Source organism: Hevea brasiliensis, chromosome 2 (assembly GCF_030052815.1).
Source record: "Hevea brasiliensis isolate MT/VB/25A 57/8 chromosome 2, ASM3005281v1, whole genome shotgun sequence".
NCBI classification, from domain to species: Eukaryota; Viridiplantae; Streptophyta; class Magnoliopsida; order Malpighiales; family Euphorbiaceae; genus Hevea; species Hevea brasiliensis.
The window spans coordinates 110551061-110612419 of NC_079494.1; the positions used below are offsets into that span (position 1 = coordinate 110551061).

General features: G+C 34.0%; 9 protein-coding genes across 21 annotated transcripts; 3 read left to right on the forward strand and 6 right to left on the reverse strand.

The window, feature by feature from the left end:
* Window positions 1-1253: 1253 nt before the first annotated feature.
* LOC131177970 (uncharacterized mitochondrial protein AtMg00810-like) lies at window positions 1254-2433 on the reverse strand. The gene is made up of 2 exons (XM_058143156.1): window positions 2344-2433; window positions 1254-2207 (listed from the first exon to the last, which is right to left on the reverse strand). The coding sequence occupies exons 1-2, from the start codon at window positions 2431-2433 to the stop codon at window positions 1254-1256; spliced, it is 1044 nt and encodes a 347-aa protein (XP_057999139.1).
* A 3604-nt stretch (window positions 2434-6037) lies between these two features.
* On the reverse strand, window positions 6038-14338 carry LOC110644593 (mitochondrial Rho GTPase 2). 2 transcript variants are annotated; one of them, XR_002492853.2, is made up of 14 exons: window positions 14071-14338; window positions 13703-13835; window positions 13440-13589; window positions 12804-12980; window positions 12463-12714; window positions 9746-9814; window positions 9560-9615; window positions 8880-8961; window positions 7837-8048; window positions 7573-7642; window positions 7249-7361; window positions 6802-6952; window positions 6433-6542; window positions 6038-6337 (listed from the first exon to the last, which is right to left on the reverse strand). XR_002492853.2 is itself a non-coding variant. In XM_021797452.2 (14 exons), the coding sequence occupies exons 1-14, from the start codon at window positions 14277-14279 to the stop codon at window positions 6264-6266; spliced, it is 1935 nt and encodes a 644-aa protein (XP_021653144.2). In that variant the 5' UTR covers window positions 14280-14338; the 3' UTR covers window positions 6038-6263. The 2 variants fall into 2 exon arrangements, 1 of the variants encoding a protein (XP_021653144.2); XM_021797452.2 differs by having other exon boundaries at window positions 6433-6619.
* A 2945-nt stretch (window positions 14339-17283) lies between these two features.
* On the forward strand, window positions 17284-21537 carry LOC110644595 (uncharacterized). The gene is made up of 5 exons (XM_021797455.2): window positions 17284-17464; window positions 17633-17704; window positions 20674-20845; window positions 21026-21115; window positions 21208-21537. The coding sequence occupies exons 1-5, from the start codon at window positions 17372-17374 to the stop codon at window positions 21348-21350; spliced, it is 570 nt and encodes a 189-aa protein (XP_021653147.2). The 5' UTR covers window positions 17284-17371; the 3' UTR covers window positions 21351-21537.
* On the reverse strand, window positions 20919-24246 carry LOC110644594 (uncharacterized). 5 transcript variants are annotated; one of them, XM_058138297.1, is made up of 8 exons: window positions 24047-24246; window positions 23710-23767; window positions 23301-23606; window positions 23145-23193; window positions 22971-23065; window positions 22357-22481; window positions 21833-21906; window positions 20919-21046 (listed from the first exon to the last, which is right to left on the reverse strand). In XM_058138297.1, the coding sequence occupies exons 1-7, from the start codon at window positions 24157-24159 to the stop codon at window positions 21849-21851; spliced, it is 804 nt and encodes a 267-aa protein (XP_057994280.1). In that variant the 5' UTR covers window positions 24160-24246; the 3' UTR covers window positions 20919-21046; window positions 21833-21848. The 5 variants fall into 5 exon arrangements, 3 of the variants coding, with proteins under 3 accessions (XP_057994280.1, XP_057994277.1, XP_057994271.1); XR_009144933.1 differs by having other exon boundaries at window positions 21833-22481; window positions 24047-24245; XR_009144932.1 differs by having other exon boundaries at window positions 21713-22481; window positions 24047-24245.
* Window positions 24247-25914: 1668 nt separating this feature from the next.
* Window positions 25915-32851, reverse strand: LOC110644603 (preprotein translocase subunit SCY2, chloroplastic). 2 transcript variants are annotated; one of them, XM_021797466.2, is made up of 14 exons: window positions 32713-32851; window positions 30922-31431; window positions 30661-30749; window positions 29740-29819; window positions 29523-29612; window positions 29031-29122; window positions 28683-28766; window positions 28403-28544; window positions 28009-28125; window positions 27755-27884; window positions 26817-26940; window positions 26618-26724; window positions 26426-26539; window positions 25915-26301 (listed from the first exon to the last, which is right to left on the reverse strand). In XM_021797466.2, the coding sequence occupies exons 1-13, from the start codon at window positions 32771-32773 to the stop codon at window positions 26450-26452; spliced, it is 1716 nt and encodes a 571-aa protein (XP_021653158.2). In that variant the 5' UTR covers window positions 32774-32851; the 3' UTR covers window positions 25915-26301; window positions 26426-26449. The 2 variants fall into 2 exon arrangements, 1 of the variants encoding a protein (XP_021653158.2); XR_009144942.1 differs by lacking the exons at window positions 25915-26301; window positions 26426-26539 and having other exon boundaries at window positions 26817-26950.
* Window positions 32852-33096: 245 nt separating this feature from the next.
* Window positions 33097-38959, forward strand: LOC110644600 (general transcription and DNA repair factor IIH helicase subunit XPD). The gene is made up of 12 exons (XM_021797463.2): window positions 33097-33630; window positions 34228-34508; window positions 35255-35337; window positions 35428-35831; window positions 36172-36365; window positions 36498-36678; window positions 36983-37107; window positions 37259-37348; window positions 37736-37814; window positions 37943-38019; window positions 38313-38421; window positions 38527-38959. The coding sequence occupies exons 1-12, from the start codon at window positions 33097-33099 to the stop codon at window positions 38644-38646; spliced, it is 2277 nt and encodes a 758-aa protein (XP_021653155.2). The 3' UTR covers window positions 38647-38959.
* A 156-nt stretch (window positions 38960-39115) lies between these two features.
* LOC110644601 (transcription factor BHLH42) lies at window positions 39116-44385 on the reverse strand. 4 transcript variants are annotated; one of them, XM_058138314.1, is made up of 7 exons: window positions 43720-44385; window positions 43376-43647; window positions 41967-42063; window positions 41809-41823; window positions 41636-41692; window positions 40960-41527; window positions 39116-40332 (listed from the first exon to the last, which is right to left on the reverse strand). In XM_058138314.1, the coding sequence occupies exons 1-7, from the start codon at window positions 43759-43761 to the stop codon at window positions 39353-39355; spliced, it is 2031 nt and encodes a 676-aa protein (XP_057994297.1). In that variant the 5' UTR covers window positions 43762-44385; the 3' UTR covers window positions 39116-39352. The 4 variants fall into 4 exon arrangements, with proteins under 4 accessions (XP_057994297.1, XP_021653156.2, XP_021653157.2 ...); XM_021797464.2 differs by having other exon boundaries at window positions 43376-43630; window positions 43720-44384; XM_021797465.2 differs by having other exon boundaries at window positions 40975-41527; window positions 43376-43630; window positions 43720-44383.
* Window positions 44386-52836: 8451 nt separating this feature from the next.
* Window positions 52837-53671, forward strand: LOC110665482 (antifungal protein ginkbilobin-like protein). Its single transcript, XM_021825633.2, has one exon. It carries the CDS (start codon window positions 52900-52902, stop codon window positions 53356-53358), a length of 459 nt encoding a protein of 152 aa, XP_021681325.1. The 5' UTR covers window positions 52837-52899; the 3' UTR covers window positions 53359-53671.
* A 327-nt stretch (window positions 53672-53998) lies between these two features.
* LOC110665481 (protein trichome birefringence-like 11) lies at window positions 53999-59699 on the reverse strand. Of its 4 annotated transcripts, none has more exons than XR_009144943.1 (5): window positions 58619-59699; window positions 57575-57964; window positions 56284-56442; window positions 55123-55800; window positions 53999-54736 (listed from the first exon to the last, which is right to left on the reverse strand). XR_009144943.1 is itself a non-coding variant. In XM_021825632.2 (5 exons), exons 1-5 carry the CDS (start codon window positions 59029-59031, stop codon window positions 55428-55430), a joined length of 1230 nt encoding a protein of 409 aa, XP_021681324.2. In that variant the 5' UTR covers window positions 59032-59696; the 3' UTR covers window positions 54923-55427. The 4 variants fall into 4 exon arrangements, 2 of the variants coding, with proteins under 2 accessions (XP_021681324.2, XP_021681323.2); XR_009144946.1 differs by having other exon boundaries at window positions 53999-54743; XM_021825632.2 differs by lacking the exon at window positions 53999-54736 and having other exon boundaries at window positions 54923-55800; window positions 57575-57720; window positions 57826-57964; window positions 58619-59696.
* Between the last annotated feature and the right edge of the window lie 1660 nt (window positions 59700-61359).

Here is a 61359-nt window from a genome sequence, read left to right on the forward strand (position 1 = left end):
AAGAATAAAGACTCTATTAAAATTGTCATGATTTTAATGATGATCTATGCCTGCCACTAACCCATACATGCGTGTGATCTATCTTTGACAACAAAAAAACAAACAGTTGAGGGAAGAGCCTGTGTGCTGAGTCCATGGCCAAAAAACAGAGGTAGGCTTATCTGCTAGTAGATTGGTCTATTAGAATTCCACATTGATTGTGAAATGTGCATAAATATGGATTATATGAAAACAAAGACTTTACAATGGTGGTTCATTCTTGTCATTAACCCGTGTGTACTTGTGTTTTATCTCTGACAAAAAAAAAAAAGGATAAAAGGACAAGAAAGAATGGAATAAAATGTGAGAGAATAAATAATTTATTTTGTAAAATATAATGACGAAGTAATAAATAATGTCAAAATTGAAGGACCCATAATAATTTACCCAAATATATAGAGACAGAGAGACAACGTTGTTTTCCATATCATACGTCTATAATTTTGACCTTTTTTTTTTGAACAACAATAAATTTGCTATAGCTAAGGAATCTCACATTCCTATAGGGCAGGAAAGAATTTGACTGAAGGATGTTCCCCCGCAATTTTCTCTTATTGCTTTGTCTGATGTAAATCTTGCTTTGGGTTCAGTTATTGATATATCTCTATTTTTTTTTATTTTTTTTTAACAATAATAAATTTGCATGCCTGTTATTGTATATCAGCAAAGACAAGAAAAAAATAACTTGGAAAGTCTGATACTTCATTTAACAAAATGCTTGCTTAAATACAAGTGCAAATATAACTGAATTACAAAAAAAATTGTTGAAAACTAGCTAAAGTTGTCCACTAATAATAGAAAAAAATGTCATCAGCTCTATTACAAACTGAAACTAAAAGCCTAAAAACTTGGTCTTTTCCTATGATTCTGGTAACAACTTCAGCAGTTGCAGGTCCTGAGACACGGTCAACACTCCTCCTGGATCAAGAACTGCAAATTCTAAGCTTCTCTTGAAGAAACTCAAATCTGTTTACATGAAAAGATTTGGTGAATATATCAGCTATTTGCTCTTCTGATTTGCAATACAGTAACTTCACCTAGCCACCTTCTTGTATTTCCCTAAGAAAATACAATCTAATATTAAAATGCTTGGTTTTCCCATGGAAAACTGGATTATGGGAAATGACTATGGCAGCCTGATTATTTACAAACATCTCAGTACTGCCTTTTTGCTCCAAATCAAGATCATTTAAGATCTTTCTTAGCCAAAGGGCCTAGTTCGCTGCTGCAGTAGCAGCAATAAACTCTGCTTCGGCAGTTGATTGTGCTACAATGTCTTTCTTCTTTGAGCACCATGAAAAACAACCAGAACCAAAATTAAAGCAATATCCAGAAGTGCTTTTCATATCATCCGCTGATCCTGCCCAATCACTATCAGAATATCCCTGCAGCTTGAAATTCTGACACTTTGTAAACTTAATGCCATAATCCAAAGCTCCTTTCACATACCTTATCGCCCTTTTTGCTACTTTCATGTGCATTTCACTTGCACAATTCAAGAACCTAGATATCACACTCGCACTTTGCAGAATATCTGGTCTGGCAGCTATGAGATACATGAGATAGCCAATAATACTTTTGTAGATTCCTTCATCTACTTTGTCTGAGCCATCATCTTTCAGCAGCTTTTCCTTTGGATTCATTGGCGTGTTCATTGCTTTACACTCCTCCATCTTGAACTTTTTCAGTATTTCCTTTGCATATTTCTTTTGACAAATTAACACAGCATTTTGGGATTGTTGAATCTGAATCCCAAGAAAATAAGACATCTCTCCCAAGTCTGTCATCTCAAACTCTTTCTTCATTTCTATCTTAAACTCCTCAATTAACTCAAGATTGCTACCTGGCACAAGAAGATCATCCACATACAGTGAAATAATCACAATATCAAAATTTGATTTCCTGACATAAAGAGTTGATTCACTTAGACTTTCTTTAAAACCCAAGCCTTGCAGATGATCATCAACTCGATTGTACCAAGCCCTTGGAGCCTGTTTTAAGCCATACAGGGCTTTCTTTAATAGATACACTTTATCTTCATGTCCTTTATCGCAAAACCTTGAGGTCGCTCCACATAAATCTCCTCCCGCAGAAAACCATTTAGAAAAGGTCTTGACATCTAATTGAAAGATCCTCCACTTTTTGAACAAAGAATGGCTAGTAGGAGTCTTATAGTGTCAAGTCGAACAATCGCGCAAAAAGTATTTGAGTAATCGACTCCAAAAATCTGTATGCACTTTAACAACAAGTCTTGCCTTGAACTTGTTGATGTAACCATCGGCATTCAATTTAGTTCTCAGAGACCCACTTCACACCAATGATTTTTCTGTCTTGAGACTTATCCACAAGTCGCCAAGTCTTGTTCTTCTCAATCATTGCAAGCTCTTCCTCCATTGCGCTTACCACTTGGGGTTTAAAATAGCCTCCTCAAATCCAACAGCTCTAAATGGCCACGTTGCATCTCTCGATATATTTCAGAGAGCAACCTTGTTCCTTTCACAAGTTGATCATCTATGTCTTCATTAGCATCCTGTAGATCATCCGAATTTGCTTTTGTTTACCTTTCTCCCAATTCCATTGTTCATCCTCCATGAAAAATACATCCTCGCTTATCGTGATCTTTCTGTATCTGGTTGGAAAATCCTGTAAGCTTTGGAGACTGTGCTATATCCAATGAAAACACCTGGTTCAGCCTTCTTATCTAACTTGTTTCTCTTTACCTGTGGAATGTAAGAGAAACACAAACAACCAAAAATTTTTATATTTTTTAAGGAAGGTTTATATCCATTCCATGCCTCAAAAGGTGTCTTGCCCTCTACAACTCTTGTAGGTAGCCTATTCAAAAGAAAAACAGCAGCAATGTCACAGTAAACACTTTGGAAGGCACTTCTCATGCAATAAAAACCTGGACATTTTCCATTATTGTTCTGTTCTTCCTCTCACTAACCCCATTTTGTTGTGGAGTGTATGGGGCAGTAAGCTGATGTTCAATTCCAGCTTCTTCACAAAATCTATTAAATTGATTAGATGTGTACTCAGTACCATTGTCTGATCTCAGCACTTGCATTCTGCTGCCACTTTGATTTTCCACCAGGGCTTTAAACTTCCAAAACACTTCTGCTACTTAAGATTTGAACCTGAGAAAATAAATCCAACACATTCTTGTCATATCATCAATAAATGTTATGTAGTATTTGCTACCATTAAGAGATGTAGTTTTCTGTGGTCCACATAAGTCTGTATGAATTAGTTGGAGCTTCTCAGATGCCCTCCAGGTTATCTTGGCAAAAGGTAGCCTTGTTTGCTTGCTTAGCTGACATGCCCTGCAACTTGGGAGCTCCTCCTCTAGAGATGGTAGTCCTAGGACTAAATCATTCTTTTATATGTATAAGAGTGCCCTGTGATGGAAGTGTCCAAGCCTCTTATGCCAAACTTCTGCTGCTGTCACTTGGCTAGGACATGCAACTTGTTTTTCCTCCATTGGATTAAAGGAAAAACTCTTTCCATTCATCTTGATATGAAAGACCTCGTGCCTATTTGCATCAATAATCATACACTTCTTGGCCTCAAAGATGACCTTGAAGCTACTCTCTAGCAACTGGCCTACACTTAGCAAATTCTGATCAATCTCAGGAACATAAAGTACATTTGAGATAAGCTTAGTACCTGAATAGCTTTCAATTGCTACTGTTCCTTTCCTTTACAAAGAATATAGTCACCATTGCCTATTTTGACTTTTGAGGTTGTAGTTTTGTCCAAGTCTCTGAAAAGTTCCTTATCATGAGTCATATGGTTTGTACAACCACTATCAATCAACCAACTTTCACTTGAACTACCACTTACAAAACAGGTAGCTACAAACAAATGTTCTTCCTCTTATTGATCTGCAATTTGAGCTTCATTTGATTGTGGTGTCGCCTTTTCCTTACAAATTTTCTCTGCATGGCCAAGTTTGTGGCATTTTCTGCATCTCATATCAGGTTTTCTCCAGCATTTGAAGTGTGGATGATTCCTTTTTCCACAATGCTGACAATCTGGATATTTTCACCCTTTGTTGCTACCGCTGTTGTCGCCACTTATAGCGACTTGATTGATGTAGCATTGTTCTTCTTTCCTTTTGTTTCTTGCCTTTGACTCTAGAGTTGGATTGTTGCCTTGCTTGTAAAGCACCTTCAACAATTCCTTCATCCTCATTAGCCTTTTTGTTCCTGTGCTTGCAAGTCATTTAATAGCTCTGCCAAGGTAATCCTTGATAGATTCTTTGCATTATCTAGAGATGCAATAGTAGCTTCAAATTTCTCCGGTAAGGTAACAAGAATTTTCTGTACAATTCTATTGTTAGAAAATTCAACATTAAGTAGCCTTACCTTGTTTGCTAGACTGATAAGGCTATCTGAGTACTCTTTGATAGTCTCAGATTCCTTCATTCTTTGTATCTCAAATTCTCTCACCAAGTTGAGGACCTTCATACCTCGAATCCTCTCATCTCCTTGATACTCTTCCTTTAGAAAATCTCATATTGCCTTGGGTGAGCCAAGTGTCATAATTCTAGAGAAGATGGTGGGAGATACTACATCATAGAGGCTGGCCTTGGCCTTAGAGTTCCTGGTCTTCTTCTCCTTGTGATTTTTGATCTGAGCCAAAGTAGGATTGCCTGGTAAAGGAGGAATTTCATAGTCCTCCTCCACTGCCTCCCAGAGATCACATGCATCCATGTAGGCTTCCATCCTGACTGCTCAAACTTGATAATTTTCTCCATCAAACACTGGTGGAGCAATTGTTGAGAATGAGGTTTCTCCATCCATCTTTCTACAGGTTTTTTAATGGAGGGTTGGATATAGTGTTTGGGGTTCACTCAGTCAATAAACTCACAAGCTACACACAAGTCCCTTAAGAACAAAAAAGCTCTGATACCACTGTTATTGTATATCAGCAAAGACAAGAAAAAAATGACTTGGAAAGTCTGATACTTTATTTAACAAAATGCTTGCTTAAATACAAGTGCAAATATAACTGAATTACAAAAAAAATTACTGAAAACTAGCTAAAGTTGTCCACTAATAACAGAAAAAAATGCCATCAGCTATATTAAAAAACAGAATAACAAACTGAAACTAAAAGCCTAAAAACTTGGTCTTCTCCTATGATTTTGGTAACAACTTCAGCAGTTGCAGGTCCTGAGACACTGTCAACTATGCCCGAGTAAATTGAACCAGTCTAGTCCATGAACTAAACATAGATGGGCTTTACCTATGCAAATAGAAGCTGAGAAAATTGAACCAGTCTAGTCAATGAACTAAAGCCATTGCGAGCCAAGCAAGACAGCAACAACTCGTAGAACTCACAAGTCTCCAGCAACAACACGGACAAAACAGTCTCCATCACGAGCCACCACAAGCTTGCTTTGGATTTTTACTTGGACACTCCAGAGTAGCTCCAAGCAAGGGGGAAGAGTGCAAGAAACCTGCAAAGTTGCTATCAGCGACCAGAAAAAGAAGGTAGGAGATTAAATCTCCCCAATGCCGTCAGCAATAACTCTTCGAACGCCATATTCCACCATGAAAAGAGGTCGAGATGATTGTCTATTGAAATCCATCTTCTAAAGACATCTACGCACTTCCAGAGCTTGACCTTTTGAACTAATGCTTGAACGTGAAGAGCTGACCATAAAAAACAAAGAGGCAAACAAAATCCCAAGAGAACCAAGAATCTCACCACGTAGCAAGCCCCAGCCCCCCACCCCCCCCCCCCAACCCAACAAAAAATCCCCTGGATTAACTTGTACCTTGTGTTGATTTGGACAGTAAAAATTTGGAAAGGAGGACACTTCTTGTATTGAATCCAATGAATGGTAACCTAATTAAAAAGGCTTTGAAAGTTGTAACCAAGGTCAATGGGAAGTTTGAATGGTCCGCATGTCAAGCATCCATGCATGGAATTTCCCTTTTTAGATAACGTACCAAACAACAAATCACAAAGGAAGAGAAGAACAAAAACAAGACCAAAATCCAGAATATCTTTCACAAAGAACAATACAGCATGTGGTTTACCGACCTTTAAGTAAATAAATAAATAATAATAATAATAAAAGAATAGATACAGTAGTTAAAACGGATGTAAACATTTTATGTACAAGGATTCCCTCTCGTGTTCCTGCTTGCAAAATTGGGAAACCTTCTTTTGAAGTAGAAAAATAGCAGAGCAGTTGATAGCAGGCTCAGAATCTAAGTGGAAGAATTCTTCCTTGCATTGTAGGCACGAAAAGCTGCCACTCCGACAACAGTGAAAGCAGCCCCAACTGTAAATTTAAAACAGAACTCAGTCAAGACAATTCACATAAAATGATTCTCATAAATCTCTATGGAACTATGCACAGAGAGAGAAAGGATGAACCTGACAGAAACAGAAGAGAGTGACTGACAAGTTGGCGAAAGTACTTGCGTTTCCTACCAGCCTCAGTTTCAGGAATGTTCAAATGGGGGCGTTCAGCTGCACTTAAAATTCTGCAGAACACATTATTTGTTTCCCCTAATATTACGCTGACAGGAATAGGGGCCTCTATTCCCAATTCCTGACAAACCTAAAATGGAAATTGAAACTAAAAATAAGAAAGATGCGCAATAATGAGCAGCTTATGCAAACAGGGAATATATCATGTATCTATGCAAATGTTAGCTTTTTATTTTTATTTTCTTTGCGGGGGAATCATTTGTCAGAAATTGAGTATGCAAAGATGAGGTAGTCAAGTGCAGAAGTGTATACCGCTAGTGAATCTTGTACTGCCATTGGATATGGATCCAAGTCATCCTTGGCTGCAACAAGAAGGCAAGGCACCCCGTAGCCACTTTCTTCCCCTCGCCTGGTTACCTCCACAAGCACTTCACAAGATCTTTTCCACGAATATTCATTTGAACTGAAAATAAAAGAAAGTATCAAGTCATGTCATGATGTCTATAGACTCAACAGCACACACATGAAGTAAGAAGAGAACCTAATGTCTCAGACACAACAAGTGTCCTCATGGACAGAAGCAGGGGAGGTAGTGATTAAAGAATTTGGTAGAAAGATGATAACTACAAGCAATATCATACTACATTTAATTGTAAATTATTTACTATATGGTGAATAAATGAGATTTCTAGTGGCTACTCCTAATAAATATGACACATTCAAACTTGCCCTTCCAACAAATATGAGAGTCAAAATTACCTATCATAGACAAAAATAGCAATATCACAAGCTGCCAAAGATTCTTTATTTGACAAAATTTTCTTTGCTTCATCTTCTGGTATCTCTTGCAAAATAAGAGTCTTCTTATTGCCCTAGACAATAAATTACATGAAAAAGATGACCATAAAGCTCAAATCTGCAACACATCAATGAAAAGAACAGGTATATTTGTCTCCTAAATATCAAATTATAGATATACAATAAAACATATTCTTGTGATTTATTTGTCACCAAGAAAGGTGCCAAGGAATTAGAATAGTATATAGACAACAACAATGATTCACCATTTATACTGCTACTCACCCCATGCTGGTCAACAACATTTGCTGCATAATGCTCAGCCATTGTTGGATTGTGAATTGCTGAGAATGGCCTGTGGCGGAAGTTAGCAGCACAAATTCAGTATTGCTTACAGGAAACAAGAATATTAAAAAAGAAAAATGAAAAGCCAATGAAGATGGAAAGAAAACTAGCTATTCCTATGATGACTCAGAAAATGGACAATAAATGAAAATATCAAAAAACATATCAGCAGATTGAGCCATATTCATGGGAAAGATTCAACACCTTTCTAAAAATGAGTTCAACAGAGCAGACTTTCCAGCATTTTTAGGACCAAAAACAAAGCAACGAAAAACATTTCTTTCCGTTTGTTGCTTCTTGCGATCCACTGTTCTTCTTCGAGTAACTCGCAGTGCTGAAGCAGGATTTCCACTATAACCAACATATATCAGATTAGCCAAGCTACCCTTTGGATCCAGCAGCGTCATAAGGTCCCACTGCAGCCACATATTCAAAGCTGACAAATAGTTCAAGAAGATTACGAAGTAATGGATTTAAAACTTCAACAAATTAAAAATGGATGCACATTAATAATTAAACAGGAATACCACATATTTTCCTGAACAAATTGAAGAAAAAATTAACCATCTTCTGTGTATTGTTATAACATAATATCAAAAATAGATAAATTTCCAATCAACATCCTAAATAAATTTGATATTTTACAAGCATCTTCCTTCAAGAATTTGCTGTCTGACTAATTGAAAAACGTCGTTGCCAAAATTTCCTTCCACTTTATAAACATTCATCATCATAAGAAATTCATATGAAAATCTCATATGAAACGTACAAGAAGGAAAAGCATTTTAACATATCACAGAGATTAAGGTAATGGCTAGTAAAACATATTTGGAGGCCCTAAGCCACCTAGGTAGAGAAAGAATTAAACAATGGATATAATACTGTATAAAAATGTACCAAGAAAAATGCAATTGTATTAAGAAAATTATAAAATTTATAATTTTATAATTAATAATATTTATTTATAATAATAATAATAAAATAAAATATAATATAAAAAAAATTATTATAGATAAATTATTATAGAATAATAATAAATAATTATAGAAGAATTAATCTATCATTGAATTATTAATTTAAAAAAAATATGTAATTCCTAAATGTATTGGGTAGGCGTCGGCCCGATTTATAGTTTTGGTGACTCAACAAGAAAAGGATTGTACAATGAAAGAAGCAAGGAGATCAACCTCTTTCAAATATACAATATGAATTCTACAATGCAATGTAGTTGCAGTGTTAATACACACCTCAGATAGGAAACCCTTAAGAGTTAAATTCCTCTGTGTTGTTCTCTCTGCAGCATCCCTGTAAGGAGCCTTACACCAAGGACTGAAATATAGGAAGGAACAGCACATGTGAGAATACATACTGAGCAGTCATAAGAAACCATTGCAAGATCATAGTATAGAAGCTGAAAAGAAACAAATTGGAATTTAAAACAAGAAGTCATTATTTCCATTAAGGCACGTAAAGTCTGACTCCAAATAACTCCAACGAAAAAAAAAAGCATGATTGTTAGCATTTACAAGTCTATAGTCATCTTGATGACTTCTAAAAACAAATGTTTCACAACAGAAGATAAGGTTGGGATAATACTACGAAATTGCTACTTCAGCAGTAAGGGGCAATGAACATTTGCGTGTTCTAACAATTAGACACCCGAGTGTATGACCACATGCAGCAGATTCAATACCCATACAAAAAATAAGCAACTATATTCACAACTTCGCAACCAATAGCGATCAGCATTGTTATTTTTTCCTCTGCAGGTAGCTGACTAAAACATTGATGCATTGTCAATTGTAAGCAAGTTATAAAAAGCTATCTCTAAGGACCCACACAGCGCAAAAAGATAACATGTTGACCACAAAACATCAATAATCACAATGCATTAAATCAATGAATAAAACCAAATAACTAAACTTACTTTTCTGGAGCAGTTGAAAATAGTTCATCAAGATCAGCAGGTCGTAGGGCTCCGTGCTAGTAAATGTCAAGATTGAAATATTAGAACTTTTCTGAAATGCTAGGATAAAACAAATAAATAAATAAATAAATAACCTGTCATGTAGCAAAATGATAATATAAGAATTTGGCAAAGATTAGCACATACATTATCAATGTCAAACAATCGGAAGATACCACGAAGAAACTCCACAGCTTCAATAGTCAGTTCTATACTCTACAAAAATGAAAGCTGAGAGGCAAGTAAGTGATACTCCAAAAAGAAAAATTATCATAAAAGGAAACAGATAATATCATAAAAGGATTAATCTAATCAATTTCATTGCACATTTGATTTATTTAATAATATAAAAAATTTGATATAGTAGAATCACAATTACATAATATAATTAATTATATTAAAAAATATAATGAACATCACCTATAAAACTGAATATAATTATAATTACTTATTTTGATTTTTTTTAATTTATTATTAATACTAACATTACTACTACTATCCGACCAATACTGTTATTACATTATTACTCTACACTGTCATCACTATCATTACTATTACTATCCGACCAATACTGTTATTACATTATTACTCTACACTATCACCACTATTATTACTTTTACCTGTTATACCATTGCTATCACTACTTAATCATTGTCACTTCCATTACCACCACTACTACTTTATCTTGTCACCGTCACCGTCACCGCCTAATCATCGTTGTTGCTACCACCACTTAGCCACCACTAATATGTGGCTATCTATTATTACAAATATTATCAGTTATTATTAGCACTATAAATAAATTAAATATTAAAATCAAAATTATCATTACATTAAACTACTTATATTTTTATTTTATAATCAAATATAAGAATATAATGATGATTATATTATATTACAACTTTGATTGTATTATATAATTGATTATATTATATTATATTATGTTTTACTAAATGTAACCTAAGTATTTAACACTATATAACAAAATTGTTTTAGAAACCATGCATTATTCATGACATTTTAAAGCGTAAACTGCACCACCCATCTGTAAACTTATGGGTTTTTCATTTTTATTTCTAAATTTTAATTTGTTATAATAAAATTACTCAATTTTAATTTTATTTAAAAAAACTGGAAGTTAAAAAAGATAAGTTACCCTTTTATCTCTCTTTCTCAAGAATAAAATTATCATTTTATTCTTTTTTTATTCTATTTTCTCTATTCCTTTATTATCAAATCAATTAATAATATTTATTAATCAAATTATTTTATTTAATTTATTAAAACAATTATTAATTATCTATATTATTAATTGATTATTATTTTATTATTAATTATTATTATCAAATAAAATATTATAATTATTTTATTTGATGATGAGTAATTAAAATATTTTAATAAATATTATTATAATAATAATAAAAAAAATAGAAAAAAAGAACTTAAACCCTCGTATACACAATCCAACACTCTAATACCACTTCAATTATATTTAAAAAAAATCCATTTGACTCACATTAATCGGTTTCCTTATGATATTAATCTAATGACTTTTTATTAAAAAAAGAATAAATATACTAATTTGCCCTTCACCGCCTCCTCTTCTCTTCACCCACATTCAAGTTAAGGAGCAACAACTCATAACAAACGACGCGGTGTCAACTCTCACAAAATTTCCCTCATTTTCCTGAGAAAATCTCCCTTCTTATGGGCCGAAATTTCTCTCCATCCCAAATCGATGAAGCTGCTACCACCACCGCCACTGCCTCGTCTTCTACTATCTCCATCTTCTTTGCCACTAACGGCATCGCTTATGGTGGCAATGGAGAAAACAACAACACTGACCAAGTTTCCATTTGATCCCGGATCGTTTTCGTTTTGTGATGAGCGACTCCTCCTTTTGCAAAGCCTTTCGGAAATACCCCGATGCAGTCGAAATCGAGAAGAGCACTAGCCACCAATTGGTCGAGGTCCCCAGTAGTCCTCGATACTGAAGTGCATTAAGAAGAGACGGTACACGAGTGTGAAATGAAGTCATCGGAAGCTTCGCCCATTTACTTGAGTGGAAATGCAAGAGGGCCTGAAATGAGAATTGGGAGGGAGAGTGGGTTCTATCCAAGAAAATAAGAGGGATTGGGTCTAGCTAGCGGAAAGGGTCAATTATTCTTTTCTCTTTTCTTTTTTTAGATATTTAAAATAATATTTTATTTAAATATCTCAGTTATCCACCCATTAAATAAAATAATTTTATTGATAAGTAGTTTCTAATTAATTTGACTACGAAGATAAGAGAGAAAAAGAGAATGACAAAAAAGATAAAATGATGTTGGAGAAACTTTTCTAAAGCAACATTAAAATTAAGTAATTTTATTATAATAAATTGAAATTTAAGGACCAAATAAAAGAATCCCTAAATTCAACAACTTTCAATGCAATGTATACCATTTTCAAATGGTGGTATACAATGGTGGAAGTGTAGAACCAAAAACTATCAAATCTAAATGTCTTCAAGACAAACTGTTAAAATGCATATTAGTAAAATGATACGACGCAAAGATCCTTGAATCATGAATGTGGCAGGTTATGAATATAATGGAAACCAGCAAAGTAGATCACTATGCCATCTGTTAAATTAATTTAAGCACTCCCAACATATACTCTTTATTCAACCATTATGCTCTAAAAAAGGCACCTTAATTGTCAACTACTCGGGATCTTAAAAACCAAGGAAAACATGTGCAAGCTAATCACTAATAATGTGGAAGGAACAGAAAATAATGTACCCAATGCTATTGTAAGTAATGAATTTTGTATCTGCAAAAAACATAAAAATGAAATTTAAGTTTCGTATCATTAAGTGATACCTGATCAGGAGCATGCTTAGATGGAACAGGAAGAAGATCATCTCTGAGTTTTAATTCATCATCATAGCCAAATTTTCTCAACACAGCCCAAGTTGTTTCAAGTCGCCCTTTATCTATAAAAAGAGTGTGGAGAAAAAGGAACCCTTCAAGGGTAAGACCCAGGTCATTAACACCTTCTTTCTTCTTTTCTTGCACGACTCTTCTCACACCCACTATTTCAGCAGGCTGCAGGGGAGCATTAAAACACTTAACCTGTTTAAAGTTATTGCAATGCGTCAGATTCCCCAAACAGTCATGGAAAAAAAAGGGTAAAGAGTACAAAAAAAAAAAAAAAAAACAACCTGAAAGTCATTCAACTCTGCATCATTGAGTGCACCATCCATGTCACGATCACATAAAAGAAATATCCTTCTCAACGCCCTCTCACATCGAGGTTTCAAAGTTTGATTTTCTTGATCAAATAATGGATTTATTGGATGAAGTACTGCTTTTTGAGCATAATAGAAAACGTCTGGGACCTAAAAACAAATAAGTTCAGTTCTTAAATTTTAAACTTTACAGAAGCTTGAATAAGAAAAAAGAGTTATCTTTACATAAAATTCACACTCTCCAAACATACTAGGTCGACATGGCTCCTTAGTCTCATTTTTATGAGCAGTGCCTTCTGTTATGTTCTCAGTTCTCTCTCATAATTTTTTTTGTCCTCCAGCATTGGGATCTCATTATATCTTGCTTGCCTTGAGGCTGCCATTCTGTTCCTTCTACTAAATCTTCTTTTTTTAAAAAAAAAAAAAATTATAAACCAGAAAAACAAAATACAAGGATTTGATCATGGCAAAAAATGATGGAGAAACCGCCTAAAGCCTACAGTTTAACGTGAACTAGCAGGATTTAAAACTGAAAACTCATCCATCAGATACCTGGCACATAGATTAAATATGGAATTTTGGGATAAACAAAAAGTTGATGCAACATACCTGCATAAGGGTAACCGCTGAGCATTCTATACATGTCTCAATTTCCCTATACCGTTGCATGATTGGCCCCATGACCTGCTCCAGGCTAACAGGCTGAGTCTCATCTCGCAAATCTAGCTTGCAACCAACTACAATAATTGGTACCTTGATCTTTATGGTAGAATGAATAGGAGCAAAAAGTTCAACAAAATTTTCAGTTATCAATAAACATAAAAGAGAAAATAAATTCACATGTTAAAGGAGATAAAGCGAATTGAAAGTACCTCTAATCGCCGGAGCTCCTCAAGCCAAAAACTACTCAGATGACTGATTGTCAGAGGTTGATCACAAGCATAAGTTAACACCACTGCATCAGCCCCCTTCAATTCTTCAAAAAGCTTGCCTCTACTCTCCAAGCTGTAAGCAAAAAATCATTGTTCATAAACAAAGTCTAGTTTCAAAAATTAAAACTTAAGCAAAAACTCAAATCTTAGACATTAAAAAACACAAGAATGTACAGTTCTCAAAACTTTCCAAAAGAGATTTGGCCATATTCTGAATCAAACTGGATCCTAAAAGGGCAGCAACAAGATTTCCAATACTAGCAATACATTTATATTTATTTATATAGGTAGAAAGACTATATGCGTACGCGGAAGAAGTGTCGATGATGGTGATGGGCACACGATCAGGGAAGAAATCAGCGGGAAGGCGAGTAGGACGAAGTATGCGAGGGACGTTCTCGGGGAAAGACTCGGCGGCAGCGGCCGCAATCAAGCTAGATTTCCCGGTTAAACGGTCGCCTGCAACTACGACTCTCACGCCGGTCCTGGCGCCGGAGGCAGAGTTCCCGCCTGGCATTGAATCTTCGAAGAGAGAGAAATGGAAATAAATAAGGGTAAAAAAAAGGCGCAAAGAGAGTGAAAGTGAATGAATAAATAAAAAATAATAATAAATAAAAAGTGAGGTTACTGAATCATTCTAACTCGCTTCGTGGCTGCACATGCGGGATAAATTCTACCGATAATATTTTGTTTTTTATTTATTAATTTTAATTAATAATAAATAATATATATAATTAAAAATTTTATTAATAAAGTTAATTAAAATAAAAACAAAATAATTTATTTTTAAATCTATTATAAAGTTTTTTTTTAAATAAAATTAAAATTAATAAATATTATTTTAATAAATTAAAATTAAATGATTAAAATAAAATAATTATAAAAATACATCGTTGAATAATTCTTATTAGCCTCGCGGCTGCTTACGCGTGTTGGTCTGCGATTTGGGAATTTGCTCTGTTGTCTTGTCGCCACACTGTGTAACACTGTCTGAGGGCTCACTAGTTTGGCCCAGCCCAGTATTTATCCTCCAGGCCCACTGAAGGTCCACGTTTATACCCAATTACCAAACCCAGAGTCGAATGCTCGTTTGCGGAGGAAATGTTGCCCCGTTCCATTCGGTCTCAGCAAACAGTTGAGGCCGCCGCGCTCTACTTCTCGGAGGAAGCGGCTGCCGAGAAGGCTGTTGGGAGCGGAGTCCCAAAGACGAGAATGGGGAATGCTGGCCATGTGAGTGCAGATATATATAATTCTCTTCTACAAACTTATGCAAAAGCAGGTAAAATGCCCCCACCAGTTGCAAAGCATATGAACATAATGTTGGTGAGTTAGACGAAGAAACACACAGGCTGATACAAATTACTAGTAACATGAGTGTAAGTGAAGTCTCAAGTTTTGTATCTTGATGAAACAGAAAAACTTTGTAAGCTAACTGGAGTATTTGGATGTTTGCTTTTGACATTATATTTTTTTTTTTAAGTTTCATTGCTTATGTTGGAAATGGATGACAGCTCCAGAAGTAAAATGACAAACAGGAGTTGTACCATAGTTCAGACACTTAAATTTGATTGCAGAAAGAAGAGTTATTAAAAATTTTTTCAGATTGAAGCTCTTGTATGCATGAGGAGATTTATTTTTAGGAGAAGAAGTAGAAGAGTTGATAGACTTGGTTTGCTGTTTTAAATTTTTACATCAGGAAGACAAGACTTCAGGAGATGACATTGAGCTAAAATCTTCAAGGGGAATCGATTTTGTCCTGGTTCAAACTTGCAGGATCTTAGCTGACCTACCATGCCCTACCATCCGTGGGTCATCCTCATCAGTGATAATTTGTTCTCTGATCGTCTGATTCTGAACTTTATCACTCAATCTGATTGGCCAACTATTTTGTAGGTCGGATCGTAATCCTGTTATTTCAATATTCAACTAGATTATAAACAAACAGATTTTGTAATATTTTAATTGAACTCGACGCTATATTTGGCCACATATGATATCTTTAGGTTGTTTAGCAAGAAGCAAATTGATGATGATTAAGGAGAAAGAATTGAATTCAAGTACTCAGCAAAAATTTGAAGAGGATTAGTTGTAATTAACAAGTGATTTAAGCATTTGAAATTACAATAAATAAATAAAAAATTGAGTTTTTAGGGTATCCAATTAGAAAATTTTTGAAGACTTAACAGTTTTGAACATGATAATAACAAACCTTTCCCTGTGCATAGGGTCAATGAACATAAGCAAGCTATCCCATTAAAATAAAGTTATCCTTAACTTATTATTTTGATATTTTCATGTTAGATTGATTTGTTTTGGAAAGAAATTAGTTATAGAAGAAAACTAGTTGGGCAGAGACATTCCAAAGTCGAAACAACACAGACAATATTAAAGTAGTGAAGAAAAAGTAGTCGACCAATATCTCTACCTCTGTCATTGCCTTCCAGGAAAAGCAGATAAGGTAAGTCCTAATATCATAACCGTCAAAAAATCATCCTCCCGACACATGTATAGATGTGTCCATGGATCATCTGAGGCATTGGTGCTCTGAGAAACTTGTTTTTCATGGGTTGGTGTGGGTGGTTAAGAATAACAGGCACAAGCTCTGCTTTGAGATATCCGGATTAGGAAAACCCTACTACTTTTAATAATAATATTTGCTCGAGTCATCACCTGCAACCAGTTCCAACTGATCACCAAATATTGCTATTTGGGTGTGCCAAAAATCGTAATATCTTTCTATTTGGGAAATAATTAGATTTTTTTTTTCTTTGGTACATAAAAAAGATAAGATTTTTTAAGAAGAGGGTTTGTTTATTTGCATGTGATCATGGAGCAGTAGGCATTACGTGACTGCGATACCAACTCAAACGAATGAGGGGTTTACCCAACCCACGATGTGCACGTCTTGTTGGCTCTAAATTCTTAATCCTACTCTGTTCTGTAACTTAAATGCCCCTTTTATTTTTTAATAGGCTACCCTAATAAAATTTATTTACTGAGAAGATGAATATAAAAAATTCAAACTTATATAAAAATTGTATTCATTAATTATTAAATTAAATATTTATATATAAATTTATATATCACATATATATTTTAATTAATTTTATATATATTTAAATATAAATATTTAATTTAAGCAGGATAGTTTAAGTAAAACAAAATTGATAAAATTAATAAAGAAAAGAGAGGGCTAAATTGGTAAATGGCAATATTGAGAAGCCCAACCCACCATAAAAAATGAAGGCGATAAATACAGAATTGGAAACGTAATTCCGTCGAAAATCCAGGTCAATTAACATAAATTCTACTTCGTTTTGAAAAGCAAAAGCATACGCTTGCAAGTGGAGTGTCATGTACCAAAGAATAAAACGACGTAGCTTTGCTGCAGAAGAAAGGAAGATGTTAGACACGCGCTTATGAAGAACGTAGGGGTAATCTTTATCTGAAGGCCCTACAATCTATCATTATTTTTTTTCTCTCCCAACCTTTCCACGTAACTATTTAGTTAAGTTGCAGGTTAGAAGTTGGAGACAAGCCAAAGCCTCCCATTTCTCTGCTGCTTCAAAAACAAAAAGGAAACTGAGGCATAGGCGATCTCTCTGTTAAATGGCTGGTAATGAAGACGGAGAGGTTGGGTTCGAAGAAGGAATGCCATGGCTACCTTCTCATGTTCTACATGAAGCAATATGGGAAACCAAGGTGATTACAGTAATGTCTTATATATGATAATCAGAAGCTATGATGATGATGATCATCATCATCTCATGTTCACCTTCTGTATCTCTGTTTTAGGGTCCAATCGTTAATGGGTACTTGGCCTTTGCTTCAGTTTTTGATATAAACTTTACATGCTTTGTTTTCTTCCAGGAATACCAACACCACCAATATCATCATCAATATCGCAATCTTCCTAAATTGCCTCTGCAACCGCAACAACTGGTAGCTCTACATTCCTTTCTTCTTCTTCTTCTTCTTTTTCTGCTTGTTCTTTTCCTTTCTTTTTAGAGTTTTCTTGGAGATTATAGATAAGTATAAATAATCTGATTTTTTTTCTTTTTTTAAAAAGTTTGAATTGATCCTACTAAAATCGTCTAGGAGATTATAAAATTTGAGTTTGAATCTTAATAAATAAGCTGAACTAAATATGTAAGAGCTACAATTTTTAGCTTGTTAGTGCCTACAATTTTACTAATGCCATGTACATTATTCTCTTATAATGATTGTCTGCTTTGAGTAAAAAATTAAATTGCAATGGGCCCGATTTAATTTGAAATTAGACTGAATTTTACAGATCTAAACTGAATTAGAATCATTTCTCTCTCCATATCAGAATTGAAGCATACTGTTTCGATTCAATCTGATTTGAATTGACATTTAAAAAAGAAATAATCATCATATTAACTCCGAATGTAATCAAAATTGAAAATAAAAAATTATCAAATCCTACGATCTACGGACTGGTCCCGGCCTGTTGCAGGGAATATGCCGGATGGTTATATATGGGATTGAGGCCAAGTTTCCTAGCCATCCATGCTCATGCAATTATTGAAACATGAAAGCCTTTGTTTGCAAGAAAACTGAAATTATTAGTTGCTGCTTGTATATACATGTGTGTTGTCGCAGTCCTTTTCATTGATAATGAATCCCATATTGGGTTCACACTTCGCACACTCTTGGCATTAGTGTTGTGAAATAAATTTCTTGTGATTGATGTAGACTGTAAGTTAAAGTTGATCATTAGGATCTCAAAAGAATTTGACGTTTGACATTTTGCTGTTATGTTTCTTCCAATTAGAAAGCATTGGCTGCGGTATGGAGAAGTATTGTTAGGGAAAGATCGAAGTTAATGATGAACTTTCATATGGAAGTTAATAATACTCAAAAAGTGCAAACTCTAATTTTGCTGAATATTTAGAATAAAATATCATAATTCCAGGGAGTAGAATGTTCATTCTTGAAAATATTCTACAATAAGCACAACAATAGGAGGTGGACTTGGTAACTGTAAATGTACACCCTGTTTTTCCCTCTACCAAAAATAATAATTTATTGATCTATCTATAATCTCTAAATATAGATTATAATCTACTTATAAATTATACTCAACTCAACTCAACTATTATTATATAAAAATTATCTATAATCTCTAAATAAATAAATAATAATACCTTTTATTATTTATAAAAATTATCAAATAAAAAAAAATAGTTTTCATAACAGAATTCATATAAAACAATAACAATTTTAGCTATCAATATTTTAAATGTCTCTATATATTTTATTACACTAATTAAATTTTTATATTAATTATTATAACATTTTTAATATTTAATTATATATATAAATAAAATAATTATATATTTTAAATTATTTAATACACGTAAATTATATATGTGCTTCAAATAGTAATTATATAAATATATGTATTTTTTTTATTAGTCAAGTAGCAGAGCCTGCAAAGGCAAATTTACTTCAATAAAAGAGGGATTAATTGATTATTCTTTTTTCTTAAATTGCTATTATATATTAATATATTTATTTAAATTGATATCTCATAAATTTAAGTATACTTTTTTTTAATAAAAAAAATATTTTTATTAATAGAAAATCAATTGACCCTGTATATTAAGTAAATTAATTATTGTGTACACCTAAACCCATAAAAATATAAATTTTATCTTCTTAAATTTATGACTACTGTTTTTAAGAGTATTAATTACATTATTTTTTTAAAACAATAATATATTAAAAAAAATTCTTGACACGAGCAAGTAGCACCCAAAATACAACTCTAAAATCTTAAAGGTCTATTTAGTTTAACTGTTGAATACAATTAATAACTGTTAGCTGATAGCTAATGATAACTGATTTATGTTAAGTGTTTGATAAAACTATATTTAGCTATTGCTATTGATATGTGAAATGAATAATAAGAGTATATATTATATAATTTATTTTATTATTGAAATAAATATAAAATTATAAATTTACTATATTATATAATTTATTTTATTATTGAAATAAATATAAAATTATAAATTTATTATATTATTGAAATAAATATAAAATTATAAATTTATTATATTATATTATTTATTTTATTATTAAATTAAATATACAATTATTAACTAATATATTATATCATTAAAATAAATATAAAATTATTAGTTTATTATATTATATTATTTATTTTATTATTGAAATAAGAAAATAATTAAATTTTTTTAAACAATAATTAAATAACTTTAAAAATATAGATAAAACAATAAACTAATTATTATTGTTGATAAAGAAAAAATTTATAATTAATTTTAAGTTTTTATATATAAATAAATATTTTTTATAAAAAATATTTTAACAAAGTTGAAATGCGTTAATTAAAATGTTAAAATTATAAATAAAAAATATAAAAGTATTAATAATATTAATTTTTGAGTTAAATAAAAAAGATAATGTGATCAAAATAAAATCAAATCAACTAATAGCTGATCAGAAACAACTCTTTCTTTTTTTTTTAAGTTGATACAAACTGTAACTGATGGGTACCATATCAATTACCCATCAACTATCAGTTTTATAATTTTAAACTTAACAAACACTCAAGTTCACCTGTTTGGGTGTCTATTAGCTGTCAGCTGCACCCAACAGATGAACCAAACACTAGACTTGCTTGATTAGTATTTCGCTAATAGTTGACTTGAGGGGTTAATAAATGGTTTTCTGCTAGGTAAATCCCTCATATTACTTTACACCTAACTAATAATTTTTCTTTCCTTAGCAAAAAAATTGTGTATATATATATTTTTTTTACTATGAAAAGATAATAGAAGGGAAACATTTGATAATTCTTTCAGGCTGGATTTCTTCTGGTACTGAAACTGTTTTTCCTTACATGTACATTTTCTCAGCGCTCAAAATCTAGCCCCAGGCCTCAAGGTAGAAGAAAATACCCTATTAACTGGGCATCAGGTGGATACGGAATGCAAGCAATTTTTCTAGATTCGGGTCAAAATTCATGTGGGACTGGAGTTTTTCTTCCAAGAAGGGCAGGCACAAACTTGCAATCAAGCAAGAAGCCAGGTACCATTATTAAATGTTAGAATCACAGTGGTATGTCGTTTATCTACTGAAATAAAGTAAAAAAGATTGATCAGGCACAGTAATGAAAATCTAAATAAAATGAGTTTGATCATAACCAAGCAAAATAAATATTCAGTAAGAACATTAGTCTTGATGCCAATGTCTGTCATGACTGTGCAGCTTGCTCTCCTGTTCTTCTACCTGCACGAGTGATCCAAGCTCTCAATCTCAATACCCATGAAATAGGCCTGCAGATATCCCGCCGGCAAGGTTATTCTTAATAATTTTGCATCCCTATCTTTTTCTACTTGTTGCTGTTTCATGCTCTAGGATCGATTTTTTATTAACAGTAACATATGCAGATGCAAAAAATATGTCAAAAGGTGGAGACTGCATTTCAATTAAAAATAAAAATGGCAAGGATGCATCAACACAATGTTGTGTGGTATCACCGAATGAAAATTCTTCACCAGAGACATTTCTTCCCAAAGAATGGACTTACTAGCACCCAAATGGCCTGCTACACGATATATCCACAAAAGTAAAAGCTCATTTCAAGTTGTGCTTATTATACACCAATTAGTTGTGCAGTGTAATTTAAATAATGACAGCACAATTATTTCTTCATCGTTGAATTTGTTCGTGTGGTCCACATGTTCAATTACATAATAATACTATTATCTTCTGCAAAAGATACTCGTAGAGATACCACTTTGAGTTATGAGGTTAATTCAAATTCTTTCCAGGATCTGATAACATGTTCAAGATGTGAGCCTCACTTTGTAATATGCACCCATATATATCAAACCATGAAGAATTTCAACTGCAATTTAAAAAGCTGCATGAAAGGAGCTACTGAACACTTACTAATGGGCAACCATGCTGGAATCTAGAGTAGTGAAAGCAATTAATTGAAAAATCGAGCAGTCTTTTATGAAAAATGCAGTATAGTGTGTGCAGACGAGAAAGAAAAGCGGCTCTATATACTTATGAAAAAACTTCTTCATTCTTCTGTTGGAGCTGCAAATGCAAGGCCCTTCACAACATGGCGGCACTGAAACCTGGAAGAGAACCTCAGATTCAGATAGATCGCTTATTGAGATAGGAATTTTGGAGTAGCACAATTTCATGAGGCTAGGAAATAGAAATTGATTCAAACCATCCCATCCTCTTTTAAGACTTTGTGATTAATGAATTCCGTAATGGTAGAGGGAGATTTAACAACTGCCAGTAACACCAACATTTATATTTCAACTAAACCTTCAGAAAATAGAATAACTTCTAAAAATATTTTTAGGACTTTTCATATGGTTTCTCGCATAGCTAAATTTTGCTAAATGAATCCCTGATTATACTTCCCGTCATAGAGTATTGTTTCTGATCAATAAATCATCAAAACCTAGTATAACATTTGCATAATTTGTGTTTACCTTAACAAAGTTGCAAGCAAGTGTATATATAGGGTAGGCGCACCTGAGATACTACCATTTGGAACAGTAAGCTTCACATACCACATAAACTCATTTGAAGTAGAATCCCTCGAGTTGACGGAACTGATTGATTGACAAGCACAATCCGGAACATCCATTTCCAGATTTTGACTTTTGCACTTGACTTGCAGTATGACAGGCATTATCTGACTCACAAGAGAGCATGGAAACATGAACATTCGGACACAACGAATGAAGCTTCTAAACTAAGGAAGACCAAAATACATTTGGTAATACTTTCAGTAAAAAGGAGAGTGACAAGTTCCCAATTCCTGATTCTAGATGCTGCATTTTGATCGTAATCAGAGCACAAGCATGCCAACTAAGGATAAATAAAGCTCACTGCTTACCAAAATTTGTTGCAGCTCCGCAAAACGTAGTGTCATCAGCAAAACAATTATCGTAGAAGTATGGCAAACATCAAAATATTTCAACTCAATGAACAGTCAAAATATAGCAAATTAGATTTGATCCAACAGGAGCTACACTTATAAGCAAAGAAGTGTCCTTCATCTAGGAATGAATTGTCAGAATGGCGGTTTATTACAATGGCCTATAAAAATCTAAGGATGCAACACCCATTTGCAAGTAAAAGCATTATAATGCATTTGCTATTTTTGCAGATTGATTTTTACCTTTTTGCTATATCTGAAGTTACGTTTTGGAAGAAAATGCAGGGGCAGATTAAAAGAAGACGGGGCTTTTACCAATAGAAACAGCTTAGTAGGACCTCGGGAAAAGAAAGAGAAACATCAGTTTGAACTTTCGCCATATTAATATAAAATGACTGGATATGCTTCACCAGATACCTGGGTGAGAATCAGACCCAGCACCTTTAGCTATCAATGCTCGAATAGCCTGTTAAACAACAATGCGAAATATTAAAACCCAATAAGTTTTTTTTTTTTAATGCAACTAAATTTGGGCATCAAAATTGCATTAATAATAATAATGACAAAAAAAACCTTTCTTGAAAGCCCTTCTGCTGCTCTGCTTTTAGTGAAATCACTTGCATCTCTTAGGACAGTTTTTCCTCGTGAAAAGCACAACTCATACACATGCTGGGGTCGTATTGGACTAGCTCCTAGAACCAAAATGAAACTCTCAAGTCTAGGAATCTCACTAATCATCAGTTGCAATGCACTTTCAAGGGCACTAACTGAATTCATTAACTTCTCCAACCTCCTAATTCCACCTTTGACCTCTCTCATTCTGCCCATATGTTTTCTTCGAACATATGCATTTGCTTCAGCTTGTGCAAGAGCCATCCCCTACAATCAACAATTCTTAGGTTGCTAAAAAAATGGAAAGAAAAAAGAAAAAAAGAAGTTCGAAATCGATGTAACGCAAATCAGATTAACGCAGTCAACGTACCAATTCATGGTACTCCTCTTTCAGGGTATCGAATTCGAGGCCAATATCCTGCAAAACGCTGCCCATAAAGAAACTGATATTAGAGATCAATTTCACTGCATTTCATTAATCCTACCTACTCAAGTAATGGAGAATGAAGACCGTTAAAGATTGATTTGCATTCTTTCATCAATTTAAATTAAGCAAACTAGAAGTAGAATTCGAATTAAATCGTCTCCAGACACTTGGATTACTGAGGAGAGCACAAGAAAAACCTAATTGGATGTTGAATTGGTAATAATATCACCATTAATGTTCGAAAATGGGAGAAATTGAAGCAGCAGAGACAGTAACTTACGAAGGGATCTGCTGGTGCATGAAGAGGACGAAGCCTATAACGTCTTTTATGACATGGAAGATCACCGAATTGTCAAGTGAGTCTGCGTTGGTCTGGATCTCCGTATATTCCATTTATTTTCTTTTTCTTCAAACAGAGCTCAGAAACTGCGTAAAGATTTTCTGTCTGTGTGCTTTGCTTTATCGGATTCAAGAAGCAATTGGGCCTATTTGAATTGAAGTTTCGGCGGGACTGGACAATCCGGTGCATGGACCGCTTTTACAGCTGGCACGTAACTATTAGGGCAAATATTAAATTTATAAAATTCAATTAACTTATTTTAATTTTTTTTAAATTAACTCATAAATATCAATTTATATTTAATTTAGTCTAAAAATCACTAAATTTTTTTATTTGTATAAAAAATTAAAAAGCTTAATTTTTTAATTTTAAGATTAAATTTTTTTAATTTAAACCTAAAAATCAATAAGTTTAATTTTCTTGATTTTTGAGTTAAATTGAATTTAAATTAAAATTTTTATATTAAATTAGACAAAGAATTAAAAATAAATAAAATGAACTTTCTCAATAAATATGAAAATATAATTAAACTTTAAACCTTATAATATTTAAAAAAAAAAAACACACATACCCACACTAATTAGGCCATATATTTCTTATTTCTAAACTTAAATATATAAAATATATTAAATAAATAATTAAATAATCTCATTTTTATATTAAAAAATGTCAAAACCGTTAGAATGTAAAAAATGTAAGAGATAATACATTAAGAAAAGAGTAAAATTGATAGAAATAATTAATATTTTATTATTTTTTAAAATGATAAATAAAATTGAATAAAAAAAATTCTAAAACAAAAGGGAGTATTATTAAAAAAAAACCCGTACTTTCAATGCAAATATATTCTTTTTAATAATTATATATGACACAATTCTTATTTTTTAGAATAAACTTTTTATGAATATACCATATCTTGGTATAAAGTTTTAAAATTAAAGATATATTGTAATTATTATTATTATTTTGCTTTATACATGCGATAATGAGAGTTTTGAAATAGTCTGTGAGAAATAATTCTCTAATTTTTATTAAAAATAAAAATTTGCATTGACCTATTAATAATAAAATAATTATTTAATTCAATAAATTTTAAAATATTTATATTTTTCATAATAAAAATAAATTATTATAAAATATATTTAAAAACTCTTTTTTAATTTTTAATGTCATTAATTTTTTTTATAAAAGTATGAGTAATTTTTTATTCTTATACATAAATATTTTTATAAATCATTATTTAATTTAATTTAGAAAAATTAGATTGTATAATTTTAATTGTAAAAAATTATTATTATCTAAATAATAATTAAAAAATATAATTTTTATTATAAAAAAATAGACAAGTTGAAGTCTTTTTTAAGAATCTTAATTAAATTAAAAAAAAAAACATTTTGCAATTCTCCATGCCAACATAAAATTTTACTTTTTTAATTTTTTAAAAAATTATCATAATCTTCTTCTAATAAACAGGCTAAAATTCTCATTTCATTATCCAGTTTGCAAAAATTGCATACATTCATTTGTTTCAAAATAAAAACCATTAAACACTTGAATATGATGTTAAAAACAAATAACACTTTTATCTTGGAAAAAAATCAATCCAGTCACAATCAACTCATTTTTTGAGTCTCGTTTGGACCAAGGCGGAGCAAGAAAGGATCATGGAAAGGCTACACATGCAGCTTTCTAATAGGAAAAGTAATGAATTAAATAATTACATCTAGCATTTATTATATATATTTTAATTGATTTTATATTAGGCGCAACCCCATATGATATCCAATGTGCTACATTTTTAAACGATATGCAATGATTCACCACTCCTTTATATTGTGACATAAAAGCAAGAACAGAAGTTTTAAGCGCTGCAAATCCAATCGACAGCGCTCATTTCAACTCACACACTACTGATACAGTGCACATCAATCTATGAATCCAAAATTTTTACATGAAATCTGGATCTCCTATTCCAAGCTTGCATGGAATTTAGCTGCGCCTTCATCCACTCAACCAATTATGACACCAGCTAAACCTAAAACATGATCCCTTTCTGTAAGGCCTAGAAGCCATGTGCAAAAAAGGAAGCTCCGGAATCTACTCTCAAGCATAATTAATAAAATGAATAATCCAAAGGCATAGTTTCCTTGGAAGGCAGCCGCTCTCATATACATCACAGCCACAAGTTTGTATCCCTGAATAAATTGCATCAACGTTCAATTTATCCAAACAATAACAATTTGAAAAAGGAAATTTCTCTTTATAAGCTACCATTACACATAAGGCAGGATTTCCATTTATGGAATAAGTAGAATTTACCTGCACAGCCACTTTAATCAGATGTTATACACCATACCGCCTTAGAGCTTTGCTTAAACTTGGCATTACATTATAAGCCTGATAAGATCTTCTTAGGTCAATAATGGAACCCACCTGGACCAATGAAAGTTTAGGCTCAAACTCAAATGTCAATGAACATTGTAGACAATGAAGAAAAGTAGTAATACTTACAATAATCAAAACTGATGTGAACCCTATTGCAAATCCCTCATTGATATGACGCAAGTAATGATCAAGCATGGTTGATGTAGTTGCCAAAATACTCAACAACAAGCCTCCTGCAAGTTCCCAACCCACCAAAAAAAAGAAGATGAAGTAAGCTTAAAGCAACAGATTGTGTTTGTAGAAATACTTCCAGATGCAAATATACCCCAGAAACGTGTTGATGCCTGAATCTTTGTGAGGTACTCGATGGTAGCTTTCCCAGGTTTTATGTTTGGTATCCTGGCACCCATCTTATTCAAGTAGTCTGCAATCTCCTTTGGCAAGTTGGCCTAGATAGAACTTGTGATTAAATTACATTAATAGAGAACAAAAAATATATCATACATGCACAACTAATAAAATAGTTACTCACTATCATTACAGTATTTTTGTGATCCAAATATTCGCAGTTAGTACCATATTTTTGACAGGTTTATTTTAGTTGATTAGCATTAAAGGTTGGTTTGTTGAATACGCTGATGACATTAAACTTCCAAGTCTTGTAAATAAAAGATAAGTCAGCAGTGACTAGGAAGATTGAATCAGAAGAGTCTGCTATATGTTTGCCAGGTAAAGCTTAAGTTCTATACTGATGCATGCTCTACCAATGCATAAATGGTGACTCCATTGAGGAAAATGTTTGAGATTTTAGGTTGGCATGATAGAAAGACGTTACCTCATTGGTTTACCATTTTTGTTCTATACCTATGGGCTACTTTACCCGAATGACAGTCAAGAAGGATCCCATGTGTGGAAAGAGGGATTTCTCAGCAAAGTTTGATTCAGGCTACCAGCTAAAATACACAAGAATTTTAACGTTTCCATCTTAATTGATAATGTAAAACAAACCGCCAATCTCCAAAATCTTCCGCATGTGTATGTGTGCTATTAACGTATTGGGTGAAGGCAATGTAAGACCATTATAACCAATATACGAAACCATTTATGCACAAGCAAAGAATAAATTCTCTCCTACCCCCCACGGTTCATCTAGCTTTATGAACTTTACATTCCATCACATGGCAGCATATATTCTGAAAAAATTTCTATCACACAGCATTTACTGAACTAGAATAATCCAAACAAATTCGATAAGATACTTACAATGTCAAATATATTGAATAAAAAGACAAAAAGCCCATATATTGAATAGTAAACCCATGGCTCTGCACCAAGAGAAGTTTCAGGGTTCAATATCTCTTTAACATGCTCCCAGAAAGGTGAACCAAGAATGCTGCCATCAATGCTACATGTTAGTTAAGCAAACTCTTCACAAGACAGATCAGTCAGTACTAATATTTTTATGCCATAATCAGCACAAAAACCAATTAATGAATTTGAAGTTCTAATGAGATTACCCTGCAAGAATACTGGGAATTGCCAAGAGATAAGTTGTAGTAAGAACTGGCTGCATTCCTGATGGATTAATGTTAAAAGGGATATAAGGCTCCACTTCGGTAATTGGGGAATCATCCCTGGCCCAAAAAAAAAAAAAAAGAATGTGTCATTTACCCATTCGATTATTTAATGAATGAGCAATAAAAGCTCAAATACACAGCTGAAGAAATTCCATTATAAAGGCAGTTTTTCAAATTATCAGTCATTGCTTGGGCACTAAAGCTATAGCAGATATCAAGCCATCCTTTAGCTTTCATGTAAGCGCAGAATAGATCAACCATATCCAGAATCAATCCCTTCAAACAACATTGTGGAAAAGATTAACTTGAAAAGCAACAAGGACAGCATTATTACCTTGCAGCAGAAGCAAGTTTAAAACCATAATATTGCAGCTTTATTTTCCTGCAGCCTTCAGTCACAACAACTGCCCACATAGTGACTATGGTAAAAATACCCAACACTGCAAACATATATGGCCACCAACTAACAGCACTTCCTGCAATATATGGAAAAACTCAATGTAAATATAGTTACCTAATGCTTATAATGACAAGTAAGGTAATTTCAAGAATAGCTAGAAAAGTCTAGCTGCAGATAATTATGTACTGAACGAGAGTGCCAGCTATTCACATACCTGAGAGCTGACACAGCATCTTGTATAGTGTATCAGTGTAACCAGTCAGAATTCCCACACATATAATTAATGACGAACCTTGACCTGAGACAAGCATGGACAGTCAAGAAAGTGGACAATGCACGAGTAGACAACAGAAAGGAAGTGTATATTCCTTTTGGTATATCTAAAATAACCAGTCATCATTGATGTGTTTAAAATTTTGAGGTTCTTGTTTTCTTAAGAGAGAAGTAAAGAAGGAAGACAACTGAAAAAAAAAAAAAAAAAATCATAAGACCGGCCAAGAATGGTAAACAAGCACAAAAGAAAACAAATCACAAAATCCAAACACAATCCCCAAAATAGTACCAAATCCAGATTCTGATATTGTATCACAAATCCATGTCGTAGTCATTGCACCGCATACCAATAAAAAAGCTGTCACCATTACATGCTTGACCCTGCAAAAGTAGTAAAAATTTTATAGGTGCAAACAAAAATTTGTAAGCAAAGCATTACCTGGATAGTGTTGTCAGCAGATCATTCCCGCTTTTTTAATCTTTTTTTTGTTATAAACATTACCCAATTATTGACATCGTTAAGAAAAGGCCAGAGAATGCATATGTGGATCATAACTCGCATAAAACCAATGCCAACACAAGTGACATAACACAATCTAGACAAGCTTCAGGCACAAAGCAACAATTCCAAACCAAAAATGATATTTGGCACAATGCTTATGGACAATATTGTGAATTTTCACTTGATCTGTTCACAGAAACTAGAAATTATATTTCCATTCATTTTTGGGGACATTGATGGTCAAAATAAAACAAAAGATTATTCTTCTCACTACATTACCTGTAACTAGCTGCATAAATAGAATATGGAAGTGAATAACAAGAAACCACCAAAGCTTCTAATATTGCAAAGCCAAGTGACATCCACCATCTGAAATGGAAAGAAAAACATATTTGATCTGTAACCTCCAACGTAATTAGTTGATTGAAATAATTTTCAATGCAAGATTCAGTAGTAAGGACTCGTCTCACTGCTTGAGATGAATAACTAGACACACATATAACTCTTAATCTTCTCATGGCCATCTAAGCCTTCTTTTCGTAGCTTTACCAGGGATGGAACCACATGACACAGTACCTGTGGATTACATTTGTGAAAATTAAACCAAAAATCGTAATAACACAACATGGATTTAAGTATTCTTCTAACGAGAGAGAGAGAGAGAGAGAGAGAGAGAGGGAGAGAGAAGGAGGGAGGGTGGAGGGGAGGAGAAGAAGAAGAAGAAAGAGAAAAGATTTTCCTGTTAGACTTTGCAGATAAAATGGATAGACTTGAGACAAAAAAAGCATTGCTTAATTTAACTGGATGTAATGGATACTATAAAAAGGAAAGCAGTAAATGACACAAACATCTCCAATACAAAGCTCACACAGATACTCCATCAAAATAATACAAGCCTTACTATCAAGCTAACTTGGATCATGAATCAGATGCCGCCCATACCCAAAACAATTCTGTCCTCTTGATTATTATACAGCAAAAAGTTATGATTCATCTACAGAAACCATTTCATGTTGCTTGCTAAGTTTTAAATAAAATTATAAGATGAATTTTTAATCCTTAATTAGTAAAATGACGATTTCATACCATATTATAAAACTTAAATAGATACGCCTTGCTTCTTCTTTCATATTTGCCCAATCAACAGAGCTTAGTGACTCCAAATTAACACACAAACCTAAAAAAACCACAATTCCTAACACAAGGACCAAATGAAAAACTGTAATCTTGCCATAATCACAAGTGTATACTACTTATATCCGATGGTTCATACTATTTTGCTGATTACCATAACCACAAGAATGTTGCAAACTACAGTGAGATGGCAATTCAAAATGGGACCAAGAAATACATAATGACATACAATTTTCTAACTATAATACATGCAAATTGCAAACTAGATAAGAAAGCTACAAACCTGCATAAGTATAGATGCTAATATCTGAGGGCTGATTCCAAGCTGGAAAAATGACAGTTTAAGCTCTGCGGTGAAGTCACCAAGTTCATCTGCCAAAAGTAGAATGGATGATCAGTCACAAAAAATGAAAAAAGTGACACCAGCATAGAAATCCAGAAGATTTGAGAAAAAAGAAAAAGAAACAGAACATCCAGTGTGCTATTAAATGTTATATTTTTTTGTTGCTGGGACATGTGTGTCTGCTTGCTTAGCACAACTCACCAACAGATCCCGAGATAAAGCTAAGATAATCTTGGGGCATCAACCTTCTGTCAAAACCAGGCAGAGGGATATAATATCCAACACGACTGATTACGAGTAGTACAGCTGTCACAAATAACCTCCGCCTTATCTCGCTCTTAAAAAATGATTCAGCAGCATTATTCAGTACAGAACTTATGCGTACAAAATTCAGAAACCTGTTCTGAAACATTTTAGGCTTGGACTGCAAAGTATTAAAGTTATTGGCATCATGAAAACTGAGAAGACCAGCCCCATCACCAGCTCTTAGTGGTACAGCTTCTTGTTCAGACATTGGCTCAACATTCACATAGTCACTCTGGAGCTGATCTGATGAATTGATGGTGAATTTCTTGATTTTTCTTGATAGAAAAGGCCTTTTGTGCAACCAAAAACTGCTTCTGCTTGATTCTACTACATTTGTCTTGAAAGAAACATAAGTTCTTGCACGTAAGGGTTGGCACAGTTGAATATTATACTGTCTGCATTTACCTGTACAACATTTATAAAGGTTGTAAATGATCCCAAACACACTAGTTTGGAATGAAATGTAGATATTGTTTTTAACACACCAAGAACAATGGAATAAAGAAACCAATGGAGGAAAAGAAAAAGGAGAGAACTACTACTATGCATAATGACCACACTGCTCAAGTGAATGGTTACAGTTCCTACAAGACATATGACTTGTGAGATAGCTACTCGACATAAATTTTTGCTTGGGTGCACACCTGCTTCCAGTATCTTAAAAGGCAGATTTTGGATGTTGCTTTTTCAAATGAAAATAAAATTATTATCAATGGCAATGGCAGGTTGATTCTTCATCCAAGTGAAAGAATCTCTAACATTGATTGATAAAATTAAATATGTTTATTCAGTCAAATGTAGCTTCTTTTCCATAAAACTTTACCAACCAAACCTTTTTTTTTAAATAAAGCAAAACAACAAATTATGGTTCTACTTCACTTGAAAATGATACTCATCGATACTCACTGACAACTGCCAATTTTAACCAATTTTCCTCTGTTGGTCTGCATCAACTTTCAACAATCATTATTTATACTACATAATAAATTTTGTTTGTTTTGAAACATCAAAAAGGAAAATATGGAAATGAGACCAGTGAAAGAACAATAAAATGAAAAATAACATATGAGAAATGAATCCAAATGAGAAGTTTGATGAAAGAAAGAGGAAAGGCATTTCCAGCATGACTCCCCTTTGAACTTAAAAGTAAATTTACCCATTCAATGGACAATTTATTTCATAACTTATTAACCTAATGTAGAGAATCTTTTTTTCTCTTCCTTAAAGTGGATTAAGAACTCCTAATGTTCCTATTTTACTTGTAAATTTAGCCAAGAAGTAACCCTATGAAACACAGGCGTCCCACATTGATTTAAAAAAAATAAATAAAAATAAAAAGAAAGCAGAAAATTATATAAAAAAACAAACAAACAAAGCAATCACGAGTAAACTCAACTTCGCAACAGAACATTATAAAGCTACAGGAATAAGCTGCGATGATAGCGCGAATGAAAGTGCAACTCTAAGAACTGGTAAGAGAGTAACCCTAGTATCCATAGGCAACAAAACAGTTAACTTTTACCCTGACCTCTACATCTCGATTTCATATCCTCATTCGATTTCTTGTTTCTCAGGTATCAAAACCAAATAAAGCCACCAGAAATTACTGAATTTAGTATCTTATCCTAAAGTTTTTCACTCATTATTTCCCTTCTTTTCTCCGCAACCAAACAGGGGAGTCCTTACCTCTAATTTTTCCTGGTCTGGTACCAAACGGGACGTGAGTGAAGCAAAGAGTTGCTTCCATCGGGCTGCAAGTGCGGCGCTAGTCTGCTACGTATTCTGTTCCTGTTTCACTCCAAATATCTCATCCGCAAATATGAAGCGCGCAATTTCTAGTGTCTTCTCTCATTTATGTACAGGGTCCACAAAGTGGCCAAGCTAAACCCGCAGTGCTGACGTGTCAAACAGTAATAAGCCCTAACCCCTACTCCTCCTCCTTATAACCCAAAGCGTTCGCCACTCCGCTTCTCCGCCTCGTCCGTCTCCACCGCCTTCTCGTCCTCTGTAAATTAATATACAATTATTATATACGTATATTCCGATATCGACAAACGCCGGATCACCACCATGAAGTTCCAAATCGAGGACGTGACTGTCTACTTCCCGTACGATAATATTTATCCGGAGCAATACTCTTATATGGTCGAGCTAAAGCGTGCCCTGGACGCCAAGGGCCACTGCCTCCTGGAAATGCCTACGGGAACTGGAAAGACCATAGCGCTTCTATCTTTGATCACCAGCTACTCTCTTTCCAAGCCCCAGAGACAAGTGAAGCTAATCTACTGTACGCGCACCGTGCACGAGATGGAGAAAACCCTCGCCGAGCTCAAACTGTTGCACAATTACCAAATCAAGCATTTGGGACCTGCCGCGGGGATTTTGGCTATCGGATTGTCGTCGAGGAAGAATCTCTGCGTGAATCCGACGGTATTGGCCGCAGAGAATCGGGATTCGGTGGATGCCGCTTGTAGGAAGCTGACGGCTAGTTGGGTTAGGGCTTTGGCCGCAGAGAATCCCAATGTACCGACTTGTGAGTTTTTTGAGAACTATGAGAGGGCGGCGTCCGCAGCAGTATTGCCACCTGGAGTTTACACGCTTCAGGCACGAAATTCGATTTTTACCTGATCAATTTGAGTTCGAGTTATTGAATTGTTTTGTTATAATTATGTGGTTATGAATAATTACAATGTGGTGGGTGCATTTGGGAAGTGGATTTTGAATATTTTTGCTTGATTCTATTGCTAATTGTGTTCTGCGTTTCACTGGATTGATGAATGCCAATGATATGTAGCCTGTTTACTTGGACCTTACTAGGACAGAATTTAAATTCTTCCCTTATTTCAAAGTTTTAGAATTTATCTCAAAATTTTCTGTGGCCAAAAAAAGAATAGAACTTGTCATATTTTATTTCTGAAATGGACTAATTCCCAAATTCTGCCGTGCAAAATCAACTTCTTCTACATTTTAACCATTTAACAACATCCATGAACCTTTTTTTGGTTACAAAATAAATTCTTTAATCATTGCATATCATAATCAATGATGGATAATCCTCCTAATTTTGATGCATTCTCAGGGATTTTATCTTGGATATTCCCCGGTTATTCCTGACATTTCCAATTAAATCCAAAATTCCAAGTTATTGAAACATCAAATAATATTTCTTTAATAAACTTTGCTGTGTTTCTTTGGCTTCAGGATCTGAGAGCATATGGGAGGGAGAAAGGGTGGTGTCCATACTTCTTAGCACGGCATATGGTGCAGTTTGCAAATGTGGTGGTTTATAGTTACCAATACTTGCTTGATCCAAAGGTAGCTGGAATTATATCGAAGGAAATGCAAAAGGAATCTGTAGTGGTGTTTGATGAGGCACATAATATTGATAATGTCTGTATTGAAGCACTTAGTGTTAGTGTGAGAAGCAAGACACTTGATGGGGCTTCCAGAAATCTGTCAAGGATAAATCAGGAGATTGAGAGGTATGACTGCCTCTAATATTGAATTTTTGTTTCAAATCAGTAAAAATTATTACAGATTACATTATCTGACATGAAGGCATGGGGCTCCAGCCCACAATATGGCTACATGTTTACAACAGCATATGTTATGTCTTCATATTATCTGAAATATTTGTATATTTTATTGGTTTGCTGTACTATGTGATTACTGACCCAGGTGCATGTAACTCGATCTAAATCTGAGAAATTGAATGATGAATGTTTATTTTTGGAACACACACCTGTAAATACTTTGTTTTTGATGGATCACTTCATTTTCTCTCCTATAAATTTTGTTTCCAATCAGTAAAAATTATTACAGATTACATTATCTGACATGAAGGTATGGGGCTCTATCCTACAATATGGCTACATATTTACAACAGCATATGTTATGTCTTCATATTTTCTGAAATATTTGTATATTTTATTGGTTTGCTTTACTATGTGATTACTGACCCAGGTGCATGTAACTCGATCTAAATCTGAGAAATTGAATGATGAATGTTTATTTTTGGAACACACACCTGTAAATACTTTGTTTTTGATGGATCACTTCATTTTCTCTCCTATAAATTTTTGGATTTCTTCTTGCGTTCTCTTCCCAGCGCCGCCCGCCGCACCCCCCCCCCCCCCCCCCACAACACCCCACTTCAAGGTCTTTAAATTAATTACTCGTACTGAACTTTGTTTATATTTTTATTCAATTTGTTTGACATGGTAGGAAGGTTCAAGGCCACTGATGCTGGTAGATTGCGTGCTGAATATAACCGGCTCGTTGAGGGTTTGGCACAGCGGGGAAACCTGGCTGGTATGGAAGCTAAAACACTGAGGCCTATGTCTTTTTCTTACCAAATCCTCTGTTTTCTTATGTCTTGCTCCCCCTTCCCCCTGTGTGCAGCCACAGATACATGGCTTGCAAACCCTGCCTTGCCTGATGATATTCTGAAGGAGGCAGTTCCTGGCAATATTCGTCGAGCGGAGCATTTTCTGCATGTCTTACGTAGATTGGTTCAATACCTGAGAGGGCGGTTGGATACTGAAAATGTTGAGAAGGAAAGTCCTATTAGCTTTGTTGCCTCTTTAAATACCCATGCTGGAATTGACCAGAAAACATTGAAGTTTTGTTATGATCGCCTACACTCACTTATGCTGACACTGGAAATAACGGACACAGATGAGTTCTTACATATCCAAACAATATGTGACTTTGCAACACTTGTGGGGACATATAGTCGTGGATTTTCCATCATAATTGAACCTTTTGATGAGAGAATGCCACATATTCCTGACCCTGTATTGCAGGTTAGTCATTCTCCTTTCCTCATGTATTATAATTTTCTTTTCATCTTGAGAAAAAATCTGCTGTCAGAATTTTCATTATTCTGTGGGTGCAAAATTGTAAAATAAAGTTAAGAAATAAATAAAAGAGGGGAAAATTAAGAAAATAAGAGAAATTCTTTGATGCAAACACAGTATATGTGGTGGGGACATTGAATGTGTTGCTTCTGTGTCTCCTCTACACCTAAAATATTCTCAGCAAGAGTAATTGAGCTGCTTTATAGCATATCCACTCTTTTCCTCTGTTTATAGAGAATGTTCTTTTTTACTTATGTCTAGTATTTATTGATCTTCTTTATTCCAGCTTAGCTGCCATGATGCTTCTCTTGCCATAAAGCCAGTATTTGATAGGTTCCAGTCAGTTGTGATTACTTCTGGAACGCTGAGCCCTATTGACCTCTACCCTCGTCTTCTTAACTTCCATCCTGTTGTCAGTCGAAGCTTTACAATGTCCTTGACAAGAGATTGCATATGCCCTATGGTTCTCACTCGTGGAAGGTACACGGTTGGCATAGCATCTTTTGTTTATTTTTAGAATCTCCTAGATGAATCTTGATATATATTACTGCAAATTTGTATGACAATTTGAGTTTTCGATCTGTCAATCAGCTCTTATCTTGTGTTCAACAGTGACCAACTTCCAGTAAGTACCAAATTTGATATGAGAAGTGATCCAGGTGTTGCAAGAAACTATGGGAAGCTGTTGGTGGAGATGGTATCTGTTGTTCCAGATGGAATTGTATGCTTTTTTGTCAGTTACTCTTACATGGATGGAATTATCAACAGCTGGAATGAAACTGGAGTTCTTAAGGTGAAAATACTGTTTGCTTTCTGTTCTAACATTTGTTCATAACAATTAAATTATTCTTTTTTCTTGCCCTCATTTTCCTCTTCAATATGGCAAAATTTAATCTGGGTTGAATTGAAAATATGCTTTTGCGAGTAGGATTGTTGCTTCTATGTTGTTAAGAGTACTTATCTCATTGGTAAAGTAGTCGTATTTTCCTTTAAGGATACTCCAGCACCCATATTTTCTTAAGATTCTTCAGCCACGTGTCGCTGTTTCCGATACCCCCTTCAATCCTTGGTTATCACTCATGTTCTTCTTACTGTAGGAAATAATGCAACATAAGCTTGTATTTATTGAGACCCAAGATGTGGTAGAAACTACATTGGCTCTTGACAACTATCGCAGGGCTTGTGATTGTGGGAGAGGTGCAGTCTTTTTCTCCGTTGCCAGGTATGAGCATATATTAGAGCTTATTTTCTTTGTTACACGGCAAATTGTCTTTCATAATTGTATTTCCTTATGAGAGAGGGAGAGGATGAGGATGCAGCATATTCACTTCTATGCTATGGATTGATGAAAAGGTATTATCTGTACATTGCAGGGGAAAAGTAGCCGAAGGAATAGACTTTGATCGACACTATGGTAGATTAGTGATCATGTTTGGTATTCCTTTCCAATATACCTTAAGCAAGTAAGCATCCCTTCTTTGAGCTCACATTGTTGTTCAACTATTCCTTTTTGAACTGTCCCAACTAGCAAGTTGTGCTTACTTTCTAAATATAATATATTGCAATATCACCTTTTCAAATTTGCCTTAGCTTTTTGTCATGGAAAGATTGCACACCTTTTCTAGAAAAGGCGATGTTCCCCTAAAAAGTTAAAACTTACAAAGTTATAGAAACAAAATGGAGCATATGGAGTTGGATGGTTTCAATTTTTTATTCTGTTGAGTTACAAAATTTCTGCTGCCTTGCAGCTTTATGTTCCTTCATAGATATAAATTATATGTCACCCGAGTAATTTTTGATCAGTTAGCATTATTTATTTTCAAATTTACTTAGACAAGAGTCTTTTGTAGAATATTAATTGCACGGTTGGAGTATCTACGGGACACATTTCAAATAAAGGAGGGCGATTTCCTAACATTTGATGCCTTGGTATGATTCTTCTGCTATTTTTAATATTGTATGGGTCAAAAATCAAAATTTATGTTCTACTGTGAGGTTTCAGGTTTTATGTCTGCTTTAGAGATTATGATCATATTCTTGGGATTCTGTTGAAACAGAGACAAGCTGCTCAATGTGTGGGCCGAGTGATCAGGTCAAAGGCTGATTATGGAATGATGATATTTGCTGATAAAAGGTATGGATTTTCATTGCATCAACACATTGGTGTTCTCTATTTTCCCCGTCTGATGCACTTAAAATGTTCTTGCTGTGAACAACCTCTTTGTGAGAGAGAGAGAGAGAGAGAGGTGTTAACCAGGTTTTAATTAAAGCTCAAATGGATGTCTTGGTGTGAAATTTGTTAAACGGCTGCATCATATTTGAGCCAAGATTCATTTGCTAGGCAAAGGGCAATTATCTCAACTCTCTATGGTTTTCTGAATGATCTCTTCAGTAAACATAATGCATTATTAATCGGAATTTGTGCAGATATAGCCGTCATGACAAGCGCTCAAAATTGCCTGGTTGGATACTGTCGCATTTACGTGATGCAAACTTGAATTTGAGCACTGACATGGCTTTGCATATTGCACGCGAGGTTTGTCCTGGTGTCCAGATTTCATTTGTGCTACTTACGCTTTTGGGAACATATATATACAAAAACAGTTAACTCTTTTTAATTTATTTTCCTCCTCGTGTACAGTTTCTCCGGAAGATGGCTCAACCATATGATAAAACAGGCACTGGCGGTAGGAAAACATTGCTGTCACAGGAAGACCTGGAGAAGATGGCTGAAAATGGAGTACAAGAGATGTTGTTTTAAGGATTTATTCCGACAAGTTTTCACTTAAAGATGTTTGGTCAGCTTTTCATTCAATGTTCTTGCAGCATGAAGAATTGGTTTTAGCATTGGGATTTTGATGTTGTGAGATGCTTTATTGGACTTCGGAAGACATCACAATATGTATACTGTTGCTTAGGTCCCCGTGCGTGCCAAAGCTTCTGCATAAGGCTGCTTCCAAAAGTTCAAAAAGTATGGCTAACAAAATGTATTAATGAAAATCTGAGCACTCGACTCTGCTCTGCAAGACGAGGATCTAATCAATAGAAAATGATTGATAATTCACTCCATACAAGTGCCAAGTGAAGTTATTAAGCTGATTGTGCTTAGCGTTTACTGTTGCATTGAAAATAATCATTATAGCCGTACTTTTGATCGACTCAAAGGTTCATTAGTGCAATTGTTAGCGATGCCCATTTCTAATGCTAGTTTTGTTAATTATCTGGCCAAATGGAACAATAAAAATATTTTATTTCTTGGTGCTAAAAATAATACATGCTACGCTGAAACTTAAAGGACTTGTCGATTACATTTCAGGAATGACCTCCTGGTCTCAACCCTACAATAATATGTTTCTAAAATTATACACACCTAACTGAGATGATCATCACTTACAAAAAGGAGAAGAAAAAGGGTAAAAGCCTTAGGTAATCTACAACTACAAATACAGAAAAGTCAGTCACGAGGATTAGGGAATTATCTGATGGATTGCCCTCTTTACCTCCACAATGCTTACCTTCTTTCCAGCAACATTGTCTTTTACCTTAGCCCTTAGTTCAGCCATAAGCACTCCATTATTCAAAGAAGACTGAACTGCTGTGATTTCTATCCGAATTTCCCGAAGCATTTGCATGATATCGAGTAACAGCCCTTCTCTGTACCCACATTGTATCTCTAGCAATGCATCGCACTCTATTATCGACACCTCTACACTGGTCTCCGCTTCCACCAACGGCGATGTCTCTACCGTCTTAGGCTTCGTGCACCCACCGCTACCGTCCACTATCCTTAGCTTCTTCTTATCTGATGTGGGTCCGGAACCCGGAACAATCCTAGCCCGATCCATCACGGGGACTGCGCTCCTTTGCTCTTTCAAGCTAGATGTTCTCTGCGGTGGGTCTACCAATCTTGACCGTTGCTCAATCTCCATCTGCCGGTTACGCGCTTCCAACTCCTGAATCTTTTGACGGAGCTGCTTCACGTAATCGATGGTGTCCCCCAATATCGAGGCCTTGTCCATTTTGGTGACAAACGGCACTAGCGACCTTAGTATCATAAACCTCTCGTTGAGCTTCTCTCGACGTCGGCGCTCGGCGAGCACGTGGTTGGCACTGAGCTCATCCAGAGCGGCACCGCCTTTGCGGAAGCGATTAGCGTCGTCGCCATCACGTGGCTTGGGTGAATTTTCTTCGAGGTACTTATGGTGGAGGTAGGGTACGCTGAAGAGAATGTACTTGAGAAACCACTGGGAAGGGCCTTCGATGGGCAAGTGGAGAAGGTGATCGGAGCAGCGGTTTGTGCACTTAGTGAAGGCTGATTGGTTGGAGTATGAGAGGTAAGGGAGGGAGGATGACTCGGCCCAACGGATGCGCTGGTTCTGGAGGATGCCGGAGACTGTTTGGGAGTAGTGAGTGTCTTCTTGCGCCATCTCTTTGAGTGCATGTGGCCCTGCCAATAATTTAAAAAAAAAAATAACTATATTCAATTAAATTAATAATTAGAGTAATTAAGCTGAATTGTGCATGGAGGCCCGGCAATTGTGTATCTAAACAATTAATTAATGAATTAACTATAAATTTGGAAATATTGCGTCGTTTTGCAGGAGAAAAAGGTCAGAGTCGTAATTGTTGCATACAGCCAAAAAGTTAACAGAATCATAAAGACGCACATGACAATTCGAGCCATAAATTGTACTAGTCAGTCAAAAAATTAAAAAGATAACCAACAACCTGAAGCCAAAGGCCGTGACTTTGGGTACAACAGACAGTGGTTCAATTCAGGATGATTATCATATTCACATTTCATAATTTATAGAATAATCGAAAATTAATAAATATATGTTATATTAAAAAAATTAATATTAAGGGAGTATCTTATAATTTTTCCAACAGATGAGCGCGTGGCGCTACAAGTCCTGCCACATGTTCATTGATACCGCCTAATAGAATGACCTTTTTAACTAACTAATCTCCCATGTGCTAGATATGATGACCATTCAGTGTACGTCAAGCTCTCTATTCTGACCGAAATTCTAGTCATAGATGCAGTTCAGAAGTTTCTTAAACATAACCTTACCTACTGGTCTATTACCTGCTGCAGCTACTGGCTCAAGACTACTACACAAAGGGTCTTGCACCATCACCCACCTCCCAGCTGACTCCGCTCTCAACGAGTCAGCTCGACTCTGGTGATGCCCTGTAAGTTTCCCTGAGCTGATCAACTGGAAATCTGATTCCATGTTATTAGACCCATCGTCCGGTGAGCCAAGCCGAATATCCTCCGACATCTCCAATTGCATCAGTTCACTTGGCTCTGCTGTTACTGTTTCAGCCTGAGTAGGGACTGAACGAGCGTTTCGACCTGTTTCTCCTTCTGAGTCAGACCTTTCTTCCTCTTCTTCATCATCGTCTTCTTCCTCCTCGTCATCGTCATCGTCATCGTCTTGGTTATCATTGGTGGGAGGATCTGTGGCACCATATATGGAGGGTATGGGAGACTGGAAGTGGGGACGTTGGTCTGAAGATGTGTCGGTGTTGGAAGTTGAGTGTTCGGAGAGAGCTGGTTTTGGTGGTAGGGAAATAGGGTGGTGGTGGTCAGTGAAGATGCTCTTCACTCGTTGGACAAATCCAAGGTCCTCTTGAACCTATAGTTAATGCTATCAGAGTAAATTAATACAAGCACAATCAAAGATTCCGAACAAATGCAAAAGAAATCAAGAAAAATAACGACTAGTATTATTATTTAGCATTACCTTCTCAGTTGTTCCGAGCTCAACAACACCATCAAGAAGAGGGATGCATACTACAGTCTGTCACCATTATAGTCCAAGTTAGGCAAACAATGATAAATTGGTCAAAAAGAAATTAATAACGAAGCAACTTGCTTGCTAGTAGATAGCCTAAGCCAAGGTATCAGCAGATTTACCTGTATATGAGCACTCTAATGCGTCAATCGTTTCGCCAACGTTAGTGTTCAGAAACAAGAGAAAATATATAGTTAGAAAATTGAAGTTGTTAGCTATATATATATATATATATATATATATATATATATGCATATTAACTAATAATAAGGATATATACCTTGGCAAGAATAGCCCGAGAAAAAGTTTTGCTATCACTCTCATTTGCACCGGTGAGCCATACGTGCTGCAGCCGTGCATATGCCTTCCCCGGTAAACTACAAATGCACATATCATACATACAATTAATCACACAAATAATAATAATAATAATAATAATAATAATAATAATCTCTCCAATTCTTTTCAACACATAGCCCAGATTGGCTATTTATTGTTTGACACATGGCAATACTCAATTTCTAAATTATAAGCACTAAGCAACTCTATATGGTCCGCAATCATTTAATGGCCCTTAGTCAGCCCTAAATATTGTTATCCAATTAATGGGAGATTGGAGAAGAGAAGGCATAAGAGTAAGGAATGAATTCATGGGCAGAAAGACTTGAAAGAGTTGTCAATTATTGCCATAGCACCGACAGCTTTAGCTCTCCGTAATTTGAACTTTGAAAGGCACCTGGCGAGTTTGTCTCTTATTCCGAACAAGCAGCATCCGTGGCAGGCTGAAGAAAAAAGAAAAGCTACAGAAACCACAATTGCTGGTTTATATAACCAATCTGGAGAATATATTCCCTACCGGTGTAAAAGTGGTTTACATTGCCAAACGACAACTCTAAGCAAAGTGGACTTTGGTTAACTTCTTTACGTGAATATCAGATGCTCTTCATAGAAACAAGATGACAAGGAAGCCTCACCTAACTAGTTGTAATGGCAAAGAATCAACTTTCACCAGAGAGCTAACTACTAATGAGATACACAACTCTTTCCTCTCAGTAAATACACAAAAGTCAAAACCATAATTATCTTTTTCTTAAAAAAAACTTGGTGAATGTGTGGTTATTACTCGATGATCACCGTACCTCTGATTCTAAAAGAGAGGCTACATATAATTATCTATCGGATAAAAAGATTCTAATAGTTTCTAACTCCTCTTCTGACCTGCCATTCAAAGCCCCCACGCAATGAAAGGTAGGCATTTAAGTGTAATGTAATTATTGATTATATGACTCACGTGAGTTCCATCCTAATTAATACTCATTACCAAAAAATTTAAAAACATTAGAAAATTGAGAGATGCTCCATTATTAATTTATTGAATTGAATTCCCATTAAAATAAATATTCAACTTTCCTTGAAAGGAAATCTTGGAATTATTTATGACCAAAGTTTTCAGAGAAAATACATATTGATAATAGGTTCTGCTGATACTACTGAGTCAGTCCATATGACAGAGTGTAAAACAGAAGATATGAATCACCCATATATTTTCTTTTTTTTTTGTTTTTTTTGGTGCAGGATGACAAACTGAGCTTTCGCTAGAATGAGAAATTTACATTCAAGTAAATAAAACAACTGAGGGAAAGATAATGATGGAAAAGAAAATTAATAAGCTAATCCAGCATAACTCACCCCGTACCAGGAGGAAAAGAGAAGGACACACACATCAAATAGAACCACTCAGACTCCGTTAAGTCCTCCGGGGACAACGCTGCACTAGGCCTCCTTGCCGTCTGTTTCGTCTCTCCTGCAGACAATGACTCATAAAGATCTCTAAGCTGCTGGCTTCTTTGCAAAGAGGCCTCCTCGGCACCAACCTCCATTGGTTGCACTGTCTTTCTAGTCTTGATAGCTCCATTGTAATACCCATCTCCCCATACTAAGATCCTGAACCAAAGTCGATACTAATTTATAGAGAACTCAGCAAGCAATACATGATACGAAGATAAATTATGAATTTCAGAAGAAGAAATTACCGTTGCTGGGGACAAATTTGCCAAAAGAGACTGTAAGTCCATTGAACAGATTGCGCCGCTGCCTGTAGCATACTCTGCAGGCGGCTACTAGGCGGGGCAGCCATTCTTGCAATAGTATGATATGCTGAGCTGCCTATGTTCAAGTCAAGTGAACTAAAAATCAAGCAGTGATCATTCTTTGCTGGAAAAGGAAGAAAAGAAGGTAGACAACCATTTAAGCAGGGGAAGAAGAGAAGGTATAATTTCAAGGCAAAGCGCGGAGACCTGCAGGTAAGACAAGAAGGGTAGGAGAGAGAGAGAGAGAGAGAGAGTGAGACAGAAATGGAAGGCAGATGACTTTGAGGAGAGACACTGACAGTTGCCCAATAAGAAATGCTTATGATGTGTAATGTAGAAGAAAATTTGAAGACAGCTGGAGTAGCTGGGGTTCAATTTTAGAGAGAGAGAGAGATTTAATAGAAAGAAGATGGGTTTTGACTGGTTGATCAGAATAGTAGTTAGTTGCAATGGAAGAGCGCGTGTAGTTTCCATGGAGGTATGAGAGAATAAGATTTAGTTGGGGAAGGGAATACTGGGGCTGGGCAGCGGGATAGTACGGCCAATTGTCACCTGAGAGTGTGGGAGCTGCCAGAGCGTCCCCATCCGCGCCCATCAGTACTTTCTCCTCTGCGCAGAACCAAATTGCTCATATTATTTAACCTTTATGGGTATTCGTCTATCTCTTTGGAGGCCACAGCGTAATATATATTAATCAATTCATCTTGTGTGACTCATGGATTATCATGCAATAAGAAAGAAAAGAAACGAAAAATCAACCATTTCAACGGTGGCAGATTATAATTTTTTTTCTATCCAATATATAAAAAATAAATAATAAAATATTATTAAAAATAACTAAAGTCATTCCTTTATTTTATTTTGATAAAATTTATTTTCTATCTTCAATTAAAAAAAATTATTATTAAAAAATTATAATAAAATTTTAAAAGTAAATAAATTTTTAAATGCACACAATGTTTTTTTTATCTCAATAAATTTTAAATTTTATCAAAAAGATGATCATCAATAATTACAATTTATAAGATTAATATATACAAAATTATATATTCACAAAGAATTTAAAAAAAAACAAATTAACCCCTTATTTTACCCACTAAATTCACCATTGCATTTCAAGCTTTATTTCTTTTATTTTAAGAGTATATTTGATATTATTATTGGATAGAAAAAAATATTGGGCAAATAAATAAGTTTACTCTAAATTTTATCAAAAAATCTCATGTCACCTTTAACTTTTAAAATATTATATGATACACCTCAACTTTTAAAGATCCTATGATATACGTGTACCCTTATAAAGTGAAATTAAGATATCCTTCGATCTGTTGACATGATTATTTATTGACTTAAATTCAAATGATATTTTAATTTCACTTTACAATAATTGAGTTGAGTTGAGGTGTATTATAAAACATTTATAAGAATTAAGTTGTGTCATAGGACGTTTTAAACGTTCAAACTACCAATAGGATTTTTTTATAAAATTTAGGTGTGAAATTGTATATTCAGTAAAAAATATTATCATTAATATTTTAACTAAAAAATATTTTTAAATTATTTTAATATATTTCAATTATAAAATTTTAAAACAATTAAATATATTTGATTTCAAACTATTTAGAAAAAAAAATAAATCAGGATTTTATTGTTCAAAATAGTTATAGGGAGGAGAAGACCCTTTTCTCAAAGATCAGACATATAACAATTATCATAGTTGTAACACCTCTGCTCCAACCACTAAAGAATTGTCTGCTTTGGCCCACCTCGTGTTGAGCCTCACTGTTTTGTTCCATAGGTGGAATGAAAAACTTCCCAGGAGGTCACCCATCATAGGATTTCTCTCAAACGAGCATGCTTAACCTCGGAATTCTTTCAACTCTCCAGACCATTTCACAAAAAAGCATATCTAGTGATTAGTTTTCTCCATTTCAATGTATGATTCGACTCATTTCTGCCCCCCATTTGGACAAAGGCACCAACGAGCCTTGTCCTCCCAGATGACCACTCTAGTTGAGACCTTCCCTTTTCACACGGGATGTTACAGGCCCACCAACTTCCTTCCGATTAGTCCTCGAACCACACATCTACTTGAGGAGGTTCGATTTTGATACTATCTGTAACACTCCTACTCTAACCACTAGAGGAATTGTCTGCTTTGGCCCACCCCATCCTAAGCCTCATGGTTTTGGCCCATAGGTGGAATGGAGAACTTTCCAGGAGATCACCCATCTTAGGATTTCTCTCAAGCGAGCATGCTTAACCCCAGAGTTCTTCCAACTCTTCAGATCATTCGATCAAAAGACGCTTCTAATAATTAGTTTCCCCCATTTTAATGTATGATTTGGTTCATTCCTGCCCCTCCATTTGGATAATGGCACCAGCGAGCCTTGCCCTCCTAGAGGACTGCTCTAATTGAGACCTTCCTTTTTCGCACCGAATGTTACAATGGTCAATAAAATACAACAGATTTTGTTGATATTAAATGAAATATTATCAAAATAAATTAGAAAGTGAGAGAGTGACAAGTTGCATAAATTTTCAAAGTGACTGAACGACTCTTTGGATCTTTCATACTTAATTTCTCAACTCAACTCAACTAAGCCTTTATCCCAAAAATTTGGAGTCGGCTATATGGATTCGCTTTTTCCACTCTGAACGATTTTGGGTTAAATCCTCAGAAATGTGTAATACTTCTAAGTCATGTTGTACTACTCTCCTCCAAGTCAATTTAGGTCTACCTCTTTTTTTCTTTCTATCCTCTAACCTAATGTGCTCTACTTGTCTAATTGGAGCCTCCGTATGTCTACGCTTCACATGACCAAACCACCTTAATCTCCCTTCTCTCAACTTATCTTCAATTGGCACCACTCCTACCTTTTCTCTAATACTTTCATTACGGACTTTATCTAGTCTAGTATGGCCACTCATCCACCTTAACATTCTCATCTCTGCAACTCTTAACTTAGATGCATACGACTTTTTCAGTGCCCAACACTCACTACCATATAACATAGCCGGTCGTATGGTATGCAGTAAAATTGCCTTTTAATTTATTGGGAATCTTACGATCACATAAAACTCCCATGGCACGTCTCCACTTCAACCATCCAGCTTTAATCCTATGACTAACATCCTCCTCACATCCCCCATCTGCTTGAAGGACTGAGCCTAGATATTTAAAGTGATTACTTTGGAACAGTACCACTCCATTCAAACTAACTCCTTCCCTATCACCAGTTTGGCCTTCACTGAACTTGCAATGCATGTATTCTGTCTTCGTTCTACTTAACTTAAAACCCTTTGACTCTAGAGTACTTCTCCAAAGTTCTAGCTTCCTATTGACTCCTTCTCGTGTCTCATCTATCAGAACAATATCATCCGCAAACATCATGCACCAAGGAATACTCTCTTGTATATGTTTCGTCAGTTCATCTAAAACTAATGTAAAAAGGTAAGGGCTTATGGCTGATCCTTGGTGTAATCCAATTGAGATCGGAAAATCTCTTGTGTCCCCTCCCACTGTGCGCACAATAGTAGTTGCTCCTTCATACATATCTTTCAATACTTGTATGTACCTAATAGATACCCTCTTTTGTTCTAACACATTCCATAAGACCTCTCTTGGAACACTATCATAAGCCTTCTCCAAATCAATAAAAACCATGTGTAGATCTTTCTTCACATCTCTATATTTCTCCATCAAGCTTCTAATGAGAAAGATCGCTTCCATAGTTGAACGACCGGGCATGAAACCAAATTGATTGAGAGAGATAGAAGTATCATGACGTAGTCGATGCTCCACAACTCTCTCCCACAACTTCATAGTATGGCTCATGAGTTTAATTCCCCTATAGTTTGAGCAACTCTGTATGTCTCCCTTATTTTTAAAAATAGGTACTAAAATACTCTTCCTCCATTCATCAGTCATTTTCTTTGAGTTTAGAATCTTATTAAATAATTTAGTTAACCATGCCACTCCCATATCTCCCAAATACTTCCACACTTCAATTGGTATTTCATCAGGTCCACAGGCTTTACCCACTTTCATTCTCTTAAGTGCTTCCTTTACTTCTAAAGATCTAATCCTTCTAGTATAATTTACATTCTTTTCTATTGTTCTAAAATCTATATTCACGCTATTTCCATTTTGACTATTATTAAAGAGATCATTAAAATAATTTCTCCATATTTCTTTAATGTCCTCATCTTTCACCAACACTTTTCCTTCTTTATCCTTAATGCACCTAACTTGATTGAGATCTTGACATTTCCTCTCTCTACTCCTTGCTAATCTATAAATATCTTTCTCCCCTTCTTTAGTTCCAAGTTTCTCATATAACTTTTCAAAGGCCTGTGCTCTTGCTTGACTAACTGCCTTTTTTGCCTCTTTCTTTGCTATCTTATACTGTTCATATGCCTCATTATTATCACATTTAGGTAATTTCTTATACCATTCCCTTTTTCTCTTCACTGCCTTTTGTACTTCCTCATTCCACCACCATCTCTCTTTTGAGGGTGGTCCATGTCCTTTAGACTCTCCAAGTACTTTTCTAGCTACTTCTCTAATCTTTGATGCCATCTGTATCCACATATCATTGGTCTCCATATCTAGCTTCCATACTTCGGACTCGAGAAGCTCATTTTTTAACTTCACTTGCTTTACTCCTTTGAACTCCCACCACTTTGTTTGAGCTACACTATTTCTTCTGACCTTACTTGAATTATTCCTAAACTTGACATCCAAGACCACCAACCTATGTTGACTTGTTAAAGCCTCTCCTGGAATGACCTTGCAATCCTTGCATAGAGCTCTATTTGTCTTTCTGGTTAAGAGGAAGTCGATTTGGCTTCTATGTTGCCCACTTTTGAAAATCACTAAATGTGACTCTCTTTTTATAAAGTAGGTATTTGCTAGTATTAGGTCGTATGCCATAGCAAAATCCAGGATGTTTTTTCCCTCCTCATTTCGACTGTCAAAACCAAAACCTCCATGAACATTCTCATAACCTTGCCTATCACTTCATACTTGTCCATTCAAATCTCCACCAATGAAAACATTCTCTTCATTCGGTATGCTTTGCATTAAATCATCCATATCTTTCCAAAACCTTTGTTTACTCTCACTGTCTAGTCCTATTTGTGGGGCATAAGCACTAACTATATTTATTGTTTCTCCTTCTAGTACTAGCTTTACTAGTATAATTCTATCTCCTACTCTTTTCACAGCTACTACTGCGTCTTTCAATGTTCTGTCTATGATTATACCCACTCCGTTCTTGTTTCTCTCCTTCCCAGAAACCACGGTTTGTACCCTGAATTACCCACTTCCTTACTTTTCTCTCCTACCCATTTAGTCTCCTGAATGCAAGCAATATTCACCCTTCTCCTTTCCAAGGTATCCACAAGCTCCATTAATTTTCTTGTAAGTGATCCAACATTCCAAGTACCAACCCTAATCCTCCTCCTATCCTGCTCCTTCCTAATTGGTCTCCTTCTATGATATCTTCTATTGTTTTCTATGTCTATCTTGTGTTATGTTCCACTATTTATTCTACTATCTGTCCTATGGACTAACTTCTTTACCCACACCCGTCCATGATGTGGGAACCCTTGCTCACTTAACACCACACCCGGGCGCCGGCATGGTGCGTCGCTTTCGGTGAACGCCCTACACCCTTGCATATTTATCACTACACCCGGGCTCCGATGTAGCGCGTCGTTAGTAGAGGACGCCCCAACGTTTATATCTTTTGAATCCATATCATAGGGTGTGACAAAATTTTTACGCTGGTTGTCACCTATCGCAACCCTCCTCCTTTATCCGGGCTTGGGACCGGCATACTTAACTTAATTATTTAAAAATTTGTTGCATATAATGAACACAAAATATTTGAATCATTAACTACACTACGTAAATAGGCTGCATTATAAGATTTCAATAAAAGAATATGAACATCTAAAAAAAACTAATTATTTTTCCTGGATATTACGTAAATTATTTATTATTTTATTTTAACAACATAATTTAATATATATTTTTCTATAACTTATATTTTCGTAATAATATTAAAAATTTTATTAATAACAAAATTCTTAAATAATTATAATTTTATTTTAAGTGTTAATAAATAAATAAGTTATTCAATAGATTATTTTTTAAATTATTTAATATATACTAATTAATAAAAGAACAAACAAAGTGTATATATACACTCGCCATGTGCCAATTTTTGAAATATTATTAATAAAATTCTTAAATTTTAAGTATAAGAATTTTTTTTTAAATTAAGTGTTTGAAAATAATTCATTCTTTTTAAATTAATAAAAAAATTAATTAAAAATTATTAATTTTTAAAGATATATAATATATTGATTTAGAATGTATAAATTATAAAATTTTAAATTTTAAATTTTTAAAAAATGTACAAAAAATTAAAATAACTATTTTTTATATCAAATAAATTTTAACATTTAAAAATATTTGAATAAAAGTTGACATTTAATATAATAAACTAATTTTGTATATTTTAGGGCTTAGATAAAAAGTTGTTTGCAATAAAATTTCATAATTATTTTTACTCATAAAAAAATAAAAAAAAAAACACTCACGCAATCTGTCTAAATTACAACGCTTACCTTGTTTGTTCTCCTCTTTGCACTTTCTGCGTTAAAGTTATTTTTTAAATTATAAGATTAAAATTAAGCATAAATCGAAATTAATTATAAAAAAAAATAAAAAATATATATATTTAAAATGATTTCATCACGCCCACAAATAAAATTAAAATTTTAAAATATAGAGTAATTAGTAACATTAAATTCATATTGTTTGAAACAAAGAATTACTAATTTAAAGAATTATTATTTTAGAGAAAAACGACTTCATTTTGATTAGCATATTTACTTAAATTACTTAGAGAAAACAAAGAGATAAAATTTTCCTTGTACATTAATTAATATTCCCTCGGCATTTTCTTAGTTTCTTTCCTCACTTTCGTCCCAAACAAGGTGTAACGACTGTGGATTCTGGAAAGGCCTCGGCCATGAGACAGAACAGGTCATAAACACACGCATGTATAATGGAAAGATTGTCTTATGCTACTTCTCCAGATCCCCATGCTACAGCCCCAAAACAGCGTACGTGATATCATAGCACTAGAGAGAGAGAGAGAGAGAGAGAGAGGCACGTTTGTACATGATGCATTATTTTGTAGCAACGAGTTCCACCTTACTAATAATGGACCACGCTGTTTCTTGTTTGACTCGTCATGCATAAATTTATACATCAAATAATATATATTAATAATGGGCCACCACTATATATAAATTCATATATATAATATATATATATATATATATATATATATATATATGAATTTATACATAGTGAATCGGGCAAGAGACAACGTGATCCATTATTAGTATATATTATTTGGTGTATGAATTTAGCAAAATCAAGTCTTTTATACTAATTAAAACATAACTAAATGTATCATTGGACATAGTATAAATTTTCAATTTAAAATTTTACTTACTTATTAAATAAATAATATATTTTTAAATTTTAATTTTTGGACATAATATAATTGATAAAATTAAATGTGAGAGATTAAATAATATATTTTAAAATTTTAATAATTAAAAAATAATTTATTCCAAAATATAGTCTCATATTTAAAATATATATATATATTTTTATCATCTATAAAATTAAAATGAAACTATTATGATATAAGCTACCCTAAAATATTTAGAGATGACAACGGGTAGAGTACCCGTGAAAATTATCTTATCTGAACCCGAACCAGATTAATATTATCAAAACTCGAATTTGTCTTAAATTTAATTAAAATTTATTCTCAATTATCCAAATTTATCTCAAACTCAATTATTATTATCAAAAAAAAAATTTGAACCCATTTAATTTTATATATTTTAATTAACATTTTACATAAAAAATTATTTTAATTAATAATTTATATTTTAAAAAATTAATAATTTTATAAAATATTTAAATTTCATTTTATATAAAAATAAAATATATAAAAATTTATAAATATTATAATAAAAAATATATATTTTATATTTAATTAAATATTTATATAAATAAATTTAAATAATAAATACTTATAAAATTTAAATTAAATCTAAATTTCTCCATAAATATTATTTTTTAAATTTAAAATTATATTAAATTTAATTATATAATATCTAAATTTACCTTATTAAAATTTAATTAAATTAAATATTCATAAAAATATGAACCATTGCCTTCCCAGAAAAAAAATTTGCAATGTTGTACTAAAAGAGACAACTTTGGGAGTTGGGACCCAGGAGGCCGTCAGAACCAGCGGCAGAGGGTTTAAATTTTTCTTGTATGCGCATATATTTAGAGAAAAAAATTATTTTAAATTAGTTATCATAAAAAAATTATTATTTTATCATAATATAAATAATGTAAAATTTTAAATTTATTTATTTATTTTTATTATATATTCAATCATTTTTTAAAGTTTTGACACCCTTCAAAAATTTTTAGCTTAATTACATTTTACTATATATTTTTTTTAATTATACAATATTAAATGTAATTAAATAATTTATTAAATCAATTTTAGATATAATATTGGCTTCCTCAATTTTAATTTTCGTCTCCATCCCTATCAGCCCTATTCAATAGTCTCACTTACAATAAGTTTAAAAACTTATAAGGGTAAATAGCCGACCATCCATCTTAGTCTTTTTTTTTTTTTTTTTTTTTTATCGGTATATAGACACACTTCTGCTTATTTAAGGAAGAATATTTTGACGTAAGCATCTTCTGAGAAGTAATGAGACAAAAGCCGTCCTTATACCAGGGAGAAAAAGGCCAAATCTCAATTATTCTCCTTGTTCAAATTCACATGGTAATCAAACGTCAAATTTTGTGTTTGGGAAAAAGCTAGTTAATGTGCGCAATAATTTCATGGATATTTAAAGCAATGATAGATAGCATGAGAAAATTTTCAAATAAAATAAAACAAAAAGAAGACAAAAGGCAATAATACTACATTTTTAATGGGGTTGATGGATAAACCAAGGAGAACCCACCATTAAAAGTCAAAGAAACCTGAATTTCTGATGAAAAATCAAAGCAAAACCAAAGAGAGCAAGAGGAACAGAGAGATGGGTCTTCCTTCAAAATTGGCAACAACGATCATATTAGCATTCTTTGGTTTCTTGTTGTGCTCTGTTACTGTTACAAGCGTTCCCAATACAGTGGTTCAGACTGTTCTCTGCAACACTGTAGTGTACTCAAAGGGTGATCCTTTTGGCATAAGTCTAAGCTATGTTGTTGAAGAACTACAGACTGTGACGCCAACAAGCAAGAATTATGACTACTACAATATCTCTCCTTATCCAAATGCTTTTGCCTATGGTCATGCTGCTTGCAACCAAAATCTCACTTCTTCAGACTGCGCAACTTGTCTAGATGCAGCTAAAACAACCATGTTTTCCGCTTGTCAAAGCCGGATTGGGGCTCGTTCTGTGCTTCAAGATTGCACAATTAGGTATGAGCAGTATCCATTCAGTGATTAAGCATCGATCTGGGATAATCACAGATTTTTGGGTTTTTTGATGGTTGGTCCAAATATGTCAATTATCAGCCACAAAAGTGCATTTGTCCAACCTTATCTCCTTAAAAGGTCTCATTCATATTCTAGTTTGACAAGGTTTCTTCCTCCATTCTATCCTTCTCTTGTGTAATTTTGAACTCTCGTAGAAAGAGAGATGTCTGTCTGTCTGTCTGTGCATTGAGTGAAGATAATAAATTAACAATGATGGATCTGTGAGGGCTCAGGAAAAACTGCAGAATTGCTTTCACTGGAATTAAAAAGATTATTATGCTTCCTTTTTTTTTTTCTCAGTTGTATTATTAGTTGTTATCCACTAATGAATATGGGTCAAATACCATTCTGGTCCCTCAGATAAGGATTTGGATTGCTACAACAAGACTAAAACCAGCAACTCACAGAACACCTTGTGCTTTACTGCTTTAGGTTCAAATTCCATACAGATTTTTCTAACTGGGGGATGGCTATCCCAAACAGGGCGCAATTTTCTCCATCGAAGCTGAAGTCTGCAATATAAAAAGTAGATCTTTTTACTCATAATTACCATTTGTTGTTACTGACAGATGAAACCGTTAAGCGTTTGGATCAATCATAAACCAAACCAGTAAAACATCAGCGCTATCACCGTCAACTATAATGCAACTACTATAGGAAATACCTCATACTACAATTTTCCTGAATGATAGAAAATACATGCATCATGGGATGGCAAAGAAAGGAAATTCCTAACAGGAAATAGACAGCTTCATAGACGCTCCATTTGGAATGATGATAATGGCAGAACTGGGAATAGACTTGCTACTGGAAATGTGAGATTTTGAACAAGATCTCCAGGTTTCCAGTTTTCCAACATTTGGAAACCAGCTTTGTTTGAACATGTTTTCTAATTTTCTATTGGAAATACAGAAGAATACTGGAAAGTTAAACCAGCAAAAACTGTATCCTACGGCTAAACATGGCCCTGACGAACAGTTCCTCTGCTTCTCAAAGTGCATTGCCCCCATTAAAAGATAGGATAATCTACATCAGATCATCCCCGAGCTTATAACTAAACCCCCGCCAACATCAACATCATTTTGGTCCCCATCTGTTTTCTCCTTTAATTTCCCAAGCAGATTTCACTTATCTCAACATAACGACCATAGCTGGATGTGATTTATTGGCAAGCTGTTGATTTCAAGCTGTGCAAAGGTGCAGATAACATTATAACATATACTGGGGGAAAAGGGAAAATGAGGACTGATCTCCTTGCCATCCTTGTCAACATCATCTAGTGCAACCCCTGCTTTATGTGCTTCTCGCAATTCGATATCATCAGTTTGACAAGCTTTACAGTTCAACACCTACATTCTTGCGCATACAACTTTTAAGCATATGAAATCTAAAAATGCAGAGTAGAAGCCTTAAACTGAGAAATAAATATGGAAAAGAATACGAGAGCCAAAAGAATGGAGATTTGGAGCTATGGACTATTGTGCTAAACAAATCTCAAACACGTGCAAGAGAAGTCCAAAAGAGCAAGCATAATAAGATACTTAACCAGAGAATGCAAAATAATAATTAAAAAAAAACTAAAAAAGAGAGAAGAAAAGAAGCAAATTTACTTCTAAAATTTCAGTATTTGCTCTACATACAGTGCACATGGTGTCATAATTGACATTTTTTTCTTCTTCTATTTCTATTTCTATGAAATAAACCATGTAACAAGAATAAACATGCTTGTGTATACCTCTTCCTGAGTATCAACTTTGTTTCGTCAACTTGCCTGTACTACAAATCCGCTGCCATGATTCTCTCACCTCTCTTGATGCCTATTAGGCTCATCTTCTGTTCAATCACCATCATGGTACATTCAAGATAGAGGGACGGAAGACCATCGCCAAAAATAGTATAATTTGATCGTTTGCCAGAGGTGTTATGGCAAACTATGATTGATCAAATAGAAACCAATATACAAAATGATGATTTTGCCGGTTGGTGCAAGGAACCTGCACTCTAATCATGTTGGAAAAATCAGAAAGCTATCTGTACTAATCACAATGGAGCTTGAGAAGATTCTGTTGAATTTTGTGCATGAGCAGACTCCCGCTTGAGAAGAAATGCATAAAGAAGTTCATTCCAGGAATCAGGGACACCAGGCAAGCACCAATGACTGCAGTCTTGACGGTGTAGAGAAGCTGGACCAATTCCAGGCTCTAGATAGTACACAGATGCATGGCCATCCTTTCTCTGTGCTGCCATGTTCGTCACATTCAATAAATCCAAGTTCATCACATGTGATTCATTTGAGTGCTCTAATAACACATCGAAAAGTATTTTGAAATGGTAATCTGATGAACTCGGCAGTGAGCCCAAGTCAGGAAGCTTTTCCATGTGACAGCTACCACCAGTCTTCCAATCGCCACCTCTGTTACATAACAAGTTAGTTGCATTATGACATTGAAACAACTTCTACAACTTGTGAGAGGTATAAGATGAGAATATGTAAAGGCATTGCAGTACTTTGGACTGAATAAAGCACCTTAAAGTAACTATGATTCGAAAAAGTATTGGTCAACTTCTCACTAATTCTTCAATGTGAAATATGAAGGGAGGAATGAATTCAGGTTCACCCTCACAATCAGAAATTGCATAGTTTATTTGTTCTGTTCTGAGAACTTGATTAAAACAGTCCACTGTGATGATGCTCAGAAAATATATAGCAGTTGAAATATTTTAGCAATAAGTTAATTATGAATAAATCATGAATTTCTCAGAGGATATAATTGTGTCTTTGTCTCTTAGATTTTTTTTTTTTTAAAAAAAGTATACCATGAAAAGAAGATTGTTTTTTTGAGAAGAAAAAATAGATACCAATGCAATTAAAGAATAAATTAATAACGAGGCACACCTGAAATGAATAGGAGCATAGGTTCGAAAGAAGACTTGAGTCTTGCTCATATTTATTTTGCTATGCGTCCAATCAATCAAAGTTTCAAGTGATCTTCGGTATGCAGTTTCAACGCTCATATCCATCTTTACCTCATCCCCCTCTTGGAAGTAGCAATCCCTAACGAATAACACAAACCAAAGATCAAATATCAATACCATAATCATAATAGGACAAACAGATCACAATTTCCTTCAGCTTTCAAACAGTATTAAGTATGCAAACCTGAGTGAAAACCTCTAAATTTATGGTCACTGTTTCAAAATCTCAATAATGTGGCTTCCTTAAGACTTGTACCAGGATCTTATAAAGACAACAAAGGTCACTGAAAAAATAGAGAAGTTAAGAAGAAAGCAAGAAAACAGAGCTCAACTATTCCCCTTCTAAAACTAAGGAATGTTAATAAGGCATTATCAGCCAACTTCTTGTTAGTTTCACCCACCATGATAACTCTGATCTGACTTCACTTCTATCAAGGTTGCCAACTATTCCTGCAGTGATCTTCATCCAGTGGAGTTCAGAGAAAGAAAGAGAGGTAGGTAGGTCATATTCAATTCATTTCCAATTTTGTTGCGAAGGCCAGAATGCGTAAAGGACAATGGCAGTGTGCAGGACACAAGTGGTATGGTGATGATAGCAGAACAGTGCTAATGGTATTGGTGATAACATTGTAGGTAATATGTGTGTTTTCATAGTGGCAACAATAAGAAGGTGGAAATATTATTGTGGGAAGAGGTGACAACTGGTTGGTAATACATCAGCACAATAAAAAAGTAACGTACAAAGATTCTTTTGCATTTTTTTTTCTTCTGAAATTCTTCTGTCTAAACTTTAAAAGGTATAAACCTAGGAGAATCTGATCTAGTAGTTCTGAGCGTCATTATCTCAATGACCACTATACATACTATAGACAACATAAGCCCTTGGGGCTTGGCTTCAATGATAAAGGGTTAAATGGGATTTTTATAGATTCCTTAGTTCCCAACCTGAACAAGCAAAAAATAAAGGAATAATGTTTTTGGAACTTCTCTCCCTGCACCCATCTACAAAATGGACATACCTTTGGCCACCTTATAAGGCCTAAGTTTCTATACTGAGCAGATGCATGTGCTACCTAAACATCACATTCATCTCTTTATAACTCTTTTAGTGAAACTATCATAAGATATTTTGCTCAATATCCCCAAGTAATGGGAGCATGGGATTAAAAGAAATAAAAAGAAGAAGAGGGTATAAGATAAGTTGTATTTACACTCTTATGGTCTTCTCATAATTCCACCAATGACCAGAGTTGAAAATCAACACATCCGCATTTCTCCACTGAGGGGAAGTCCAATCCAATTTATCTACTCTTAAAGTCATTTTCACCTTTTCTGGAGCACCAACTGGAGGACGGCCCTGGTAAATTAGAAATGGAGCTCTGTAATATTCAACAGTGCAATTATAGTCCTTGAACATGAACGCTAGAAACCCTCTATGCTTTGTGATTGGCCTCCCATTCACCTCATAGATTGAAGAATTGTCACGAACAGCAGTGGCAAGCATACAAAGGAGGGACTCCCATTGGTTTCTTCCAACTGAGTCCCCAACAAATACAAGCCGCCTGTTCCTCAGCTTTTCCAACATCACCTTTGCATCAAATCTAATCTCGAGGAAGATATCAAAATGGAAGTTACAAAACCAAGCAGAAAGCTGAAGGAGGATAAACACTAATTTAAAAATTCAGATCAAAGAAAGCTGACTAACAGGAAAGTAAAAAATTAAGAGGTTTCCAGCTGAATGATAAATGCAAATTCCCTTTAAACAAACTTTTTCGTTAATTGAAATTTAAACTATAAGAATTAAGCCAAAAATCCCCGATGAATCATTATCAAACAGAAGAGAAACACCAATAATCCAGATACATAAAGCATAAATAAGGACAACCACTATCCACAAATTATTATTAGCGAAAAGCAAAATAACACCTTCCATGATTTGCAAAAAAAGGAAACAGAATCCACGACTATAAGCTAATTTACAGGCAGTAAGATCGTTAATAATAAAAAAAATAAAAATTATCTTCCTTTTTGTAGCTGGGAGAAATTAAGGAAAAGCTTCATTTAACTGAAACTAATGGTACAGCTATTTAATTTAGTAGCCTGTTATCTGTGTACCAAAACAAATGCATCAACTAAAAGTGACAGTATAAAATGTTTATCTTCTTGATTCCAGAGTTCCTGAGCTACTAATCCAAATTAAAAAGCGAAAAGATAAAATCAAATAAATGGATCATATTTAAAGCAAGAAACAGTACCTCGGCAAGTCACAATGATTGGGTTGCCAACGCCACTTGGTGTAGAAACTGTCAGGCCTTCCATTCTCTAAACACCTAAACCCAGTATCTATAAAGGAGCAATCTTTACTCTGATACAAGGGATAGCTATCGTCCCAAATCCAGTTCCCATCAAAAATGTCACACCCAACACCACGCTTATCAAGAAAACCCGGCCGTCCATTATCAGTATTCAGTTCTGATGATGAAGATGGAGTAACCAGTCCCAGCCAAGAAACCCCATGGTGCCGCAGGCCACGAGTGACAGATCGGTAATCCAAGTAGAAGAAGCAGCCAATGAAAAGGAGAGTGACCAGAAGGAAACCAAGAATGCCAAGAGAGGGCTCAAGAGGATTCAAGCGTTTGAATTTCTTGCACAAGTCCAAGTGGGTCATTGTGTCCTGGTGATATTGTGAAGATGCGGTGTTGCCGCTACTGTTAATCAAGGATATTTTGTGCTCAAAGATGGTACAAAAGGGCGTTCGTTCTTTAAAAATGGTGGGTCTAATGAGAGGGGATCATGGAGGGTGGGGTATCAAAGAGAAAGAAATCAATGGCAAAAACCGGTTTTGCAGTATATGGGGTGGTTTTGTTTTGTCTTGTTTAGATAATGAAGAAATGAAATAATAATAATTACAGCATTTAAAACATTTTTCACAGAAAGAGAGAGATGGAAGTTCTGATTGGCAGAACCTGGGCGATGAACATGAAGATGAAAACAATTCAGAGCACTTTATTAAGCATTCAATGCGTTTCAGGCTAAGCAAATTAGCATTGGTGGAAAAGAGCAAAGGCCAGTACTTGGTGGGAAAGGTGATAATTCAGAAACAGAGGGTGGAATTAATGTGATTTCAAGCAAAAGAAATACTCCCTGGTACTTGAATATGATAAGAAGAATGAATGAACAAGATTTGCGATTGTGTAGAGAAAAGCTTGAAGAGGGCCAACTCCAATGAGCAGAAATTGGTATCGGTTTCAGTAAATGGCAATTACATCGAGCAGTTGACAGACAGAGAAAGAGAGAGAAAGTGGAGATAATGTGAATGCGATGTGAACGTGATCGTGGTTGAAGGAATTGGCCCTAAGCTAGGCCCGACAAAAACACAGTCAGCAGTCAGCTCAGTGGACAATTTTCACTGACGAAATTGCCCTTCCATCGATTTCGCTAATTATACGACGCGTTTGGACTTCTATTGCACCACTTCCCCTCGGTCCTCGCGCTTGATCAAAGTTTCAAATTTTTGGAATATTTTCTAGCCATTCCTTGTTGAAAATTTTATTTTTTTAACATATTAATTAAAAAATATTTCAAAAATAATTTAAAATTAAATTTAATAAATTTCAACCACAATATTAATAATATTTTCATTTAAATAATTTTAACTCTTTAATTTCAATGTTAAATAGATATTAAATTTATTATTTTTTTGCTAAAAAAATAAATTTATTTTTTATTTATCTTAAATTATAATTTTTAAAAAATAATTTTTTATTAGTTTATTAATATATCAATAATGATATGAATTATTATTTTTTAATTATATTAATTATATTTTTATAGATATTAATTTAAAAAAAATAAATCAGTGAGTTACTTTGGAGTTCTTAAATTATTTATTTATTTATTAGTTTTTAAATTTAATAATTATATTAGTTAATTTTTAATTTTTTACTCTATATATTAAATAGCACTCGCAAGCAAGTTTAAAAAAGAAAAAAAAATTCTTTAGCTCATTACTTCATTATGAACAAAACAAATGATCTGATTATTTGTAGAATCAAGTTGAGTTTAGAGTTTAAGTTTGGTTCATCAAAATTCTTTTAAATTTGAGTTAAAATCAAGTCTGACTTGTTTTCGAAAGCGAGTTTATCAATAAGTTAAAGATTAAAGATCAACATATTTTCTAAAGTTAAGTTAAGCTTTTATCTAATTATGTCTCCAACGATTTACTGGTGACTATATTTATTTTACAGTTACAGTAAGTTCTAAGTTTATATTTATGAAAATAAAAATTATGTAATTTTTATTAGACTTAAGATAATAGGTTTAAAATTAAATAATTTTAACTAAATGAGCTAACTCATAAAACTATTCACCAATCACCTTGCGAATTATTTAAATAAGTGAGCTTACAAATATTAATGAGTCGAATATCAATAAATTTGACTTATGATTGTTTATTAAATAATCCTATAAATTAAGTTCAAACTTAGCTTTTTTATTAAAAAAAATGTCAAATTTTTATCCAATTAATAATTGAATAACTCGCAAGAAGTTTAGTTCATTTATTATCCTGTTTATTTATTGTAGAAAATTAAAGTAATTTTAAAAAAATAAATTTGATATTTGCAAAATAATTTAAAAGAAATAAAATTTTATATTTGCAAATATCAATTTTTAAAAATTTAATTAAAATTTAAAAAAAAAAATTTAATTTATTTTTTATTATTTATATATATATATCCACAGTTTTGCTTTTCAATAAATTTTTTATTAAAAATAATAATTTTTCTATAATCAAAATTATACCATACTTTTTCATAATTAAAATTAAATAATTATTTAAAAATATTTATTTCCAATAATAAAAACTAATCATATTTTTATAAAAAATAAATACTTTCATATTAAAAATAAAATAAAATATAAAATATATTTTATAATGATTTACTTTTAATCATAAAAGAAACGAATAATTTTTTAATTCTTTGAATTAAAAAAT

Excerpts from the sequence above, each read along its gene's own strand:
- LOC110644603 (XM_021797466.2), bottom strand. The coding sequence starts at position 32,773 with ATGGAAGCAACTCTTTGCTTCACTCACGTCCCGTTTGGTACCAGACCA. Across the intron at positions 30,750-30,921 it reads CTTTATCTCGGGATCTGTTG|ATGAACTTGGTGACTTCACC; the intron begins GTGAGTTGTGCT and ends TACTTTTGGCAG. Across the intron at positions 28,767-29,030 it reads AATATCAGAATCTGGATTTG|GTCAAGGTTCGTCATTAATT; the intron begins GTACTATTTTGG and ends TGCTTGTCTCAG.
- LOC110644601 (XM_021797464.2), bottom strand. The coding sequence starts at position 43,823 with ATGGCTGCCCCGCCTAGTAGCCGCCTGCAGAGTATGCTACAGGCAGCG. Across the intron at positions 42,064-43,375 it reads TCTTTTCCTCCTGGTACGGG|TTTACCGGGGAAGGCATATG; the intron begins GTGAGTTATGCT and ends GTGCATTTGTAG. Across the intron at positions 40,333-40,959 it reads AGCAGGTAATAGACCAGTAG|GGCCACATGCACTCAAAGAG; the intron begins GTAAGGTTATGT and ends AATTATTGGCAG.
- LOC110665481 (XM_021825631.2), bottom strand. The coding sequence starts at position 59,031 with ATGACCCACTTGGACTTGTGCAAGAAATTCAAACGCTTGAATCCTCTT. Across the intron at positions 57,965-58,618 it reads AATCATTGTGACTTGCCGAG|ATTTGATGCAAAGGTGATGT; the intron begins GTACTGTTTCTT and ends CCTCGAGATTAG. Across the intron at positions 55,801-56,283 it reads TATGCTCCTATTCATTTCAG|AGGTGGCGATTGGAAGACTG; the intron begins GTGTGCCTCGTT and ends GTTATGTAACAG.
- LOC110644595 (XM_021797455.2), top strand. The coding sequence starts at position 17,372 with ATGGCTGGTAATGAAGACGGAGAGGTTGGGTTCGAAGAAGGAATGCCA. Across the intron at positions 17,465-17,632 it reads AAGCAATATGGGAAACCAAG|GAATACCAACACCACCAATA; the intron begins GTGATTACAGTA and ends GTTTTCTTCCAG. Across the intron at positions 17,705-20,673 it reads CTCTGCAACCGCAACAACTG|CGCTCAAAATCTAGCCCCAG; the intron begins GTAGCTCTACAT and ends ACATTTTCTCAG.
- LOC110644593 (XM_021797452.2), bottom strand. The coding sequence starts at position 14,279 with ATGCCAGGCGGGAACTCTGCCTCCGGCGCCAGGACCGGCGTGAGAGTC. Across the intron at positions 9,815-12,462 it reads CTAAGCATGCTCCTGATCAG|AGTATAGAACTGACTATTGA; the intron begins GTATCACTTAAT and ends TCATTTTTGTAG. Across the intron at positions 8,962-9,559 it reads TTTTCAACTGCTCCAGAAAA|TCCTTGGTGTAAGGCTCCTT; the intron begins GTAAGTTTAGTT and ends CCTATATTTCAG.
- LOC110665482 (XM_021825633.2), top strand. The coding sequence starts at position 52,900 with ATGAAAAATCAAAGCAAAACCAAAGAGAGCAAGAGGAACAGAGAGATG.
- LOC131177970 (XM_058143156.1), bottom strand. The coding sequence starts at position 2,433 with ATGGAGGAAGAGCTTGCAATGATTGAGAAGAACAAGACTTGGCGACTT. Across the intron at positions 2,208-2,343 it reads AAATCATTGGTGTGAAGTGG|ACTCCTACTAGCCATTCTTT; the intron begins GTCTCTGAGAAC and ends TGACACTATAAG.
- LOC110644600 (XM_021797463.2), top strand. The coding sequence starts at position 33,097 with ATGAAGTTCCAAATCGAGGACGTGACTGTCTACTTCCCGTACGATAAT. Across the intron at positions 35,832-36,171 it reads TTCCTGACCCTGTATTGCAG|CTTAGCTGCCATGATGCTTC; the intron begins GTTAGTCATTCT and ends TCTTTATTCCAG. Across the intron at positions 36,366-36,497 it reads ATGGTTCTCACTCGTGGAAG|TGACCAACTTCCAGTAAGTA; the intron begins GTACACGGTTGG and ends TGTGTTCAACAG.
- LOC110644594 (XM_058138288.1), bottom strand. The coding sequence starts at position 24,159 with ATGGAATATACGGAGATCCAGACCAACGCAGACTCACTTGACAATTCG. Across the intron at positions 23,607-23,709 it reads AAGAGGAGTACCATGAATTG|GGGATGGCTCTTGCACAAGC; the intron begins GTACGTTGACTG and ends TGTTGATTGTAG. Across the intron at positions 23,194-23,300 it reads CAGAAGGGCTTTCAAGAAAG|GCTATTCGAGCATTGATAGC; the intron begins GTTTTTTTTGTC and ends GTTGTTTAACAG.